Source organism: Phocoena sinus, chromosome 7, assembly GCF_008692025.1.
Source record: "Phocoena sinus isolate mPhoSin1 chromosome 7, mPhoSin1.pri, whole genome shotgun sequence".
In the NCBI taxonomy this organism is placed as follows: domain Eukaryota; kingdom Metazoa; phylum Chordata; class Mammalia; order Artiodactyla; family Phocoenidae; genus Phocoena; species Phocoena sinus.
In genome coordinates, this window is record NC_045769.1 from 81744795 (window position 1) to 81816883 (window position 72089).

The window sequence follows — 72089 nt, forward strand, 5'->3', positions numbered from 1 at the left end:
GGTATGTATATTCAATACATACCATACTGCTAGATGGCACTGGGGTGCAGTCCTCACCTTCAAAAACTTGTAATCTAGTTAGCTGTGCGTGTGTGTGTGTGTGTGTGTGTGCACATGTGCATGTGTAAACCAATCAGAAAGCAACTGAGCCTAGGTTATAATCATGAGCTAACCTTAGTAATATTATGAGTTCAGGAAAGCAGATTAGTATGAATTACCCAGAAATAACTTCTTAAAGGAGACGCCTTGGAGCTGAATACTGAAAAGGAGGGAGAAGGGGCATACCAGTAGGTATTAACAGGATGACAAAGACTCAGGTAGGAATAAGTATAGTTTGCTTAGCTAACCATAGGTAATGCTAGAAGATAGCTGAAGACAAAACTGACCATGTAAAGGGGGCAAGAGAGATACAAATTGGTGCATGAAAATTAACTTAAATCCCAAATTTTCGTTGAGAATATAGGCTTTGTAAATTTCATCCCCAAATCCTAACTAAACCCTTCTGTTTTTTACTTAGGCAGGAGAAAGGGCATAAATACAAGAGGAAATTCCCAAAACAATGGATAAAAAGGTTTCAATGATCATTTGATATGCATGTAATTTTCTTGGAACTCAGAAATATCAATACAAATTAAAATAGAGAAAAGCTTACCTGATCTAAGCTTTTATAGATTTTTTTAAAGACAAAAGCTTCTTTAAGTAATTAACAAACATGCATCACTGATGCCATCAACATCATCAAACCGTAAAGAAAACGGGAACCTTATGCCAAAGCGTAGGCTAATCATTGATACTCCCGTGGGCTGGTGAAGAGCCTACTCTACTCAAATGACAGGGCACTGGGCTTTCAGCATGTCCAGGAGATATTCCCATTGCAATTTGTCAGCAGATTAGCAAATGTTCTTAGTGACAGGAACACACAGCCCAGGAACCCTCATTGGTGGCTCAAATCACCTCAGTGCAATGTCGCTCTCCTCTCCTGTTAATACCTCTCCAATTAAACAGCTTTGTCATCTCTGTATCTAAATTTAGACATAGGTATCAAGTTTGGATGCCCGATGAGACTAAGTACTTTGCAGAAGTGTGAAGTAACCAGTCTTAAAATGGAAGAAAATAAAAGGATGGAAAACACTAGAGGTGGATCCGACCCGATCCCTGCCCCATTTAAGTTTCATAAGATCACAGCTGAAGGAACATTCTACCGTAAATTGAAGGGCTCTGTATTAACAGCAGGAAACCAAAGCTCATCTCACAGCTCTTCCCCCCGCTAATTCAACATCCCACCACAAATTCGAAAATCCTCAGGTTGCCATGTATTGCCACCTAGTGTCCATAGGCTAATGTTAACATTAGCTGAGCCAAAAGGTGCCATTTTTCTGCAGTTACCCTCCAAGGGCTTCCTGTTAGACTTGGCAGTTCAGTACATCAGGATTCCTAAGGTTATTCCTCATTCTACTTCAGAGCATACCCATGAAAGTGTAATTCTGGATTTATTTTATTTTGTTAACCCCCATTTTGTGTATTATCCTCAAGTACTTTGAAATTGCAAATTGTTCCCCAGGATAACTCTTTCTCAACACTTAGCATATACGTCACTCCCCGTTCCTTCTCCTTACTCTTGTCCATTATTGGGATGTGGACTCTCTAATTTGTCAGCAGATTAGCAAATGTTCTTAGTGACAGGAACACACAGCCCAGGAACCCTCATTGGTGGCTCAAATCACCTCAGTGCAATGTCGCCTATATAGCCTATACACTTTATAGCCTATACACTTTAATAGCATAATCTGCTGCATGAAATATAATTGGGAAGAGAGGACTGTGCCAGAAATGCATCAGAATTTTTTATACACCAACATTTGAGTGGCTTTCATTTTGGAGATTCACGCTTTCCCTCATTCTAGTCCCACAACCACACAGTGGGAGAGAGAAAGACATGTTAATGAATAATCAAAAATCAAAAGAATAACAGACTATAACAGAAATGAAAAATAATTCCAAGGATTAATTAAGTGGCCCTATTTCCCTCCAAGCAGTCTTTAGTGTATAAGCCCAAGCAAGCCATTTCTAGACAGGAAGTATAAACATTTTTGAAGATGTGAGCTTTCAGTTAGCAATAACTCTCCAAAAGCATTTTTAGACCTACAATTTTTGAGCCAGACTTTTTCCATACAAGGCAGAATAGAAGATTTGATCAATTAGATGACCTTCGGGTACAGAAATATAAACATGGAACAGCTTCCTTAGTTTGCCTTTGAGTTAGATTTGCCAGATTGCCATGCAATATCTAAGCCATACTTACACTAAAAAATTATGCATTGCTTATCTGAAACTCAAATGTAACTGAGTATCCTACATTTTATCAGCCAACCTTACATGCAGAACAAAAGATGTAGTTGGGGAAAATAACCAGGCTCTTAGCAGAACCAGAGTCATTTTTATGGAAAGGGTACTTTGGTGAGGTTTCAAAGACCAATATCAAAGCAAAGGTCCAACACTATAAGCATTCAAATAATACTTTGCATTTATTTAACACTTCAAAATTATTTCACATTTATTATCTGGGTCCTCCTCACGATACCCCTTATGTGGACATTTTTTATGCCTGTTTCAAGGCTCACAGACGTTAAGAAATTGTCGTGGTGATCCACATGGAGCTTTACAGAAAAGCCAGAAATTGAATCCAAGTCCCCCAGCATGCTGCAGTGTCTACAGATAAAGACAATGTTTACAGGGACAGCACACAAGGCTTCAATCCCTGAGCTGCAGATGAAAATTAAATATCTGGCAAACCCAGTATAAAACTAACATTGTGATATAAGGCCAGGAAAAGATATTCTAAGAGTCATTGAGTGCCTTGTATACTTTGACTGTGGAATCCAGTTTGGTTTTTTAAACCACAAAACATTCACTTTATTTCCCCAAGTACACTGAGACATTATTCCTTAGAATAGGTTTACTTACATGTACCCCAAATTTCTAAATCTCCAATCACTCTTTGTAAGCTGTTCATATGTCTTAGAGATCTTTAATAAAATCACAGGAAAATCCAACTCTGTTTAAATTAGAGTTCATTTTCCCTAGATCTTTACATTGCAAATTTAGAGAATGTTCTTGTAATAATTCTTTTGGCTGCTAACGATGTCATTTTCAAATTGTACAGTAGTGACATCTACTGTTCATAGTGTATATTGCACTCCTCCCCAGGACAGTTTTTATCTTTTACTTGTGGTCCTCGAACTCTAGTGTTCATAAAAATTCCCTGAAGGGTTTCTTAAAATGCAGCTTCCTTAGCCCGTTACATATTCTTTTTTTTTTTTTGGCTGTGTTGGGTCTTCGTTTCTGTGCGAGCGCTTTCTCCAGTTGTGGCGAGAGGGGGCCACTCTTCATTGCGGTGCGCAGGCCTCTCACTGTCGTGGCCTCTCTTGTTGCGGAGCACAGGCTCCAGACATGCAGGCTCAGTAGTTGTGGCTCATGGGCCCAGTTGCTCCGTGGCATGTGGGATCTTCCCAGACCAGGCCTCGAACCTGTGTCCCCTGCCTTGGCAGGCAGATTCTCAACCACTGCACCACCAGGGAAGCACCCCTTACATATTCTGATTCTATATATATGGGGCGATTTACATTATGCAAGGCCCAATGCTACCATCTCTCTTCCACTTCCTAGTCAATCTCATTCAAGAGAATTTAATTGTACATATGAATCACTATGGATTTTTTTAAAATACAGATTCTGGGGCAGTAGTTTTGGATTGGAGCCAGAGATTTTGCATTTTTAACAAGCTCCCAGGTAGCTTTATACCTTTCAAGTCTAAGTATTTCCATTTCTTTATGGAGCCAGATCACCACAGCCTGAATCCTAAGTTTACCAAATGTGACTTATAGATGCTTCTCACTCAGTGGTTAATCAGTTTTTGCTTAAATCTTCTCCTCATCCTTGTTCTCTGCTCTGTCTACATGCTTTGAGTTCTAAAATACAAGCATAATCATGGGCTTCCCTGGTGGTGCACTGGTTGAGAATCTGCCTGCCAATGCAGGAGACACGGGTTCAAGCCCTGGTCTGGGAAGATCCCACATGCCGTGGAGCAACTAGGTCCATGAGCCATGGCCGCTGAGCCTGCGCGTCTGGAGCCTGTGCTCCGCAACAAGAGAGGCCACAATAGTGAGAGGCCCGTGCACTGCCAATGAAGAGTGGCCCCCGCTTGCCACAACTAGAGAAAGCCCTAGCACAGAAATGAAGACCCAACACAGCCAAAAATAAATATAAATAAATAAATTTTTTTTAAAAAAAAAAGAAGGGCTCCTTGGACTAAGCAATGAAATGTCCCCTACACCCTTACCCCTTAAAAAAAAATTTTTTTAATAAATAAGTAAAATAAAATACATGCATAATCACCTCAAGGTAAAGTAGCTCAAAACAAAGCAGGCCAACATCCTGAGGGGAGTCTCACCTAAACCCATGCCTGTTCCTTTCTAGACCAAACAATGTCCCAGTACCAAAGAGATAGGAAGGTTGTGGCAGTATAATCACCTCTGATAAGTCTTGTGCATATATAAGGGAACCAAAGCTCCTTACCACATTATCACTTCCCTATGAGCATAGAGTTCAGAGGAGTTCAGTGATGATGACAATAATGTAGCTGATGAGGAGGAAGGCAATATCAGCTAACATTTATTGCATACTTGCCGAGTGCCACGCACTGCGCTAAATTCTTTACACGGATTACCTTCATATATCTATGAGGGAGGCAATATCATTGTCTTCATCATAACAAGGAGAAAGACAGAAAGAAGAGCAGATAGGCAACTGCTATATCTAATACCACAATTACAGTCCCGTGACACACTTATGAATCACATTCAAACTAAAAACCAAAATATTAAATCACAGGCTCCTCCTCCTCCATTATGTCCTAGAGACAAATAACATTCACTCTGTAACATTTCTCTGTAACATCCACATATTGCTACATAGCAATGGATGGCTAGAACATACAAGGGGTTTCCAGGAAAATCTTGAGTTTTTAGAAATGGCCAAAACATATACCTGCCTTAATGTATCAAACACTAAAGAGCTATCACAGCACTGATGCAGACAACTTAAAAAGATGTGTTCTCAATGGCTGAGTTCTGTGACCAAGTCAAAGAATAAAAACCAAGTGTTCACACATCTTTTCTTTTCTCCATACCCTTTTTACTCATAACATTATCCCTTTTTACATGCTATTTTCTTACAACCAGGTAATAGTTCCATGCAACCTTTTTTTAAAAAAAATAACACAGAATATTGTCTCCAAACTTCTAATATGCTTTAGATATGCTTGGTTGAGCAGAAAATATTCCTTCTTGTCTCTTTTGGTTTTATAATCCTACTCTCTTTACAGAAAGAGCTAGCTGCAATACAATAGTCTTTCCAAGTTGAGCATTCAGTGATGACTATATATTCCTCGGTTTGCTTAAATATGCATCCTTTGTTATTGAGAATCGATGTTTTCCAGAATAAAAAGGAAACCATGTGTTTATCAGAGAGTATTAATGCAGGCAGCTGTGAGAGTGAGATGAGAATGAAAGCCCCAAGGATTACATATTGGCCTCTGAATAATCTCATAATCTGGTACTTTGATCAATCTTTATAGTTCTGTGAAGGCACTGCTTTGCCTATGAAGAATAAGAACAACCCAAGAGAGTGAAAGGAAGAAGGCGAATAGATAAGGGAAAATTTAATAACAGTTGAGAGGCACATACTCACCTCTCGCTCTTCTTCTCCTTTGTTTTATTGTCATGGAAGGAACAGAGATTTTGGAGCCAGACAAATCCAAGTCTGAATCTCACATTCATCACTGTATGTAGTTGTACAGCATCAAGCAGTTTACTCAGCCTCTCTGAGTCACAGTTTCTTCGTTTATGCCATAGAGACACTACTGCTCCCCCAGCCCGGTTGTTGGGTGGATAAGTGCTATTGAAGGATGGAGCCTTGAAACAGAAGAAAAAGCAGCTGTTACTAATGGTACCTGGTTATTAATGGTCACCACTTCTTCATCTGTTCAACCTTCAATAAATACTATTGATCACCTCGCTGTGGCGGGAATACAGTGAAGTCCCAGGAATACAGTGAAAAAACAGGAGAAATCTCTTCCCTTAAGAGGCTGTGTTTCATCCTGTGAATCCACAGTTATCAAAATTTCATCCTCCCACTCCCACTCCACCGAAACTCCTCTGGCAAAGTCACCATTGCCCTAGTTATCAAATACAATGGATTGGTTTTGGTCCTCAATAACACCTTTTTGTAGCATCCAGTAAAACTGAGCAGTTATCTTCTTCATGCCTAGAATACTCTCTCCTGATTTCCTTTTACCCTGACTGAAATTTCTCAGTCTCCATTGTTAGTTTTTTCTTTTTCTGTTACCCCTTTAATTAATATTTCCTACTCTTCTGACTTTTGCTCTTTTTCTTTTATACTCTACACTAGTAGTTCTTGATCTTTTCAGAGTCATGAACTCCTTTAAGAATCTGAAGAAGCTATGTGCACTCTCCCTAGGGAGGGAAGCATGGATCTCCTTACAAATACACAAAAATTTGCATACATTTTCAGGACCTTCCTCCCTAAAAGCCCATTGTTGAGTTCCAGGTTAAGGGGTTCCTATGGCTTTAACTGTTACTCATATGTCAATGACCTCAAATCTCTGTCTCCAGCATAAATCACTATCCTGAGCAACAGGCCTGCTTTCAAAGGCCCCTTAGGCATCTTAAAATTCAAACATCCCAAATCAAATTCATTATCTTTCCCCTAAAACCTGTTTTACTCCTAGGAGACAACACCTATGGGAAAGAAAACACTATTCTTAAACCTAACAGACATAGATTTAAATCCAGCCCTGGAAGCTTCATAAATATACGTAAGCTATGTGCTTTAATTTCTTCATATTAACATGAGAATAATAATACATTCAGTTTCTGGATTGTTATGAGAATTAAAATAAATAATGGGAAAATCCCTATACAGGTGCCATCACATAGCATACATTCCACAAATTAATATTACTGGATTCCAAATCTCAGAAAAAGCAACTCCATTCACCAAGTATTCTAAGTCGAAAATTTAGGAGTTATCTTCAACTCGTCCTTTTCCTCATCTGCAACCAATGGATAGCTATGCAGTATCAATTCCTCAACTCCCCCCCGCCCTTAATTCAGGCTCGCATGTTCTTTCTCATGGACACAGCAATAGTCCCCTAACCACTTGATCCAGTGGTTCCAATTCCACATCCTTCCAACCTATCCTCTATACTGAAACCCAAGAACCTTCCCAAGACACAAATCTGATAATGCCATGACTGCTTAAATCTGCCCAGTTGCTTCTCGTTGCTTCCAGGGTTACATCCACCTTAGTACTGCACTGCAGGCTGACTATGATTTGGCCCCTGTCTACTTCCAACTGAATCCCTTGATTATTTGGGGATCTCCCCAGCTGCCCATAGCGTTTTGGATTCTGTATCTCTGTCCCAACTGTTTCCTTTGACTGAAATGCCCTCACCCCTGTAATGCCTTTTCTTGGCATTCAGGCAGACAACTACTCATCTTTCAAAACACTGATCAAGCATCACCTCCGCTATGAAGTTATTCCTGACAGCCTCCTGCCATTCTGCCTATCACTGACTCCTCTTATCTCCCACCTCTACCTGACAGATGATCTTCTATCCTGGCAAAGATGTATAACATATGGTTCCCAGGCTCAAAAAGCTTAGGATCATCATTCAACCAGTAATCTTGTTATATAACCTAGACAAGTAAGCCACTTTGAAGGAGAAATTATGAGTCATGAAGAAATAACAAATTATTAGTAACTTCAACACTCAGAAGCCCCTGTGACTCCCAAGCCATGAGCTGTGCGTGCGCACGTGCGGTGCTATATGTGTTAGCTATATATCAACTGATTTGATCTTCATAAACTATGAGTTAGCCACTATTATTATTCCCGTTTTATTATTTTTTAACATCTTTATTGGAGTATAATTGCTTTACAATGCTGTGTTAGCGTCTGCTGTATAACAAAGTGAATCAGCTATATGTATACATATATCCCTATATCTCCTCCCTCTTGAGTCTCCCTCCCACCCCCCCATCCCACCCCTCTAGGTCATCACAAAGCACCGAGCTGATCTCCTTGTGCTATACGGCTGCTTCCCACTAGCTATCTATTTTACATTTGGTAGTGTATACATGTCAATGCTACTCTCTCACTTTGTCCCAGCTTCCCCTTCCCCCTCCCCGTGTCCTCAAGTCCATTCTCTACTGCGTCTTTATTCCTGTCCTGCCCCTAGGTTCTTCAGAACTTTTTTTTTCCTCAGATTCCATATATATGTGTTAAAGTATGGTATTTGATCTTCTCGTTCTGACTTACTTCACTCTGTATGACAGACTCTAGGTCCATCCACCTCACTACAAACAACTCTATTTCGTTTCTTTTTATGGCTGAGTAATATTCCATTGTATACATGTGCCACATCTTCTTTATCCATTTATTCCCATTTTAGAAGTGAGGAAACTAAAATAAAGAGACTAACTTGCCCAACATGACCCAACTAAATATATCAGTATGAATAAAGTATGGACTTCAGTTAATTGTCTTTAAATGTAACTGACAAATGAAAATTATATACTCTTTACATTTTTTTTTTTTTTTTTTTTTTTTTTTGCGGTACGCGGGCCTCTCACTGTCGTGGCCTCTCCCGTTGCGGAGCACAGGCTCCGGACGCGCAGGCTCAGCGGCCATGGCTCACAGGCCCAGCCGCTCCGCGGCATGTGGGGTCCTCCTGGACCGGGGCACGAACCCGTGTCCCCTGCATCGGCAGAACTCTCAACCACTACGCCACCAGGGAAGCCCTATATACTCTTTATAAATAAGGGGATATATATTTATTGCGCCTATTTTAAAGGCCTGGTACATAAAGAAAGACATTAAGTGCCCTATTCTCAAAAACAGTGATTTCTTGAAAAATAAAAAAACCACATACAAAGAACAGAAAACTGTACCTCTTGGAGGCAATAAGAAAGTCTTAGGGAGAGAGGAGGTTTTCAAATACCTCAATTCAGTGAGTTAACGCACGAAATTAAACGCCTGCCTAAACCCAGCTCCAGAGCTCAAGCCTCCGGCTCCCAGGTCATCCGCGCGGCACTTTATCTCCGCCCACGTCGCGGCGGGGGACTATCCAATGGAAGGGCGGCTCTATGTGGGACTCCTGTGCGCGTGCGCATCATCGGCTCGACGATCCTTCCCATCGATGCGCTCAGAAGCAACTCCTTCAGTCTGGGCACTGCCAGCTTCGGCGCTACCCGCTCTGCCGTCGCGCCGCCATTTTGAAGACGGGAAGAGTCCGGGTCTTCAACACCTGGAGGCGGCGGCGTAGACTGGTACGTATGGTTTCCGCCCGCATTAGCCCCTCCAAATTCGCCCATCTTCGGGCTGCAGCTCTCGGTGTTACCTCTATTCCCACAGGGTCCCTATCGCTGTCGCCAGTCGTCCTGGCACTCTGTCTTTAGGATCCTTTTAGCTTCCTCATCCTTCATCTCTGCTGGCACATTTGCTTCTGTCGTCGGGTAACCCTGACCAGTGTTCAAATACCTACTTCGAGCCTCAGGACTCCATCCCGGTGGAGCTCCTCATTGGCCACCCCGATCTAGTCGGAGTCGAGTCCGATTCGCGGATTCGAACCGGGAGGGCTGAGAGCCTCACGTCCTCCTGTGGGCAGCGAGCTGTGCCCTGTGGGGGCGGGGGGGCGAATTTTGGGGTTCGGGGAGAGCTTGGACTTTGGTCCTGTCTCGGTGGAGGGACACACAGTAGGCGGTGGTGGACGTTGCCCCAGTGATCTGTTTTTAGAGCTTAATCCGTCACCGGCCTGTTTGTTTTGTCCTTTCCCAGGAATAACTTTACAAAAGGGAAGATATTTTTCGCCTGCCCTTCCCGCCAGAAATGGCCAATGTGAGTAAATTAGCCTCTTAAGAAGCAGTATAGTAATAAAATAGTTTGGGAACTCGTTAGGAAGGACGGGTTTAATGATAATGGCATTGATGGCATAATGTTTCTCGTAATTAGTGTACCGGAAATGGCAAGGGAAGCAAGGGGTGTGAATTGGGTTGATACGCTTTGCGGGTAGTTTGAACGCAACATATTTCTCAATACACGTCTATTTATTTCTATAAATTCGTTTTTAGAAATAAATTCAGTGCCAGCACCCTTTCAGTAGTTTTAAAAGACATTATTTCAGTAAATATTTAGAATTATTTTTAAGCCGTTTTCTGTTTCTTTGGTTAGGTAAACTGAAGGTTTTGTAGCAGTTTCAGTACAGGAAGTCACCTTCCAAATACTACAAAATGGGCGCAAGAGATATTATTCCCAGAGAGATTTATTCACTGTAACAGTACAGCGATTACTCAAACGCATCCTGCCATAGGGAACACAAGACATATTTTAAAACAATTACAGTAAGAGTAGAAACTAATTTTAAAACCTACACAAAGGCACAGTGCAGATTCAGAGCTTTGTGGAGAGGGAAAAGTAGGGGTTTGTGTTCACTTAATCAGAGAAGCATTTGAGGTTTGAAAGATGGGTGGGATTAGATAATCTGAGGTTTGGTTGGGCAGAGCAGGAGGTATATTCAAAGACACCCCCCCCTTTCAAAAATCAGGAAGTCAGTTCTGTCTTCCTGAATGTAAGATGTGTGAAAGAGATAAGTGAGAAATAAGGTTGGATTGTGGATTTGGAATCATGTAATAGAGAGTCTTGAATGCCAAACCCAGTAATTTGGACTTTATTCTTTAAATTTTGGTGATTTAATTAGAGCCGTGTGTTAGGAAGACTAATACGGCAACAGTTAGCCAGGAGAGTATTCCTGTAGTCAAATATGATATATTAAGTAATAGCCTAATGGTAAGACTATAAGGCCAAGTCGTAAAAGTAGACCACTAGTGTATCCCATGTGTTAAGGTGAATTTATACCTAGCCATAATCATAGGAAGGGAATGTTGTAAAGGAAGCATGTGCTACTCTCAAAGGAAAGATACTAGTTAGAGTAGTATGCTAATATTTGACCTGGCTTTATTTTGATTTGAATGAATAAATTAATCCAGTAGGTATTTTGAAGGATACTTTTATTGTTAGAAAGAAGTTTACATAAAACAATATTCAAATATATGTTTAAAAATTTGTGTTCGTTTATGTGCATTTTAAGTGCTAAATGGATGTTACTAATGAAACATGAAGATAGATATGTATGTCTTCAACAATTTAGTTTGCATACATACATAGCATGGGTCAGGTATGTCTATGCTTCAGAGGCTGAACAGGTCAATTAAGAAGCCTTGGTGGGGACTTGTACAAACTGAAATACTCATTTCTGATATAAAGGGAGCAGCCTTTCCTTAGCTACAGTGATGTGTTGCCAACTAATGTCATTTGGGAATGTGAATCCAGCGCTGCCAGATCTTTGGAGTTTGTAAGAACAGCTGAAAGTCTGGATCTTTTGTGTGAAATATCGCAATTGCTCAATGTTGATATACAATTCAAATTTCTTGTACCACTGAGAATTACCGTTTTTGTCTCTGAGCAGGTTGGGTGCACACCCAAGGGAGGATGCTTAAATTTTCAGGTGGGCAGAATGCTCTGGAGACAGGTCTTGCATTTTGAAGACATATAAAGGAGGTTCTGTCTATCTAGATCTTGTAGAAAGAGTTGGAATTTGTCAGGCCTAGGAGGAGAGGGAAAAGGACGTTTTAGCAGAAGAAATCTTGTGGCAGAATAAAAGAAGGCAGAGAAATACGGGAAGAGTTGGGTAGATATTTTTATGTGACTAAAGAGTGGAGTAAGAGAAGGAGGGATAAAATGAGTAAGAAATTATGTCAGAGAAGTAGAACGACCAGTTAGAATGTATTCTTGTACTTAGGATGAGAAAGTTAGAAGGAGCACAGGGCTGGATTTCAGAATACTATGTAAAAGGGAAAAAGAGTGATTCTACAGTATCTAGACTATTTCAACATCCTGGTAACTATTTTTCATACCACCTCTCTAATCCCACTCCATTCTCTACACTGCCCTTAGTGGTACATTCCTTAAAACATCCTTTATGTTTATCAGTTTAGTCTTTTCCTCCCTGCCTACAGGTTAAAATTCTGATTTATTATCTTGATATAACAGGCCCTTTCCTGTCTGTGTCAAGTATAAAGCCTTTTATAGTTGCCCACAAGTTAACTTTCAAACTTGTTTTTTACTGCATTACCTTATATCCACCTTCAGTGAACGTGTCACTCTTCTGAGTACATCCTTGATGACTCCATCCCTTTGTTCCTGAAAGTCACTCATTGAAATGCCCTTTCCCCAGCAAATTTCTGTTTCTTTACAACTAAGTATATCCTCCATGAAACTTTTTGCCTATGTCCTCAAGGGTCTCTTAATTGTTCAGATCTTTTAATAGCATTTCACAGATATGGTATTTGTTCTTACATGTTTTCCACTAATCTAAGAGTCAGCGATTTCTTTTTTTAGTATAAAGAGCCAGATAGCAAATATTTTAGGCTTTGTAGGCCGTAGCGTCTCTGTGAAGCTACTTAACTCTGCCATTATGACATGAAAGCAGCCACAGACTATACATAAATGGGTATAGCAATAAAACTTTATTCACCAAAACAGACAGAAGGCTATATTCAGCTGTAGTTTGCCAACCCCTGCATTAAATTATTCTGACTTAAGTATTTTGATTAAAGTTTATACGTGAAAGATGTTTACACATTCATACATTGTAACTGACCTCAGAGTCTAGGGAATGAACATAAGAGCAGAAAATGTATCACAAAGTTGTATGCTAAAATGGAGGAAAGTGGACATTGCCATTAAAGAAAGAGGAAAGATGGTATGGTAGATAATTAGTACAATTTACAGCAGTAAAAGAAGAGAAGAATTAGAAAGTAAATAGGTTTTGTTTCTAGGAGAGGTTTTGAAAGTTCTTTATTTTGAGAATAGAATCTTATTAGTTGTGCTACCTTTTTAGTGTCATCACTAAATAGGGCAACTTTTAGAGGTTCCCATTCTTTCTGTATGGCACTCTTAATTCTGGGAATGGGAAAGCAATATTTTTTTACCCAAAGTAACTTATTACTTGTTTTTTAAATATTTGTATTTATTTCTAAAATTATAAATATACATGATGCTTATCCTATGGTAGCTGCTCAAAAATAGTAGAATAAACATTGGTTTTAAAAGATACATTGCAATGTGAGGATTTACCAGAGATTGTCTATGTTAGTATAGCATTTATATCCAGAATAATTTTGATTTTTGTGTCCTTCTTAGGTGCTCTGTAACAGAGCCAGACTGGTTTCCTATCTCCCAGGATTTTGCTCTTTAGTTAAAAGGGTTGTCAATCCCAGAGCCTTTTCAACTGCAGGATCTTCAGGTTCTGATGAGTCTCATGTGGCCACTGCACCTCCAGATATCTGTATGTAAAAGTTATTATTGCTTTACTTATAATTGTTTCATAACATTCTGAGTCGTGTTTCCTGTAATACAGTAAGTCCCCTACACACAAACCTTCAAGTTGTGAACTTTCAAAGATGTGAACACGAGTTCGCGTGACCAGTCACGCAAGTTAGTTCACGTGTCTGGTGTACATTGTCACGTGTGTGCATTCTCTACAAGTGGTTGTGCTTTTGTGTACTTTATGGTACTGTATAGAGTACAGTAGTGCAGTATCTTTATTTCAAGCTCAGGATGTCCGGAAGCAAGCGTAAAAGCAGCGTATAGCTGGTATTGCTAAGAAGCGCCAAGCAATACAATGGAAACAAAAGTGAAAATAACAGAGAGTGAAATGAGGCGAAAAGAAGGTAGACGTTGCTCATTCTTATAACATGAATCGTTCAACCATCAGCATGATTCTGAAGAACAAGGACAAGGTCATGGAACACGTGAAGTCTGCTGTGCCGATGATGTTGACAATAATATCGAAGAAGCGTGGAAAAGTGATGAAGGAGTTGGAGAAACTTCTCAGTATGTGGGTGCAGGATCAGCATCAGCGTCAAGTCCCATTCAGCTTAATGCTAAAAGCTAAAAGCCTTTATGAAGACTTGAAACACGGCAAAGAATCAGAGGGCGCATCTTTTAATGCCAACCATGGCTGGTTTCATCGGTTCAAGGCTAGAGCCAACCTTCACAATGTAAAAGTAAGTGTCAAGGCAGCAAGTGCAGATATGGTAGCTGACCGGGAATTTCCTGAAATGCTTCGAGAAATTATTGATGAAGGTACGTATTCACCTGAGCAGGTTTTTGATGTGGATGAGACAGGACTGTACTGGAAGAGGATGCCAGAGGAAAAGTTACATCAGTAAGGGGGAAAAGTTGATGCCAGGCTATAAAGCAGCAAAGGATAGGCTACCTCTGTTGTTTGGTGGCAATGCTTCTTTCCAGCAATATGAAGCTGAAGGCTGTCTTAGTTTATCACTCAGGGAACCCAGGAGCCCTTAAAAACATAGCCAAGGGCTCTCTTCCTGTTGTGTGGAAGAGTAACCCCAAAACCTGGGTCACACAGGCCATTTCCCAGGACTGGTTTTTCCACCACTTTATCCCAGAGGTAGAGAAATATTGCTTGGAGAAGGACATCCCATTCAACATTCTTTTGCTGCTCAGCAGTGCTCTGGGCCACCCCCCATTCATGGATGACTTTCATCCCAACATCAAAGTAGTGCATCTGCCACCGAATACTACATCTCTCATCCGACCTATGAACCAGGGAGTTATAGCAACTTTCAAGAAATATTATTTATGTCACAGTTTTCATCAGGCAGTAAAGGCAAGTGACGAATCAGGAACAACCTTGTGACAATTTGGAAGGACTGTAACATCCACGAGGCCATAAAAAACATTGACTTTGCTTGGCATGAGGTTACGGCCGTCCCCATGAATGGGGTTTGGAAGAACCTTTGCCTGCAGTTTGTTCACAATTTTCGTGGATTTGAAAGGTGGATGAGGAGTCCAAAGAGGTCTTCAGCAACTTAGTGACCCTCAGCGAGAAGCTGGAGCTAGATCTGCAAGAGGACAACTTCATTGAAATCCTTGCTGTGCACCATGAGGAGCTTACTAATGAAGACCTGATGGAGTTGGAGGGCAAGAGAGGACGAAAAGAGACAAGAGGAAGAAGAAGTAACTGAAGAACCGAAGAGATTCATGATGCAAGGGGTTTTTCTTTATTTGAGGAGGCACTATTAGTTTTTGAGGCACAGGACCAAAATGTAGAACAGTACACAGAGGTTGCAGCAGCCATTCAGAATGCAGTCCACTGCTACCATGTCATCTATGATGAGAAAAAAAGACCTACTACCCAGACATCACTGGATTGTTTTTTCAAGAGGGTAGATAGAATTGAGTCCAGCAAGGAAGCAGAGCCTGTGCCATCCACGTCAGGCATCAGTGAAATTGCAGTTTGCCCTCCATCTCCTTGCTGATGATCCTTCAGCTCTGTCATCTCCCACCTCCTCTCCCTCCTCCAGTCAGTAACTCTTCTTGCCTGTTCACCCAATGCCAGCCCTGTACACCAGCTGTTGTACTGGACTACTGTACTTTTCAAGGTACTCTACTGTAAGATTTAAAGGTCTTTATTTTTTGTGTCTGTTTTCTATGTATTACTTGTGTGAAAAGTATTATAAACCTATTACAGTACAGTACTATATGCTAGCCAATTATGTTAGTTGGGTACCTAGGCTAACTTTATTGGACTTATGAACACACTCTCGGAATAGAACTCATTCGTGTGTAGGGGACTTACTGTATTTCTTCTTGAGGTTTTACGGATTTTCTAAAGTTGAGTTTATCCCATTGAAAATAAAATCAGAGCTCTTGCCTAAATATTTACACCAGAAAGTTACAATATTTTTTTAAAAGAAGAATGAATATTGGTTTCTAAAACTTATTTTCTTGAACTTTAGTGTTTTTCTAATGATCTTTGAGCACACAGTCCTCCCTGAAACAAATCTTTTGATCCTATTAAACTATGTTACTACTTCTTGCCATTCTTTGCTGAATTTCTTAAATGTAGCTGTCACTTTGAGTGTTTATTAAATCAAAGTCTGCTTTTTCTTATCCATCTTGTGCACCACTGTCAATCATTCTAAAATACTTTAAATCATGTCACTTCCTTCATAAGCCTCGATTATCTCCTACTGCTTTCAGTAGCAGTTCCTAAACTATTCCCAAGCTATGAATCATTGTTCAAGGATGAAAAAAAAAATTTTTTTAAGTTCTGTGATTAGTTAACTTGGAGAAATGCTTTATACCATAGTCCTATCGTAGAGGTTTATAATACACACTAAAACATTCAGGGAGCGCTCTTAGAAACTTCACCTAATGTATTCTAAAGGGATTGCCCATGGAATCCTTTTTCATGCAACACATTACTTACAGTGTAATATAAGTTCACTTGGGCATGCAAAGCTTCCCCTGGTTTTCTTGGTCCAGTTTTCTAACTCCATCTCTGATTACTCCTCAGTTTTCATAATCTGAAGGCTAAATATACATCTATCATAAATGAAAGATTTGTCACTCAGAATATGTAAAGTGTTTGCATTGTGAATATACAGCCAACCCTCCCTATCCATGGGTTCTTCATCCTCACATTCAGCCAACCAAGGATTAAAAATATTCGGGGAAAAAAATTCCAAAAAGTTCCAAAAAGCAAAACTTGAATTTGCCACACACCAGCAACTATTTACATATCATTTACATTGTATTTGATATTATAGGTAATCTAGAGATGACTTAAAGTATACAGGAGGATGTGATGTACGAAGGTTACAGTATATGTGCGTGCAGTTGACTCTTGAACAACATGGTTTTGAGCTGCTCAGGTCCACTTTATACGCAGATTTTTTTCAAAAATAAATAAGTACGGTACAATTTTTGGTTCATTGAATCTGAGGATGTGGAACCGACTATACAGAGAACTGCCTATAAATTATACTCAGATTTTTGACTGCATGCAGGGTTTGAACAGCTAACCCCTCAGTTGTTCAAAGGTCAGTAGAGGTATGCCCTTTTATATAAGGGACTTGAGCATATGCAGATTTTGGTATCTGTGGGGGTCCAGGGAGCAGTCCCCTGTGAATAACTAGGGACAACTATATAAAGAATTTTTGTAGATCAATAGGAAAAAGAAAACCCAGTAGAAAACCAAACAAAAAATTTCAAAAATGGATTTGAACAGGCTATTTCTGTAGGAGAAAACCTAAATGACTGGTAAACATTTGAAAATATGCTCAAATTCACTGTTAATATGGGATATTTATTTAAAGAAACAGATCTGAATAATCTGTAGAACCCATGTTCTTCAAAATATCTGATAAGTTTAAGTTTGTGAACTGACTCCAGTCAATCATTAGTGGCTGTCTAGAGCCTTGTTACTCAGTGTGATCTGCAGACCAGCATAGCATAGCATGGCATAGCATCAGTATCATCTGGGACTGTTTAGAAACGAAGAATTTTTAGCCCCACTGCAGACCTAGTAAATCAGAATCTGCATTTTGAGAAGATCTTAGATGATTCTTAAATAATTAAAAGTTTGAGACATACTGGGCTAGAGTGTTTAGGTTGAGAATCATGTGACAATGTCTGTGTTCAGCAGGGAAATGTTCTGCGATTGATGGGTGATGTCTGTCATAGGTATGGAAGAGAGATATGGGGGCAGCCATATTGACATGGTCGTTTTTAGTCACTCAGTTCTGGCAGAGTATTTATAAATATTTTTATTGCCAGCTAAAGTCTGCAGCAGTTGTCCCTTCCTTTCTCTAAACAAAATTCCTACTCTGAGTATTTCTTCATTTGATTTTCTAATTTATTCTTTTCTGGATCTTTTTGAATTTTTTACATGTTAGGATTTTTTTAAGTTTTACAGGAATAAAATAATGTGGTCTATTCTTCTGTAAGTATTAAATCCATATTAACTCATGTAGCTGGTAAACAGGGCATATGTCACATTGGTTTGTACAAGATTTTTTTGCAGTCCATTAATGTTTTGTGCCACCAGGTAACAGCAGTTGAATTCCCCTCCCCAAGGGTAGCCACCATTAAGTCTGATGTCTTTCCTTACAGATGTTTTTTTTTTACTGTATTTAAAAACACAAATATAAGGATGAAAAATAAATGTCATATATGCTGTTCTTTGACTTAGCTTTTTCTTTTAATGTAATATGTCCTGGACTTCATTCACTATCAGTAAAGATTTACCATATTCTTTTCAATGACTGTCAAGAATTGCATAGTATGGGAGTTCCCTGGTAATCCTAGTGGTTAGAATTCCGGGCTTTCACTGCCATGGCTCAGGTTCAGTCCCTTGTCAGAGAACTGAGATCCCACAAGCCGCACAGCATGGCCAAAAAAAAAAAAGAATTACATTTACAGTACTTTATTGAATTCTTTCCCTAGTAATGGAATTACCTGTGAGCTGACAGCTGGTTGCTTTGATTAGTCTTTTGGAATAACATGAAACAAACTAATTTATATTTACACAGGAAAGCAAACTTCAAACAACTATTGGTTAGCTAAAAAAAAATACCTAATTGGAAGAAGAACATTCTTTCAGTCTACCAATGTACTTAACTAGTAAAGAGAAAATGATTCATTTTGTCGTTCCTCTTTAGGCTCTCGAACAGTTTGGCCCGATGAAACTATGGGACCATTTGGACCTCAGGATCAGAGATTCCAGCTTCCTGGGAACATAGGTTTTGATTGTCACCTCAATGGGACCACATCACAGAAGAAAAGCCAGGTTCATAAAACTTTACCTGATGTTCTAGCAGAACCTTTATCGAGCGAAAGACATGAGTTTGTTATGGCACAATATGTGAATGAATTTCAGGTAAGTTGTTAAGGTCATTCTGTTTTTCTAATTATTAATGCTATATTAATTTCTGATAACTGAACATATTACTTTCATTGAAAAAGTAAAAAAAAAAATCTATTTAAGTCCAGTATAAACAGAAACAACATATATAGCTTTTAAAAGCTTGGCATTGTCCTGTACATAGTGTTTGCTATATAATTTTTTTCACCTAACTACATTGCAGTCTCTTTTAGAATTAAATAATTCTAAGAATTCAAAATTCTTTTGAAGAATTAAATAATTCTTCAAAAATATATATTTTTTACTAAATGTTTATTTCAAATATAAATAACTTAATTCTCTAACTGGAAATTTATATTCCCTGTTTTTCACTTTTATTAATGGTAATTGTAATTTATATATGGACCAAATTCCGACTAGTTTTATATTCCCCTAGCCATTTAAAAAGAAAATTTTGAGATCCCTGAAACTCTGGATACAGTAGACTGAAGAGGAGGATTTTTAAATAGCTTTTGTAAAAACAATTCCTGAGGGTTTTTTTTAATGAGTTTTTTAAACTGGTATCGCATATGAAATTTTAAATGCATTTTAAAACTAGTATTGCTCATTGCTCACTCAAATGGAAAGTTACATGCATTTCAGAGTTTCTTTCAAACCCCGATCCTTATCATTTTTCATATTTCTATATAGCTTCAGGTTGAGATTTTGATCAAAGCCATATTATTAAAAGCAGCAACCCCTCAAATTATGGGTGATATCAGATAACCTAACACTGGGACACAGTTGACTTCCCCTGACTTTTTATCTCAGATATTCCTTCTCAGTCTTTTTGACTCCTCCTCTGTCTACCAGTTACATGATATTTCCCAAATGTCTCTGATCTTCATTTTTTCATTTGACTTGCTCCCTGGTCACTTAAGTCCTTGGCTTTCTCCACAGGCTGTGTATTCATATTTCCTAGCTTCTTATTTCTGCTTCTGACATTTCTGGTTCTATATTACTATCTGCCTGCCAAACATCTTTATCTGGATGTCTCAGAAGTCCCAAGATTTTACACGTCTAGTACTGAATTAGTCCTTTTTCTCTCAAAACTTGTCCTTATTCCCATGTTGTCAGTAGTATAAGTGACTTAGTCATCCTCCCACTGTCCCAAAAATAAAAATTATAGTGCCAACCTTGACTCCTCTTTTCATCATACCCCTGTAAATAGTGACAGAATTACATTGCTTCTATCTCTGAAAGTAGCTCTTAAATTATTTGTGTACCTTCAGTTCTCACTAATACTGCCAAAGTTCAGCGCCTCCTTATCTTACCTCAATTTTTATAGGCGTTATAGTATGATGGACTGTGGAGATAGGATAAATCTGTATTCAGAGATTAACTCAGCCATTTACTTAATTTTGTGACCTTGAGAAAGTTACTTCACCTTTCTGAGCCTGTTTCTTTATATGTAAAATGAGGATAATAATAATCCCTGGCCTACAAAGTTGCTATGAGGATTAAACGTGAAAATGTATGTAAAATACTTATTAAACTAAGTGATCAGTAATTGTTGGCTGTTACTGGTCTGTCACCTGCTCTTCCTCATTGCCATACATCCTCTACAGTAATACTGTCATTAGCTTTTTATATCGCATGTTGATATTCCTCATTGCTTTTACAAAATTTCGTAATGTGGCATAAATGGCTTTCCACAATTTTGATCCCTTATCTTTCTTACCTTACTTCCCACTACTTCCTACTCCTTCTGTTCTCCAATCACAGCATATTTTCATTTTTTTAAAATTACACCATTCCCTTTGACCATTGTATGCCTTTGCACTGTTATTATCTCTTGCTGGACTGTTTTTTTCCTCCTAAATTCTTAACCTATAGTCTGTCTATTCTTTATCTGTCAGACACACATGTTAATTAATATGTAACTCAAACGTGATTTCAACCTTTTCCTGATTTCTGCCAGCAAAGCAAGTTTCTTCCCCATCTATACCTCCAGAAGACTTCCGTTATAACTCTATAGCATTTCTGATATGGATTGCATTTATTTGTACATGCATTTTTCTTCTACTAACTCTTATATACCTAAGAGTGAAGACTGGATTTTTTACCATTGTAGTGCCTGTTCCTGTTTATAATGTCTAGTGTATAATAGACACCCAGTAAATTTCTGTTGCATAAAAGCCTCTAAGCGCTTCCTGTTGGAGAAGCTATATGTTTAATCATGTTGCTTTGTAAGTTAGTGTTCTTATCCCCATTTTACAGATTACACAACAAAAGGAAGGATAATTAGATATAACAGAATATCAGAAGAGGTAACATTGTAAGACACAATCATGGCGCATTTTAGTTAGTTTTTTAGCCAACTTCTATTCATATTAAGTCTTAGAATATCAGGGTATTCATATGTTCCTTTTTTTAATTCAACATTTTTTTAAAATTTTCAAATATTACATTCATCATAGGGAAAAGTTTGAGTATGTGAGAACACTGACTATTACCCCATCACCAGCTAGGTTAGGATTACTGAAAAAACTTTCTAGGGAAAACAGGTTTATAACAGGCAAGATATTTTATTTGAACTCCAGATTTTGTTTACTTATATTTCTTATTCCGCCTTAGGGTAATGATGTACCTGTTGAGCAAGAAATTAACAGTGCGGAAACTTACTTTGAAAGTGCCAAAGTAGAGTGTGCAATCCAAACATGTCCGGAATTGCTGCGAAGAGGTATGTTGTGCTATATTCATATTTACACTAGTGTGTGTTAGATAATGTCACTAATTTTTTAATGTGTTGAATAATGTACTCCATAGGAATTGTAATGCTTTATAACTTAGTATTTTAATATGTCTAGCTGGAAATGATGATTGCCTGGCCAAGATAAGGCTTTCAAGTATTCCCTGACATCTGACCTCATGCTGCCATTAGATAGGAATAGAATTTTTAATAACTTTTTTCCTAAATCTTTCCCTAAAGTCATCCCACTCCTGGGTGATTATTACAGCCATAATTTCCATGAGCTAATACATTAGTACTACTGAGAAAAATCTTAATAATGAACTTTTTTTTAAATTACAAGACCAAGAACATGTAACCCAACTTACTCTTCAGAATTGTTGGCAATGTATTTTCGTTCATCCAAAAAGAGCAGAAATAAACCAAAACTAAATTCATTTCATCCTTTTCAAAACTAATATGCATTTATAAACCTAACTTGGTACCATAATAATTTAACTTAATCATCATTTTTCTAAAGTATTTTATGAACTGTTTATTTTTTTTTTAATTTATTTTTTTCTGGAGTTTTATTCTTATTTCACTTACAGATTTTGAATCACTGTTTCCAGAAGTAGCCACCAACAAACTAATGATTCTGACTGTAACACAGAAAACTAAGAATGATATGACTGTTTGGAGTGAGGAGGTAGAAACTGAAAGAGAAATGCTCTTAGAAAAGGTAATTCTTTCAGCTGCTGACAATTTAATTTTATGATCTTATTTAAATACCAATGAACCAGTGTTTTAAAATGATGGCTATCTTTTCTAGCCTTTACTAATTCTCTGCTAATGTATTCCAGTACTAAAAAACTTACATGTTTTCTGAGAATAAAAATACCACAATTTTTTTTTTAGTGTCTTTGAAAAACTTAGATTCTGTCCAGTACTTCCTCAGTTTTTTTTAAATTTATGTCTGTTTTAGGAAATTTGGGAATATAGTAAACAACAAAAATGTAAAATTAACTCTTCGTACCCATCTCTCTCTCCTTCTCTCTGATCCTCCCTCCCCCTCCATGTCTCTTTCTCTCTCTCTCTCTCTCAAGCATGTCAAGTAAAAAGTGAAAATACCTCAGCCTTCTTAAAGGAGTAAACGATAACAGTGTACAGTACAATAATAATATAATGTATATACCCACATTTTTTTCCCATCCTTTGCTTTTAACTTAGAAGATATGTTTTGACACCTTTCCATAACATTACGCATAGATTTTATTTCATTCTTTGTAAAAATCTGTGTAATATTACATTGCATGGGCAAACCATGAATTTTTAAAATTATTTTTAAAAATTTTTAGTCATTTATAAGTTGAAAATCAAACTTAGGCTATTACAGGCAGTGAATATATTTGTACATATATTTTTTGTACATACTTATATATTCCTAAATAGGGAATTGCTGAATCAGAGGGTATATTCATTTTAAGTTTTGAAAGATACTGCCAATTTGCCCGCCAAAAAGACTGTCCTAGTATATATGCTCTCACCTTTACCCTGGATATTAGCATTACTTATCATTTTTACCATCCTGAGAAATGAGAAGTAGTAACTTAAAGTCTTATATTTAAAAATTATATAATTATTTATCTAAGAGCTTGATGTTCAGTTATATCGATTTCTTTCTCTACAAGATAGAAAGGAATATTCCTTTGCGTGTACGACATGTTGGGATTAGCTCACTTGGACACCTTAGCTAACTATAGTTGAAAAAATTCTCTTTATTAATTTATATACAGAATAATATTTGGAATTATTTTATATTTTCTTTAGGGTTGGATGTATGGTTCTCTTCATTTATAAAAATATTATTTACATACTCTATTAATAGAGTATTTTATGGTAATGACTTCATACTTAAATGTCCCACATATAACTTTACTAATAAATTCCATGTAGTAATTAATAATCATGAGCAAGTTATATATGCCAGCTAACAAAGAAGTTACAGAGAGGCATAAGGCATTCTCTCTGATCTTTAAAAGATCTGAATTTGGAGAAGTGAAATTTAAATACATAATAACTCAATAAACATTTTCTATTTATATATTAAGACAATGATTAGTAAATGTATACTACCATTTAGACACTAGAGAGTTTGCTCTGATATGTGCATTGTATTAGTAAGTCCTACTTTTTGAACCATTCAAGATTCTGAGCCTCATTTGATACTGGCTCCCGTATAGATATAAGTCAGCAACAAAGACCCAATGCAGCCAAAAAATAAAATAAATTAAAAAAAAAAATTTCCAGCCTTTGAAATGGCAACACGCTTTATCATGTGCATTTTAAACGTTATAATAACTAAAGCTATTTTATTTTTTTATGAAGAAACATTTTTTATTTTAGACATGTTAGTGGTTATTTTAGAACCACACATAGCTTACTGTCCAAGTAGATATTGTATGTTGTGGTTTACTTTATTTCAGGTTTTTTCCAGCAGATGTCAGTGTTTGCTATTGATGAGCAGAAATCTTTTTTTTTTAATTAATTTATTTTTGGCTACGTTGGGTCCTCGTTGCTGCACACGGGCTTTCCCTAGTTGTGGCGAGCGGGGGCTACTCTTTGTTGCGGTGCGCAGGCTTCTCATTGCGGTGGCTTCTCTTGTTGCGGAGCACGGACTCTAGGTGTGCTGGCTTCAGTAGTTGTAGCTCGCGGGCTCCCAGTGCAGGCTCAGTAGTTGTGACACACAGGCTTAGTTGGTCCACAGCATGTGGGATCTTCCCAGACCAGGGATCGAACCCATGTTCCCTGTATTAGCAGACGGATTCTTAACCACTGCGCCGCCAGGCAAGTCCCAAGCAGAAATCTTTAAGAAAAATACTTAAACTGGTTCTTTTTGTGATCATTTGGGATTCTTTTAGTTAACCTTTGCAAACATTTAGATGCATCGTTTTGTTCACCTTGTAGTTTTTGTGTATGGTACATCTTTTATTAAATTGATACATAATTCTAATGACTTTCCTAAACCATACTGTTTTTCTATTTTTAAGAATTAGGATTAATGAAATACAGCAGTAAGTGTAAATATTAAGTATGAAAATAACCTATAGAGTACAGTAATATCTAAATGTTTTTCATTAGTTTACAAGAAAGTACAGGCATGCCTTGGAAGTATTGCAGGTTAGGTTCCAGGCCACCATAATAAAGCAAATATCACAATAAAGTGAGTCACACAGATTTTTTGGTTTCCCAGTGCATATAAAAGTTATGTTTATACTGTACTGTAGTCTTAAGTGTGCAATAGCATTATGTCTAAAAAAAATATACATACCGTAATTTAAAAATACTTTATTGCTAAAAAATGCTAACCGTCATCTGAACCTTCAGTGAGTCATAGTAGTAAAACATCAATAAAGATCACAGACTACAGATCATCATAACAAATATAATAATAGATGAAAAAGTTTGAAATATTGAGAGAATTACCGAAATGCCACACAGACACGTGACGTGAGCAAATGCTATTGGAAAAATGTTGCCAATAGGCTTTCTGGACACAGGGTTGCCACAAACCTTCAATTTGTAAAAAACTTACCTGCGAAGTGCAATAAAGTGAAGCCCAAAAAAATGAGATATGCCTCTATTTGGAGAAAATAGGTTAAAGTTGTATATCTCTATAGCAGGGATCAGCAAACTTTTTCTGTAAAGAGCCAGATGGTAAATTTTTAGGTTTTGTACGTGATAGGTTCTCAACTACTCAATTCTACCATGTATTGTTAAAGCAACCACAGACCATATATAAATGAACAGGCATGGCTACGTTCCGGCAAAACTGTATTTACACAAACAGGCAGGCAGCCAGCCAGGTTTGGCCCTCGGGCTATCAAGGCTTGGACTTCTGAGCATCTCAGGTTAGTGCCAGAGATGCTCAGTGAGGTCTCATCACTCTAGGTGGGCCAGAAATTCACGTTACCCTGTAGTGTGTGACCCCCGATATCACCATTCAGCTCTCAGCCCCGCAGCTGGCACTCTCTGCTAGACCTTGAGGAATCTCACCTTGTATCTGCGCAGCTCAACCCTTGGCTACTGAACCAGGGTAAATTGCTCTGCGGACCACATGGGAAGCCCATTTGTGCAACTCCCTCTGCTCCATTACCCTACGCCAGAAATTCCAGATGCTTCAACAGTTCAGAACTCTTGCTTTCTACCCCCTCAGCTCAGTGACACTATCACTTTGCTTGGGCTCCACTTCTTTGCCCTGCAACAAGAGAGTGTCCCCAGACAGAAGCCTGGAGCATATATGGGGATCACCTTATTTGTTTCCCTTCTCCGCTGCAGTTTTGTCTGCCTATTGTTCAGTGTCTAAAAACAGTTGCCTCGTATATTTTGGTCAGTTTTATATTTTTCAGCAAGTGGCAAGTTTGATAACTGTTACTTTGTTATGGCTGTGAGTGGAACTGTGCCCTTGTCTTTAAACACTTATGGTCTGTCTTTTTTTTTTTTTTTTAACATTCTAATCTGATTCTAATATTTGCTTCTAGTCTTTTTCACTGCTTAGACTTCTGATAAAGCTAATAAAGACATTGTAGGAATTAGGATGGTAAGACCAAGATTTTAATACATGCACGTGGTCTGTAATGTTTATACACAATACAAAAGATAGAGAGGTGTATAGTGAAAAGGAAGTATGTGGTCCAGCCCTGTACCCAATCTGTCCATTTATCTTACTATTTTTATGTGCCTTTTCAGAAATATTTCATAACTGTGAGTGGATAGATGTGTTTTTGAAGGACACACAAACAAGTACATGTTTTTAACCAACTTTCATTCAAATTAATGAATGGTCCATATCTTTTCATTATGAATATTTTGTTTTCCTTTTCTTACCTTATTTCTAATACCTCTGTAACGATACAAAATAGCAACTGTAGGGCTTCCCTGGTGGCGCAGTGGTTGGGAGTCCGCCTGCCGATGCAGGGGATGCGGGTTCATGCCCCGGTCCGGGAAGATCCCACGTGCCGCGGAGCGGCTGGGCCCGTGAGCCATGGCCGCTGGGCCTGCGCGTCCGGAGCCTGTGCTCTGCAGCGGGAGAGGCCACAACAGTGAGAGGCCCGCGTACCGCAAAAAAAAAAAAAAAAAAAAAAATAGCAACTGTAAGTTATAATCCATGACAAATTTGGGAGCTAATAGCACAGGAGTGATTAGAAATAGTTCCTAAAATAGGAAATAATTTAGAAGAAAAAAATATACAATTTAGACTTTTTAAAAGAAATGAAAATGTTATATGAACCATTAATCTTTTGGACTGGTGAAAATAATCTTAGGACTTTACAGTCTTAATTTATCATTAGTTTTAATTGTTTATTAATCTTATTGTATTTGCTATCTGAAGCAAAAAATATCTTAAAAATTTATTGAGAAATAAGACACTCTGTGCTGCTGCTTTGAGCATATTATTTGTGCCTTTTTCTATGCAGTTCATCAGCGGTGCTAAAGAAATTTGCTACGCCCTTCGAGCTGAAGGCTATTGGGCTGACTTTATTGACCCATCATCTGGTTTGGCAGTGAGTAATTAAATACATTTTGAAAGCCACATTATATAATTTGAAGTAGGAATTATTTATTATAAAATTGTTTATAATTATAACCTTCGTAAAAGTAGACCATTTAAGACTTTGAAAACCTCACAATTTTATGCAAAGAAGTATAAAAATAGGTACCAAGAGTCTGTTGTAGGTACCAAGGTACCAAGAGTCTGTTGAATTCACAATAGGTACCAAGAGTCTGTTGAATTCACAACTTTGAGGGACCTCTGGCACTCATAGTTAAGCTTCTCCATCACTTTAAATTTTTTTCATTAAAAATAATTTTAAAATTTATTTTCCATCCTCATTAATAGATATTGTTTGAATTACATTGAATTAGTGTGTTTACTGTTCATTAGTTAAAACTTAGTATCCAATAGTTTCATTAAGGAAGAAACACTTATTTTTAGAATTAAGAATATGGATGGTAAAGAAATATTTAGAAAAGTAACTTTTTGGAAATTAACATTTATAAAGCTATACTTTAAAGAAAATAAACTGAACCACTATTGTGGTCATATTTTAAATTCTGTGTATATCTTTCAGCTACAAATAGGAATATATACTGTTTCTTTTCAAAGTCAAGATTTAGTGAGTACTAGAAATGAAAAACTTACTCTGATAGTTTTCTTATCTTAAAAATTACAAAGGTGAACCATAGATGATTGGTTTCATCATATTTCATCTCTAAAGGTCATATAATATTATGCATTTGGTTCTAGGTAATATGCAGTCTGCTAGATCATTCATTTCACATTTCCAGAATGCACAGGTATTGAGGGGAGAGGAGGTATTAGGACAGTTAGGTGTTCCATGTGACCTTTTTATTTCTTATTTGATTTTTTAAATATTCAGAGTATTTATATAGATATGTGTTCGTATTTGCATAAAAATTATTACTTCATTATCTTTCTAGCTAATGAAAATATGACTTGTTTTATTTCCTCCAGTTTTTTGGACCATATACAAACAACACTCTTTTTGAGACAGATGAACGCTATCGACATTTAGGATTCTCTGTTGATGATCTTGGTTGCTGTAAAGTGATTCGTCACAGTCTCTGGGGTACCCATGTGGTTGTAGGAAGTATCTTCACTAATGCAACACCAGAGAGCCATATTATGAAGAAATTAAGTGGAAACTAGCAGTAATGTCAACTTATTTGCTCTGCTATTTGTAACATTTGGGATGATCTATACACTGTCAAAGGCTTCAGTTTTCAAAATTTAATTCCTTGTAGGTATTTATTTCAACATTTATGAATTTACAATATTGGCAAGCGGTTTGTGATTTTTAAATTTCAAATGTTCATTCATAATATCATTAAATACATCTTGAGCACATCCACATTGTATAGAATGTGATAACTAACATGTAACCAGGGTATGATCTCATATTGTTATTTCTCTCCTTAATTGGAAAAACCTCAGTTTTAATTATTTTTCTCCAAAAATAAATCATACATTTGGTTATGATATGTTTTTTCATTGCAGTATTTTTAAAATATAATTCTTAAAGATTCCTAAGAAACTACAATATTAATCTTCTTAAAGTTTGTTTTTTCGTTTTTGGGGGTTTTTTTAATAAATGCAGTTGAGAAATCTGGATTCAGTGTAGATTTAACTTTTTTTTAATTTTCTTTTTACTATATTACTTGTTAGATGTCCTGGTGCCATCTGAGTATTACTTTGAAATAATGTATGTACAGGAAAAGAAGAGTAAGGATAATACTAAAACTTTACATATAAAAGAATATGAATCTCATCTTTATACATAGTGAAAAATAATTCTTAACTCCTGGGTTGAGACAGATAAATGTAGTTTATTCTCAGACAAAACTATGCTTCAGCTGCTAAGTCATATTTCTCCAAATTTAGCAATAGACGGAAACTGCAGTAGTTTACAGAAATGTCTCATGTGGGACAGAGTTGTTTTTACAGCATTTTAAACTTAGACTCATCTTTGATTTGTCTTTTGTCATTAGGAATATAGATAAATCTCAGGAGAACAAGTAACTTCTACCAAATGAATTAATTGAAATGGATTTTTCTGTATTTTTAAAATTAACTGCCTGTTTTTCAAATGATCACATGGAGATGACCAGCTTTTTAATTTAGTTTACAACTTCATTTAATACTGTTTGTTTAACATGTATCGATAGTTTGATAATGAGTGTTGCTTATGATTCAAAGAATAAGAGCTACAGTGTTTTCATTCATTATGAAAAAGATGAAGTCTTGACTTCCAAAACATTTTTTTTTTTTTTTTTTTTTTTTTGTGGTACGCGGGCCTCTCACTGTTGTGGCCTCTCCCGTTGCGGAGCACAGGCTCCAGACGCGCAGGCTCAGCGGCCATGGCTCACGGGCCCAGCCGCTCCGCGGCATGTGGGATCTTTCCGGACCGGGGCACGAACCCATGTCCCCTGCATCGGCAGGCGGACTCTCAACCACTGTGCCACCAGGGAAGCCCCCAAAACATTTTGAAAAAAATTTTTTTGAAGTATATATGCTTGATAAATTTTCATCTATGTAAGGAGCACCCAGATCAAGACAAAACATTACTGGTACATCAGAGGCTCATCCGACTCCCTTTCAGGCACTTCCTCCCCTTTCTTGCCCCTCCCACAAACAACCACTATCCTGAATTCCTACAGTATAAGTTGGTTTTGTGTGTTTTGATGCTTTACATATATGAAATCATATATACTAGGTTCACTCTGGCTTCTTTCACTCAGCAATGTGAGATTCACCCTAACTGTGCATAATTATAGATCGCCTGTTTGCATAGCATTTGCCTTCTCAGTGAATTGGGACAATTTTGTCCTCAGAGGAAATGTGGCAATGTGGAGATATTTTTTGATTGTTACAACTTGGGGTGGGAGAGTGCTATAGGCATCTAGTAGTTACAGGCCAGAGATGCTACTAAACATCCTGCAATGCAAAGGACAGTTCCCACAAAAAAAGAATTATGTGGTCCACTCGTTTCTTGTATGCGTATTGCTTATTCAGGCCTTTCCTACTTTGCACCATTCTTTGAGCCCTGTTCCTTGAAATTTCACCATTTGCTTTAACAATTCTGAAGTGCCATCTACTGGTTGAAAAGGATACTTCCTCCTTACAGGTGGCTATGGTTACATACTCTATTATGTGAGGGGTAGGATACACAATGTTGGGACTCCTTTTATCGTCTCACTTTCTAACAGGATTTGCAGAAACAAAAAGTATGAGAAGTAGTAACTGCCAGTTAAATTTTTTTTTCCTTGAAAAGTAGGAATGGCCAGATTTAGGTTTGGGATATATAATCCAAGGGATTCTTACTAATAGTAGTAGAAAATAGTTAACTATTATGTACTACAATAAGAAAACTGCAGTTATCAGTTTCATCATATTCATTTGATTAGGAGCCCATTAAGAAAGAATTGGTAAAATTATCTTAAACATAAATTTGCTACCTTTTAAAGTAAGTCTGAGCCATTGAAATTAATTTTAGACCTATCATTGAAAAACACCTTTTTGTTGTAAAATTTGTATTTTGACAAGAACTTAGGAATTATTTTATGGAAGATAAATGCTAGAAGGGGTCTTTCAGATCATCTGACCCACCTCCCTCTTTTTACAATAGACAAAATGGGAAACAAGAACATGCATCACGTCACACAGCTAGTGTTAAGACCCAGTGCATAGTCATTATCAACAAGTTTATAAAGTGATTAAAAATATCAAAGAGTTGCAGAATTTAAGTTTCAGATTAATAGTGCTGCCACATTTCATAAATAAACTTCTGAGTTCATTCCATTGAACTCTACATGCTCTGAATTTCTTTGAAATTTTACTGAAACGTATCTAAAAATTCAGTTATAGATCCTACACTTCACACAGTAATTCTCTGACTTCAAGATTAAAACTAATTTCTTCGACTTCCCTGTGGCGCAGTGGTTAAGAATTTGCCTGCCAACGCAGGGGACACGGGTTCAATCCCTGGTCCAGGAAGGTCCCACATGCCGTGGATCAACTAAGCCTGTGCACCACAGCTACTGAGCCCGTGCACTGCAGCTGCTGAGCCCACGCACCGCAACTACTAAAGCTGCGCGCCTAGAGCCCCTGCTGCACAACAAGAAGCCACCGCAGTGAGAAGCCTGCACACCATGATGAAGAGTAGCCCCCGCTCCCTGAAACTAGAGAAAGCCCATGCACAGCAACAAAGACCCAACACAGCCATAAAGAAGGGAAGAAAGGAAGAAATGGCCCTCATTAAAAATAAGTAAATAAAACTCATTTCTTTCTTGGGCTTCTGTCTCTTGTAACACCAGTATAATCCTTACATTTGAACAAAATTCTGCTTTTAGTTCCAACTCTATTTCTTCTTCTTATGATTGGTTCTCTTGTTGCTCCAAAGCAGAATTTATCTACCTCAGTGCTGTTGACATTTTGAACTAGATAATTCTTTGTTCTCGAGGATGTCATGTACATTATAGGATGTTGAGCAGCATCCTTGGCCTCCATCCTCCAGATGCAGCAACCCCTGGTCATGACAAAAAAAATATCTCCAAAAATTGCCAAATTTCCCCTGGGAAGCCAAATGTTTCTCTGAAAAAATTTAACCAAGTGTCCTGTATGTTATCTGACAGTATCATATCACCAGTTGAAAACCACTGATTGAATGTACCTTCTAACTCAGCAGTCCTCAACTTCAGCTGTACATTTGAATCAAGTGGGAGTGCATTGAAACACATTGATAATTTGGCCTCCACTCTCACAGATTGTTTTATTAGTGTGAAGAGCCTTGGGCATCATTATTTTTTAAAAGTTTCCCAGATGATTCAGATGTACAGTCAGGATTAAAACCATTAGTTGGTTTTGAAACTCAGAGATTAAAGAGGCATCTAAAGAAATAAGGGCAGGATATGATAACTGATTTAATGCACTAAGGAGATATAGGAAACAAAAATCTCTAATGTTCTGCATTAAGAGTGACCTAATCAGGCTCAAATAAATTCAAGGGTTCTTTCTCTATGAAGCCTTTCCTAACTACTCCATCCCTCACTGATCTTTCTTTTCCTTTCATTTGTATAGCACTTGGTTTACACCACACCATTTTGCACTTGCTACTTGTACATTATTCTTTTGTATTTTTTATTGTCTTTTTTTTCTCCTGTACCCGGAAAGTAGGCATCCAGTTCCCTAATAAGCATTGCAGTACACCCAGTAATAATCTTTATTATCATCTCTTTACTACCCAGGATGTTTTCAACTGTTTCATAAGTTTTCTTTGCCCTCCCTTTGTGTCAACAGGATATATGTAAGCTATAACTTCATTATCCAGAAGATTCAAATTCAGGCTTTGAGCATTTGCCTTCCAATCATATTATTGGAAGTTATAATCACTTAAAACCATCTTGCTATTATAAAGCTATCGTCATTAAGACAAAGTGATATTGACACAAGGATAGACAAACTGACCAATGAAGAGAAAAAGAAGTCCAAGAAACAGACCTGCACGAGTGGTCACTTGATTTATGACAGAGGTAACACTGCAGTGCAGTAAGAAAAGTGATCTTTTCAATTAATATTGCTGGGTCAGTTGGATAGTCACATAGGAAAAGAATGTATTTTTGCCTTTATGTTACACCATACACAAAAATTACTTCCAAATGTGTTGCAAATCTGCAAGATTAAATGAAACTTTTAGGGGGAAAAAATATGTCACCTTGGAGTAGGCAAGGATTTTTTTAAAACAGGACACAACATTAACCATACAAGGGGAGAAAATTGATTATAGAATATTAGAATTAAGAACTTTTTAATTCATCAAAAGACATTATGAAGGAGAAGGCAACCAATAGAATTGAATATATATATATCCAACAATCCAGATTTATATCCAACAAAGGACTTGTTTCCAAAATATATATAAAGAACTCCTAAAATCAGTCAGCAATAAACCAACAGAAAAATAAAAGACTTAAATTTTCACAAAAAAAGCTATCCGAATGATGAAAAGGTGCTCTGCTTCATTAATCATCAGAAATGCAAATTAAACCCACAATACCACACCACTACATGTCCCCAGAATGGCCAAAGTGAAAAGGAAGGTACCAAGTGGCAGAGATGTAGAGCAACTACAGCTATTATTGATGGAAAATGTAATAGTATGAACACTTGAAAAAACTGTTCGCTAGTTCTAAAGCCTAACATACCCTACACCTAGGACCTAGCAATTCCACTCTGAGATATAGATCCAAGAGAAATGCACACCTCTGTTCCCCCAAAGTCATGCACTCATTAAAATCTATACCAGCACTATACATAGGATACTGCTGAAATGCCCAACAGCACTGGAATGGATATATTAATTGTGGCATATTCACGTAGTGAAATGCTATACAATAATGAAAATGAATGCTTTATGACTACTTGCAACAAAGTGATGACACTAATAATGTGTGAAAGAAGCCAGATGCCAAAGAGTATATACTGTATAATCCCAGTAATATGAAGTACAAAAGCAAAACTGCTGCTAGAAGTCAGGGTGAGGGGAAGGGTAGTGACAGGAAGGAAGAAACGGGACTTCTGTGGGGGTTGGTAATATTCTTTGTGTTTTTAATTTGGGTGCTCACTGCATGGGTAATTTAATTGTACAAACTTGAGTTGTACAGTTACGTGCACTTTTTTGTATGCGTATTATACTTAAATAAAAAGTTTTTAAAAATACAACCAAATCCACTCATAAAGTACTGGTAAAACCTATTCCAAGTGGTACCATAAAAAGACCCTGAAAATTGAATCCACTTTTAAAGAAAGGAATTAAAATTTATAGTTAACCCTGAGAAATGTTGAAACAAAATTATGGGGTTTCTTTTTAAATATTTAGGTATAATTTCAACTGTACATTAATTTCTAGATTAAACAAAGAATCACGTTTTCAACCATTTAACCTTTCTTATACTATTGTATTAGACACTTTATATTTTTTATAACATGATCAATTTTGCAAAGAGCTTAGAGAGTTTTCCAAGAACATCTTAATCCTTGGACAGTTAATCATTCTCTTTTAGGAGTTCCTAACACTGAGTCATCCTTGTAGATTTTCTCTAATTATTAATTGATCTAACATTTGTTTCATCATATTTGATTATCTCATGAAATGTTTAATTTCTGTCATATTTACAATTTTACTATAGTATATTTACATGAAATGCCATAGTCATTAAATTTGCTTCCTTAAAAGTAAAACAGACTAAACAGATAACGTTGCAATGCTATATTCTGCTTTGATTTTATTGTCCTATGTAAAAATAGAGGCTCTAATCGCTAATTTTGTTTTGTGTAAGATTATATTTAAGTTACAACTTCTAACACATTCTAGTCTAAAGGAGCAATATTCCTATATTTAAAATGAATAGCAATTTAATGTTACAAAAATAGGTATTAAGCTTTTTAAACACTGTTTTGTACTCATAGTCTAGGCCATTCTGCTGTAAATTGAATTTTCAATAGTTTCTGAATAGTAAAATGCCATCCTTGTCACAAACTTCATGAAAAAGTGCCCGCCAGAGGTCCAGTTTTGTTACTGGAAGAATGCTTCCGCACAGTGCGTTGCACACAGATGTTCTGTAATTGATGTTGTAAAATAGATGCTGACTAATTTAATGAAGGTTCAGAACAGTAATGCAGATTTGATGGGGTCAAACTGGAACTTTGTGTCCATTTTCATTGAAAAACCTTGTATAGAGAGATCGTCCAATTAGTTTCAGATTAACTCAATCTGTTTTACAATTTCCGTGCAATTGGAAGTGTATTTAATGAATATACTGCCCACCTCCCCAATATTGCATGGTACATATTTATACTAAAAAGTTACTTGCTTTTTTTCTGAAATTCACATTGATCTGAGTATCCTCTATTTTTACTCTATGTGAATGACAACATTGCTGTCAAACAATAGTTACTTTTAATGGTGAGATAGTAGAGGGACTTTAATAGAATTACAAACTAAATTTTTTAAACATACAAATACCTACTAAAGTTGAAAAGGGTACAAGCTTTGAGGACCCTGAAAAATTAGCACTTTCAGGGTTAAACCTCCATGACTGGTCATCATTTTTTAATTTCAGTTTTTTACCTTAGAACGTTAACAGTACTCTTCATTGATTGCTACTTATTTCTCTTATTCATTTTAAAACTGTGACTAAAATTGATCCTTAACATTCAAATCAACAAAATTTTCTGGAAGAATTTTATTCTCCACAGTCCTGTTTGATAACAGAAGGATTGAGATCCATTTGTAATTTGCTTACAGAGCATGAGACTTCATTTACATTTAAAGTTATTTTAAATAATATGAATTCCATCTCTAATGTCACACAATCTTAACTGTAAATTACTGGATTTGGAAAACTTCAAACTGAGTTAAATCACCAGTAGGGTCAAAAGGAAGACTTAGTCCTGACACTGAGTAAACAAGCTGGGAAAGAGAAGGGGAGACTATGTTTATTGCAGTGTAAATAAGTTATAGTAATAAGATTTGTCTTGTATTAAGCTGTGTGCATTAAAATACCTTTGCAGAGTCAAGCGGTCACTCATGGGAAATAAATTAACTTGCCTGGGACACTGGGGTATGAATTAGTGACCTGAAAGAGGCAGTTAATCTCAAATGGATGAGCGCTTGGCTTTTAGATTGCTATTTATAGTTCCCTTAGAATCAAATGTAGATCAACACGCAGTGTACTTTTATGCAAATAAGCCCAAAGCTCTACATTGATTCAAGACAATTTATGTCTCCAGGTGGCAAAAATCATTTTAGCATACTGGGAAAAACCTAAGAGTTGGTCAAGGAATCTACTATGGAGATAGAACAAATATTATAATTGATACTATGGAAAGCTTTATGGATTTTGTTTTGGAAGTTTCGTTTATAACAGTTAATACAAGTTCCTCCAAGCAAATTAGACTGGCAATAAAGTAAAAAAGATACAATATACTATTAGAACTCCTGGCCTGCTTCTCAAATTACTCCTATTTTTATTTGTTTTGTTTTGTTTTTCTGTTTTTTGTTTTTTGTTTTTTTTTAAATAGATCTTTATTGGAGTATAATTGCCTCACAATACTGTGTTAGTTTCTGTTGCACAACAAAGTGAATCAGCCATATGCATACACATGTCCGCATATCCCCTCCTTCTTGAGCCTCCCTCCCATCCTCCCTATCCCACCCCTCTAGGTCATCGCAAACCACCAAGCTGATCTCCCTGTGCTATGCTGCTGCTTCCAATCAGCCAACTATTTTACATTCTATAGTATATATATATGTCAATGCTACTCTCACTTCACCCCAGCTTCCCCCTCCCACCCCATGTCCTCAAGTCCATTCTCTATGTCTGCTTCTTTATTCCTGCATGGCAACTAGGTTCATCAGTACCTTTTTTTATTATTATTTTAGATTTCATATATATATGTTAGCATATGGTGTTTGTTTTTCTCTTTCTGACTTACTTCACTTTATATGACAGACTCTAGGTCCATCCTCCTCACTACAAATAACTCAATTTCATTTCTTTTTATGGCTGAGTAATATTCCATTGTATATATGTGCCACATCTTCTTTATCTATTCATCTGTCAATGGACATTTAGGTTGGTTCCATGTCCTGGCTATTGTAAATTATGCTGCAGTGAACATTGTGGTACATGTCTCTCTTTGAGTTATGGTTTTCTCAGGATATATGCTCAGTAGTGGGATTGCTGGGTCATATGGTAGTTCTATTTTCAGTATTTTAAGGAACCTCCATACTGTTTTCCATGCTGGTTATATCAACTTAACATTCCTACCAACAGTGCAGGAGGGTTCCCTTTTCACCACACCTTTTCCAGCATTTACTGTTTCTAGATTTTTTTGATAATCACCATTCTGATCGTCATGGGGCGATACCTCATTGTAGTTTTGATGTGCATTTCTCTAATGATTAGTGATGTTGAGCATCTTTTCATGTGCCTCTTGGACATCTGTATGTCTTCGTTAGTGAAATATCTATTTAGGTCTTCCACCCATTTTTTAACTTGATTGTTTTTTTGGTACTGAGCTCCATGAGCTGTTTGTGTATTTTGGAGATTAATTCTTTGTCTGTTGTTTCATTTGCAAATATTTTCTCCCATTCTGAGGGTTATCTTTTTGTCTCGGTACCTTTTTGTCTCGTTTATGGTTTCCTTTGCTGTGCAAAAGCTTTTAAGTTGAATTAAGTCCCATTAGTTTATTTTTGTTTTTATTTCCATTACTCTAGGAGGTGGGTCAAAAAAGATCTTGCTGTGGTTTATGTCAAAGAGTGTTTTTCCTATGTTTCCCTCTAAGGGTTTTATAGTGTCTGGTCTTACATTTAAGTCTTTAATCCATCTGGAGTTTACTTTTGTGTATGGTGTTAGGTAGTGTTGTAATTTCATTCTTTTACACGTAGCTGTCCAGTTTTCCCAGCATCACTTATTGAAGAGGCTGTCTTTTCTCCATTGTATTTTCTTGCCTCCTTTGTCATAAATTAGGTGCCCATGTGTGTGGAGGTTTATCTCTGGGCATTCTATTCTGTACCATTGATCTGTATTTCTGTTTTTGTGCCGGTACAATACTGTCTTGATTACTGTAGCTTTGTGGTATAGTTGAAGTCAAGGAGCCTGTTTCCTCTAACTCCGTTTTTCTTTCTCAAGATGGCTTTGGCTATTCAGGGCCTTTTATGTTTCCATATGAATTGTAAAATTTTTTGTTCTAATTCTGTGAAGAATGCCATTGGTAGATTCCCTCTATGCCCATTTTCTGGAGAGTTTTTATCATAAATTTTATTCCTTAATTTGTTGATGTGGTGTATCGCATTGATTGATTTGCGTATATTGAAGAATCCTTGCATTCCTGGGATAAATCCCACTTGATCATGGTGCATGATCCTTTTAATGTGCTGTTGGATTCTGTTTGCTAGTATTTTGTTCAGGATTTTTGCATCTATGTTCATCAGTGATATTGGTTTATAATTTTCTTTTTTTGTGATATCTTTTTCTGGTTTTGGTATCAGGTGATGGTGGCTTCATAGAATGAATTTCATAGTGTTTCTCCCTCTGCAATTTTTTGGAAGAGTTTGAGAAGAATCAGTGTTAGCTCTTCTCTAAATGTTTGATAGAATTCGCCTGTGAAGCCATCTGGTCCTGGACTTTTGTTTGTTAAAAGATTTTTAATCACAGTTTCATTTTCAGTGCTTGTGATTGATCTGTTTTATTTTCTAATTCTTCCTGGTTCAGTCCTGGAAAATTGTACCTTTCTAAGAATTTGTCCATTTCTTCATGGTTGTCCATTTTATTGGCATATAGTTGTTTGTAGTAGTCTCATAATCCTTTGTATTTCTGCAGTGTCAGTTGTGATTTCTCCTTTTTCATTTCTAATTTTATTGATTTGAGTCTTCTCCCTTTTTTTCTTGATGAGTCTGGCTAAGGGTTTATCAATTTTGTTTATCTTCTCAAAGAACCAGCTTTTAGTTTTATTGATCTTTGCTATTGTTTTTATCACTTCTATTTCATTTATTTCTGCTCTGATCTTTATGATTTCTTTCCTTCTACTGACTTTGGGTTTTCTTTGTTCTTCTTTCTCTTGTTGTTTTAAGTATAGAGTTAGATTATTTATTTGAGATTTTTCTTGTTTCTTGAGATGAGACTGAATTGCTTAAACTTCCCTCTTAGAACTGCTTTGGCTACATCCCATAAGTTTTGGGTTGTCGTGTTTTCGTTGTCATTTGTTTCTATGTATTTTTTATTTCTTTGATTTCTTCAGTGATCTCTTGGTTATTTATTAGCGCACTGTTCAGCCTCCAAGTGTTTGTGTTTTTTACAGTTTTTTTCCTGTAATTGATTTCCAATTTCATAGCGTGTGGTCAGAAAAGAAGCTTCATATGATTTCAATCTTCTTAAATTTTCTGAGGCTTAATTTGTGACCCAAGATGTGATCTATACTGGAAAATGTTCTGTGTGCACTTGAGGAGAAATTGCATTCTGCCACTTTTGGGTGGAATGTTCTATAAATATCAATTAAATCTATCTGGTCTTTTGTGTCATTTAAAGCTTGTGTTTCCTTATTTATTTTCTGTTTGGATGATCTGTTGATTGGTGTAAGTGGGGTTATAAAGTCCCCTACTATTATTGTGTTACTGTCGATTTCTCCTTTCATGGTCGTTAGCATTTGCCTTACGTATTGAGGTGCTCCTATGTTGGGTGCATAAACATTTATAATTGTTATATCTTCCGCTTGGATTGATCCTTTGATCATTATGTAGTGTCCCTCCTTATTTCTTGTACCCGTCTTTATTTTAAAGTCGATTTTATCTGATACGAGTATTGCTACTCCAGCTTTCTTTTGATTTCCATTTGCATGGAATATCTTTTTCCGTCACTTCACTTTCAGTCTGTATATGTCCCTAGGTCTGAAGTGGGTCTCTTGTAGACAGCATATATATGGGTCTTGTTTTTGTATCCATTCAACTAGTCTGTGTCTTTTGGTTGGTGCATTTAATCCATTTACATTCAAGGTTATTATCGATATGTATGTTCCTATTACCATTTTCTTAATTGTTTTGGGTTTGTTTTTGTGTGTCTTTTCCTTCTCTAATGTTTCCTGCCTAGAGAAGTTTCTTTAGCATTTATTGTAAAGCTAGTTTGGTGGTGCTGAATTCTTTTAACTTTTGCTTGTCTGAAAAGCTTTTGACTTCTCCATCGAATCTGAATGAGATCCTTGCTGGGTAGAGTAATCTTGGTTATAGGTTTTTCTCTTTCATCACTTTAAGTATATCCTGCACTCCCTTCTGGCCTGCAGAGTTTCTGCTGAAAAATCAGCTGATAACCTTATGGGGATTCCTTTGTATGTTATTTTTTGTTTTTCCCTTGCTGCTTTTAGTATTTTTTCTTTGAATTTTAATTTTTTTTTTTTTTTTTTTTTTGTGGTACACGGGCCTGTCACTGTTGTGGCCTCTTCCGTTGCGGAGCACAGGCTCCGGACACGCAGGCTCAGCGGCCATGGCTCACGGGCCCAGCTGCTCTGTGGCATGTGGGATCTTCCCAGACCGGGGCACAAACCCGTGTCCCCTGCATCGGCAGGCGGACTCTCAACCACTGCACCACCAGGGAAGCCCCCTGAATTTAATTTTTGTTAGTTTGATTAATATGTGTCTTGGTGTGTTTTTCCTAGGTTTTATCCTGTATGGGACTCTCTGTACTTCCTGGACTTGGGTGACTATTTCCTTTCCCATGTTAGGGAAGTTTTTGACTATAATCTCTTCAAATATTTTCTCAGACCCTTTCTTTTTCTCTTCTTCTGGGACTCCTGTAATTTGAATGTTGGTGCATTTAGTGTTGTCCCAGAGGTCTCTGAGATTGTCTTCAATTATTTTTATTCTTTTTTCTTTATTCTGCCTCTTGGCAGTTATTTGCACCATTCTGTCTTCCAGTTCGCTTTTTCGTTCTTCTGCCTCAGTTATTCTGTTACTGATTCCATCTAGTGTATTTTTCATTTCAGTTATTGTGTTGTTCATCTCTGTTTGTTTGTTCTTTAGTTCTTCTAGATCTTTGTTAAACATTTCTTGTATTTTCTCAATCTGTGCCACCATTCTATTTCCGAGATTCTGGATCATCTTTACTATCATTACACTGAATTCTTTTTCAGGTAGATTGCCTATTTCCTCTTCATTTATTTGGTGTTGTAGGTTTTTACCTTGCCTCTTCATCTGTGAATTTTTTTTAATTAATTAATTTATTTGTTTATTTATTTATTAATTTTTGGCTGCGTTGGGTCTTTGTTGCTGCGCTTGGCTTTCTCTAGTTGCGGTGAGCGGGGGCTACTCTTCATTGTGGTGAGCAGGCTTCCCATTGCAGTGGCTTCTCTTGTTAGAGCACGGGCTCTAGGCACGTGGGCTCAGTAGTTGTGGCTCATGGGCTCTAGAGCACAGGCTAAGTAGTTGTGGCACATGGGCTTAGTTGCTCCGTGGCATCATCCCAGACCAGGGATCGAACCCGTGTCCCCTTCACTGGCAGGCTGATTCTTAAGCACTGCGCTACCAGGGAGGTCCCAGTGAAATATTTTTTTTGCCATCTCTTTCTTCTTTTTTTTTTTTTTTTTATGAGTGGGATTGTGTTCCTGTCTTACTGGTTGTTTGGCCTGAGCCTTCTAACACTGGAGTTTGTAGGCTATTGGGTAGAGCTGGGACTTGGTGCTGAGATAAGGACCTCTGTGAGACCTCACTCTGATGAATATTCCTTGGAGTCTGAGGTTCTCTGTTAGTCCAGTTTGGACTCAGAGCTCCCACCGCAGGAGCTTCAGCCCTACCCCCGGCTCGTGAACCGAGATCCTGCAAGCCTTGTGGGGTGGCAAAAAAAAAAAAAGAGTGAAAAATAACAATGTGAAAAATAAAATTAGACTAGGAAACTAACAGATATGTTAAAAAGAATATAAAAATAAAACTATAGATGAATCAACCACCAGAATGTACATCAGTACCACAATAGTAAAAAAGAGGATAAGGAAAAAGAAAAAAAAAGGGGCAGGCGGGTAAAAGCCCTTGGCTGTGGAGAGGGGGGCCTAAGCAAGGGTGATGTTTGGGTGGTGGCCGGGACCTATGCTCAGGACCCACAAGGCTGGAAAAGGCCCTGGGGGCTTTGGAGGGATGGGGCTTAGGTTCAAGGAACAGAGGGGCCCAGGCGTGCCCCCACCCCCGGTCTCAGAGGGCAGGGGACCTCACCTGGGAACCCAGCAGGCTTCCTGGGCTTGAGTGCGTGGGGCAAATGCCCTCCTCTCCTCTCCTACTCCTCCAGTCTGGGAGGGCCCCTCTCACCTGTCTCTCCTGATCTCCCCAGCCTCCCTCCTATGCCCCCAGGGACCCACACGGTCTGGAGGGGGCTTTGGAGAAGGGGATCCGCCTGGGAGCTCAGCAGTCTCTCCGGGGCCTGAGTGGGAGGAGCAAATGCCCTCTGCTCCTCTCCTGCTCCTCCTGGAGGGCCCTCCCACCTGCCTCTCCTGTTCTTGCCTCGGCCTCCTTCCTATGCCCCCAAGGACCCACGTGACCTGGAGGGGGCTGTGGGGGGGTGGTACTGGCTTGGGAGCTCAGCAGGCTCCCCGGCCCTAGTGCGCCAGGCGATCGCCCTCTGCTCCTCTCCCGCTCTTCCCAGAGAGTCCCTCCCACCTGCCTCTCCTGATCTCCCCAGCCTCAGGGGCGCCAATACTGGCTGGCCTCCACTTCTCCTCCCTCCTCAGTCCCCCTGTATCCTACCGGTTCACTTTGGGGTTCCTCCCATCTCCTTGGGTGTCAGAGTCCCCCATCAGTGGTCGGCAGGTGCCCTAGTTGTGTGATTACTCCTATTTTTCATTTTAAAATTAGATTTATTTTCAGTGGCAAGTTAAAGACTCCGTAGAAGCTTAATATAGCCACTTTTCTGACATTATCATTAATATTAAGGATAACTGAAAAGCACTGAGATCAATAAATTTCACAAGTTATATATAAAAATCAATCTCATTACTTTACAGTCATTTCTGATGGTAGATCTCTATTGTTGGTACTGGATGGTTTGGTTCCAGCCAGCAGAAGGAGCGGTTGGATGTCCAGGATTGCCTTTAGCTGTTGGCCTTTCCACTGTGCCTCTCCATTTCATAGTGCAGAGTAAGCTAATGTTATAATAAGTGTCCTTTTATATACATACATATACACACACACATACCCTGTGAACAAAACAACTTCTAAGAGCAAAATATATGTGAGGTACATTTATCTAATTGAAAATACTATGTTAAAATGTGTCCACAATGTGAATATCTCAAATGGATAATAACCCCTAATTTTGTCCCTGGGACTTCACCAAATTTATTCAATTCTCTGCTGATAGATGTTTAAAATGATAGGTTTGCAGTGATACATTTGGCCAATAGGTGTCACCATCTAATTACCCAGAATTCCTCAAATTTGGGATTTCTAGTTTTGTAGAATTTGGGGCTGCTGATATTGTAAAGAAGAATATTCTACCTTATCGTTTCTGCCAGTTTGAAATTTAAACTATTCTGTTTAGAAAGAGAGGTTCCTGTACATTGCTAATCACTTCATCTGTTGGCCTTGGTTTTTTTTTTTTTTTTTCCTAATGCTATTACCCAGATGCCATTATTTGGTCTGTGAAACTAACCAAATAATGGATTATCTTTAAAATAGAAACAGAATCTCCAGTGCAGTAAGTCAAATTGTTTGATTGTTATAAACATGATTTTTTTTCATTTTTTAAATTGTGAGTTCTTATAAAAGTATCAGTTTGTCACAGTGCAATCTAGTGGCTTGAATCAGAAAAGAAAGATGGGGAGAAGGACTCCTAGCTACTAATAGGAAAAGAAAGGGGCAGCATGAGACCTAGTGGGAGGTGGTCATTTTATCCTTATCATCAAGGCAACCAAGAAATCCTGCAGTAGTCAGGGGATTCTGGGTTTAGCCAAAAGATCTGATAGGGGCTCGGATTTCAAATTAATTTCCATTTGGTAAGCAATTATTTGATGCCTCCTGTCTCCAGTAATAGGAACCATGTCTCTGAAATATTAGGAAAGCAAAGAGTTAACAAGGGTAAACTATTAGGTTTGGGAAGTATAGTAATGTGCTATGATTATTTAGAGTCATTAAAAATATAAAATACTGTGAAAAATAAGTATAAGAAAATGAACCTATTGAGTTTTTTTTATGTTACTATGCAGTCTTTGGAACAGGGCATTCAAAGTCTAAAATGTCTTTTGAATCATAAAAGAAAATGCAAAATTTATAATTATTTTAATATTAAGAATTTATATTGTAGTTCTTTGAAAGGTAAGGTATGTGGGAATAGACACATTCACTGAACTTTAAGGTCATGGTAAGTGAGTAATAGAACCTTACATAAATAATTTATAGCCATATAGGTAAGAAAAGAAAAAGGCATAGGAATATTGATGTGTTTGGGGTATTTGAAACCATCTCTCCTGCCTTTTATTTTTAGATGAGAAAACTCAAGTCTTTAGAATCTTAAGTGATTTGACCAAGGTCACATTAGAATCCAGATTTCCTGGGTCTTTAGTCTTTGGAACTACTTCTCTAATTGGCAATTTCTGATAATTCGGCCAGGTAGTTTTCAAATTAGTATTTTCTTTTCTATGAAAAAAATATTCAAGTACAGTATGGGCTTTTATAATATCAATTTGCATTACATGATCATCTATTTGTAATGCAGTCTTAATTAGGAACCTGCCCCATTCTCAAAGAGGAAACTGTTAAGGTACTCCTGTTTTATTTGAACAGTTCTGCTTCATTTGTCATGTCAGAGATGCTAGGCATGGTAAAAAGTTTTGACTATCGATGGTGCTAGAATTAGTTGAGAAAGTCCAATACCTTTAATATAATAAAATACTGAATTTTCTCCGTAGTGTTTACGTTTTATAAACATACATCTATGGCTATAAGAAAGCACTTTCATTGTTGAAATTCCTTGCTCAACAATGTTATGAATCTGAAACTCCTGTTTTTTCCATTGACTTTTTCTTTCTTTCTTTCTTTCTTTCTTTTTGAGTATGTAAGATTTCTTAGGAGTGTAACTCCCATTATAGCAGAATGGACAAGGGAGGGGGTGAGGGCTGTTAATTTGATCTTGAACAGTGATTTCAAGCATTCAATTATGCACAAGATCCATTTATTAAAATAGGTTACAGCAAGCCCTTTGCTAGTCATTTCAGTCATTGCTTGTATCATTATATAAATATGAAAATAACTGAATAGTTTAAAAATTTTATAGTCCATTGAATATTTCTCAAACCCCAAACTTCTCTTTGCTTTTTACTGCATCATCCCCCATATATGTACACTCTGAATTAGTAAAATTTGACTTTTTATTCTGATGCCCTTTATGCCTGCTCCAAGTCATAGAGCTTATGGCATGTCTAGAGTCTTTGGAGAAGACAAAATTTGAGCTGACCCAAGAGCGCAGGTAGAATTTGAAGAGTGAGAAGAGGATATTCAGGCCCTAGGAATGTTGCGTGAAGAAGAGCACATATCACTGAATGGACTGGTTTGCCTAGAGCTTTCTTGACATGCAAGGGAGAGAGATGAGGCTAGAAAAATAGGTTGGAACTGGATTGAAGGGATTTTCTGCCCCAGAATGAGGAATTTGCACTATATGCTATAGCATTAAACATTGAAAGTTTTTAAGTAAGAGAATAATTCTGTTAAATCAATGTATAAAAAGATAGATCTTCTGGTAGTATAGGGCATAAATTGTAGGAGAGAAGTAACTGACAGCAAGAAGACTACTACTGTGATGGAGAAGACCTAAATTAAGATGGTGGCTGTTGAAATGGGATAAATATTCCAAAAGAAGAACCAAAAGGAGTTGGTGGCTAACTGCTCCCTTGGCCTTGCTTCCACATCCTTCCCACATCTAGCGATCCAAACAAAAGACTAGTTTTCAACCTGTATGATGAAGAATAAGAATAGTAGTAACCACCAACTTTTCCATGGTGCTTACTATGTGCCCAGAACTTGTTTAAGTGCTTCGCATGTAACAATTCATTTAATCTTCATAACAACCCCATGAAATAAATATTATCATTTTCACTGCACAGATGGGAAGCATGAAGCAAAGAGAGCTTGGATGATGTATTCAGTCACACAAATAATGAGTGACAGCCAGGACAGGAACACAAGCAACTGGGCCCCAGAGTCTGATACCTGTCCTGATGATTTCATTCATAAGTACTAGTTTGTGGGTTATAGCTGGCCGTGTTAAATCTAGACACATTGAAGGTGAAATAATGGTGAATATCCAAATGGGAATACCTAGCAGGTGCTTGGAGGTGGGAATCTAGAATTCAAGAGAATAGTCAGTATTGAATGCTATGTGTACTTTACTCAACTAACTTGAATATTCAAAACATTCCATTACTGAATTTGAGATTAGAATTTAACCTGCTGACTTTCCAGGGGAGGGGATGCAGCTGGAAGTGGGATCAAGACAAAGATTTTCAGCCTCATTGGAAATAATGCTGACAGACTTCCTCACCAGAGCTCTAAGGAGTGATGTTCTGCTTATCTTTTATTCTCTCATGTTTTCTAACAATTTGATATTTGATCATGTATTACATTCATTTCTATTTGTTTCTAGGAAATCAAGTGGCTTATAATATTTTCATGCTCATTTTAAAAGTTCCAACCTGTTTTGGGCTTCTGAAATTCTCAGCGTTACAACATGCCATGAAATATCATTGAGTTCAGATATCTAGACACTCATTAGAAAATCAAAGAGCTTTATAGCATTGTGGCTATTAAATGACAGGCTTTGGAAGACACCTGAGTTTGGATCTTAGTTCTGCCACTTACAAGTTTTCCAACCTTGGACAAGTTACTTTCTGTCTCTGATTACACCCATCCAATGGGAAGATTGCCTGGTTTAGGGGAAATGACATATGCAAGTCGTTTGTTAACAGTTCCTATGGAAGAGGTCAGTAACTTTTAGCTGCTATTATTATCTGATCTCTGTGTACAAATTTTGTAAACATCTAAACAATAAAAATTACCCCAAAAATGAATTTCCCTAAAAGTATAAAACCACTTCAAAAGGAGGTGTGCTTAACACTCTAGTACTTAATCTAACCACAACTGGAGAAGGAAAAATAAAACCATCACAAACAATTCATAACATCCAAAGCAAATAAAAGGAATACTCCCACTAGCTGTTAATACATAGATAGTGTGTTAACTTAGGTAATCATGGAATCCACTGCTTTAGATTTAATCTGTTGTTACATGCCCAGAGACATCTGCCAGAAACTTTTTACTGGCATTTTAAATGGTTTTCCTTTAGTTGGGTGGGCAGTACCTCAAAACCCAACACGCAAACACTGGATCCAACAGAATTCCATCTCAAAATTTAGAAAGATACATGCGTACATACACCCATTGTGAGAAAAAAAATAGAGATGTTTAAAGTATCAATATTTATAGTAACAGATGCTGCGTTTTTGCAGAGCCAAGTTTTAAAAAGTTCTACCCTGGCGCAAAAAGTTTCCTATGCAGAGATTTCGTTAAGTCACTGTTTGGTCACATCTATTGTGATAATTCTATTCACAAATCAGTAAGGGATTAGAATTAACAATTCTTTTTTTGCACAGATATTAATCTGTTGAAATTCACATAAGTATCTTATTTAATATGCACAAAAACAGTATGGGGTAAGTGATGGTATCTTCTATTCACAAGGAGGAAATTGAAACTCAGAAAAAAATAAATATTTAAGGTCACAAAGTTTTTAAGTAATGGACTAGGAACCCAAACTCAAGTCTTTTTCATGTGAAAGTCCCAATTTTTCACACTGCATTATCTTGTGAAAATCATTGGTCAAGCTTCTCCCTTTTGGAAATAGCTATTGAATAGTTTACTGAAAGCAAGTGCTCTTGATTATGAGGAAGTGATTTAAATATGATTTAAAGTGATTATTTTTAGGTACTTAGAAGTCATAAATGGGAAGACTTGATGGTACAAGATTATATGGCAGGTGGTTCAGAGTATGTTCTACTGCCTTTGGAAACTTAAAGTTCAAGAAGGCTTTGGTTTTAGAAAAAGAGCACTATTTTTAGGCTGACTAATAAAATTTAGCTGAAATTAAAATTCTCAATATTGCAATCCCCAGCATACTCATGAATAAAGTGAAATATCTTTACTCATATATGTCATGTATTATTCAATATAAGCACCTGCTTATACGGTTTAATGAAGATTAAAAATTTTATAAACACCTTTACAAGAATTTTGCTATTTATAAAATGATCATAGGAATGAATCAGAAAGAAACATCCTAAAAGTAATCTAACTGGTCTACATGGCTCTGGTTGCCCTCAATAAAAAGATTACAGACCTTTACATGTGTGTGTCCACACATATGCAAACGTGCACAGCTTTGTTTTATTCCTTATATTATTACATTATTTAATAATATTCTGATGCTTAAGATTACTATGAGATTTTTTTCTTAACATGTTATAATTCTGTCTATATTTTTTATCATATCTTAGCTAGTATTCAAACTAGAAATATAACACTTGGAAGCAGCAGCTCTGTTGTTTTAAATTAGATATTCATTGCTACATTGAGGATATATATTTCAGGGATTCTTACCCTTTTTTCATGCCGTGGGTTCCTCTCCAGAATAATGTTTTTAAATACATAAAATACATATATTGTTAAAAATCGATTGGGAGTTCCCTGGCGGTCCAGTGGTTAGGACTCGACGCTTTTACTGCCGTGGACCCGGGTTCAATCCTCGGTCAGGGAGCTAAGATCCCACAAGCTGCACGGAGCGGCCAAAAAATTAAAATCAATTATTTTGAAATACATTTATCAAAATACTTTTTAACTTGTGATAGAGTACATGTGCTTTTTTTTTTTTTTTTTTTTTTTTTTTACTTTTTTTTTTTCTTTTATTTATTTATTTATTTTTTAAACATCTTTATTGGGGTATAATTGCTTTACAATGGTGTGTTAGTTTCTGCTTTATAACAAAGTGAATCAGCTATACATATACATATGTTCCCATATGTCTTCCCTCTTGCGTCTCCCTCCCTCCCACTCTCCCCATCCCACCCTTCCAGGCTGTCACAAAGCACCGAGCTAATATCCCTGTGCCTTGCGGCTGCTTCCCCCCAGCTATCTACCTTACTACGTTTGTTAGTGTGTATATGTCCATGACTCTCTCTCGCCCTGTCAAAACTCACCCCTCCCCCTCCCCATACCCTCAAGTCCGTTCTCCAGTAGGTCTGCATCTTTATTCCTATCTTACCCCTAGGTTCTTCATGACATTTTTTCCCCTTAAATTCCATATATATGTGTTAGCATACGGTATTTGTCTTTTTCTTTCTGACTTACTTCACTCTGTATGACAGACTCTAGGTCTATCCATCTCATTACAAATAGCTCAATTTCATTTCTTTTTAAGGCTGAGTAATATTCCATTGTGTATATGTGCCACATCTTCTTTATCCATTCATCCGATGATGGGCGCTTAGGTTGTTTCCATGTCCTGGCTATTGTAAATAGAGCTGCAATGAACATTTTGGTACATGACTCTTCTTGAATTTTGGTTTTCTCAGGGTATATGCCAAGTAGTGGGATTGCTGGGTCATATGGTAATTCTATTTGTAGTTTTTTAAGGAACCTCCATACTGTTCTCCACAGTGGCTGAACCAATTCACATTCCCACCAGCAGTGCAAGAGTGTCCCCTTTTCTCCACACCCTCTCCAGCATTTATTGTTTCTAGATTTTTTGATGATGGCCATTCTGACTGGTGTGAGATGATATCTCGTTGTAGTTTTGATTTGCATTTCTCTAATGATTAATGATGTTGAGCATTCTTTCATGTGTTTGTTGGCATTCTGTATATCTTCTTTGGAGAAATGTCTATTTAGGTCTTCTGCCCATTTTTGGATGGGGTTGTTTGTTTTTTTGTTATTGAGCTGCATGAGCTGCTTGTAAATTTTGGAGATTAATCCTTTGTCAGTTGCTTCATTTGCAAATGTTTTCTCCCATTCTGAGGGTTGTCTTTTGGTCTTGGTTATGGTTTCCTTTGCTGTGCAAAAGCTTTGAAGTTTCATTAGGTCCCATTTGTTTATTTTTGTTTTTATTTCCATTACTCTAGGAGGTGGGTCAGAAAGGATCTTGCTGTGATTTATGTCATAGAGTGTTCTTCCTATGTTTTCTTCTAAGAGTTTGATAGTTTCTGGCCTTACATTTAGGTCTTTAATCCATTTTGAGCTTATTTTTGTGTATGGTGTTAGGGAGTGATCTAATCTCATACTTTTACATGTACCTGTCCAGTTTTCCCAGCACCATTTATTGAAGAGGCTGTCCTTTCTCCACTGTACATTCCTGCCTCCTTTATCAAAGATAAGGTGTCCATATGTGCGTGGGTTTATCTCTGGGCTTTCTATCCTGTTCCACTGATCTATCTTTCTGTTTTTGTGCCAGTACCATACTGTCTTGATTACTGTTGCTTTGTAATATAGTCTGAAGTCAGGGAGCCTTATTCCTCCAGCTCCTTTTTTCGTTCTCAAGATTGCTTTGGCTATTCGGGGTCTTTTGTGTTTCCATACAAATTGCGAAATTTTTTGTTCTAGTTCTGTGAAAAATGCCAGTGGTAGTTTGATAGGGATTGCATTGAATCTGTAGATTGCTTTGGGTAGTAGAGTCATTTTCACAATGTTGATTCTTCCCATCCAAGAACATGGTATATCTCTCCATCTATTTGTATCATCTTTAATTTCTTTCATCAGTGTCTTATAATTTTCTGCATACAGGTCTTTCGTATCCTTAGGTAGGTTTATTCCTAGATATTTTATTCTTTTTGTTGCAATGGTAAATGGGAGTGTTTTCTTGATTTCACTTTCAGATTTTTCATCATTAGTGTATAGGAATGCCAGAGATTTCTGTGCATTAATTTTGTATCCTGCTACTTTACCAAATTCATTGATTAGCTCTAGTAGTTTTCTGGTAGCATCTTTAGGATTCTCTATGTATAGTATCATGTCATCTGCAAACAGTGACAGCTTTACTTCTTCTTTTCCGATGTGGATTCCTTTTATTTCCTTTTCTTCTCTGATTGCTGTGGCTAAAACTTCCAAAACTATGTTGAATAAGAGTGGTGAGAGTGGGCAACCTTGTCTTGTTCCTGATCTTAGTGGAAATGCTTTCAGTTTTTCACCATTGAGGATGATGTTTGCTGTGGGCTTGTCATATATGGCTTTTATTATGTTTAGGAAAGTTCCCTCTATGCCTACTTTCTGGAGGGTTTTTATCATAAATGGGTGTTGAATTTTGTCGAAAGCTTTCTCTGCATCTATTGAGATGATCATATGGTTTTTCTCCTTCAATTTGTTAATATGGTTTATCACATTGATAGATTTGCGTATATTGAAGAATCCTTGCATTCCTGGAATAAACCCCACTTGATCATGGTGTATGATCCTTTTAATGTGCTTTTGGATTCTGTTTGCTAGTATTTTGTTGAGGATTTTTGCATCTATGTTCATCAGTGATATTGGCCTGTAGTTTTCTTTCTTTGTGACATCCTTGTCTGGTTTTGGTATCAAGGTGATGGTGGCTTCGTAGAAGGAATTTGGGAGTGTTCCTCCCTCTGCTATATTTTGGAAGAGTTTGAGAAGGATAGGTGTTAGCTCTTCTCTAAACGTTTGATAGAATTCACCTGTGAAGCCATCTGGTCCTGGGCTTTTGTTTGTTGGAAGGTTTTTAATCACAGTTTCAATTTCAGTGCTTGTGATTGGTCTGTTCATATTTTCTATTTCTTCCTGATTCAGTCTTGGCAGGTTGTGCATTTCTAAGAATTTGTCCATTTCTTCCAGATTGTCCATTTTATTGGCATAGAGTTGCTTGTAGTAATCTCTCATGATTTTTTTTATTTCTGCAGCGTCAGTTGTTACTTCTCCTTTTTCATTTCTAATTCTATTGATTTGAGTCTTCTCCCTTTTTTTCTTGATGAGTCTGGCTAGTGGTTTATCTATTTTGTTTATCTTCTCAAAGAACCAGCTCTTAGTTTTATTGATCTTTGCTATTGTTTCCTTCATTTCTTTTTCATTTATTTCTGATCTGATTTTTATGATTTCTTTCCTTCTGCTAGCTTTGGGGTTTTTTTGTTCTTCTTTCTCTAATTGCTTGAGGTGCAAGGTTAGGTTGTTTATTCGAGATGTTTCCTGCTTCTTAAGGTGGGCTTGTATTGCTATAAACTTCCCCCTTAGAACTGCTTTTGCTGCATCCCATAGGTTTTGGGTCGTTGTGTCTCCATTGTCATTTGTTTCTAGGTATTTTTTTATTTCCTCTTTGATTTCTTCAGTGATCACTTCATTATTAAGTAGTGTATTGTTTAGCCTCCATGTGTTTGTATTTTTTACAGATCTTTTCCTGTAATTGATATCTAGTCTCATGGCGTTGTGGTCGGAAAAGATACTTGATACAATTTCAGTTTTCTTAAATTTACCAAGGCTTGATTTGTGACCCAAGATATGATCTATCCTGGAGAATGTTCCATGAGCACTTGAGAAAAATGTGTATTCTGTTGTTTTTGGATGGAGTGTCCTATGAATATCAATTAAGTCCATCTTGTTTAATGTATCATTTAAAGCTTGTGTTTCCTTATTTATTTTCATTTTGGATGATCTGTCCATGGGTGAAAGTGGGGTGTTAAAGTCCCCTACTATGAATGTGTTACTGTTGATCTCCCCTTTTATGGTTGTTAGTATTTGCCTTATGTATTGAGGTGCTCCTATGTTGGGTGCATAAATATTTACAATTGTTATATCTTCTTCTTGGATCGATCCCTTGATCATTATGTAGTGTCCTTCTTTGTCCCTTTTAATAGTCCTTATTTTAAAGTCTATTTTGTCTGATATGAGAATTGCTACTCCAGCTTTCTTTTGGTTTCCATTTGCATGGAATATCTTTTTCCATCCCCTTACTTTCAGTCTGTATGTGTCTCTAGTTCTGAAGTGGGTCTCTTGTAGACAGCATATATAAGGGTCTTGTTTTTGTATCCATTCAGCCAATCTGTGTCTTTTGGTGGGAGCATTTAGTCCATTTACATTTAAGGTAATTATCGATATGTATGTTCCTATTTCCATTTTATATATTGTTTTGGGTTCGCTACTATAGGTCATTTCCTTCTCTTGTGTTTCGTGTCTAGAGAAGTTCCTTTAGCATTTGTTGTAAAGCTGGTTTGGTGGTGCTGAACTCTCTCAGCTTTTGCTTGTCTGTAAAGGTTTTAATTTCTCCATCAAATGTGAATGAGATCCTTGCTGGGTAGAGTAGTCTTGGTTGCAGGCTATTCTCCTTCATCACTTTCAGTATGTCCTGCCACTCCCTTCTGGCTTGTAGGGTTTCTGCTGAGAGATCAGCTGTTAACCTTATGGGGATTCCCTTGTGTGTTATTTGTTGTTTTTCCCTTGCTGCTTTTAATATGCTTTCTTTGTATTTAATTTTTGACAGTTTGATTAATATGTGTCTTGGCGTGTTTCTCCTTGTATTTATCCTGTATGGGACCCTCTGTGCTTCCTGGACTTGATTAACTATTTCCTTTCCCATATTAGGGAAGTTTTCAACTATAATCTCTTCAAATATTTTCTCAGTCCCTTTCTTTCTTTCTTCTTCTTCTGGAACCCCTATAATTCGAATGTTGGTGCGTTTCATGTTGTCCCAGAGGTCTCTGAGACTGTCCTCAGTTCTTTTCATTCTTTTTTCTTTATTCTGCTCTGCAGTAGTTATTTCCACTACTTTATCTTCCAGGTCACTTATCCGTTCTTCTGCCTCAGTTATTCTGCTATTGATCCTATCTAGAGTGATTTTAATTTCATTTATTGCATTGTTCATCGTTGCTTGTTTCATCTTTAGTTCTTGTAGGTCCTTGTTAACTGTTTCTTGCATTTTGTCCATTCTACTTCCAAGATTTCGGATCATCCTTACTATCATTATTCTGAATTCTTTTTCAGGTAGATTGCCTATTTCCTCTTCATTTGTTAGGTCTGGTGGGTTTTTATCTTGCTCCTTCATCTGCTGTGTGTTTTTCTGTCTTCTCATTTTGCTTATCTTACTGTGTTTGGGGTCTCCTTTTTGCAGGCTGCACTTTCGTAGTTCCCGTTGTTTTTGATGTCTGTCTCCAGTGGCCAAGGTTGTTTCAGTGGGTTGTGTAGGCTTCCTGGTGGAGGGGACTAGTGCCTGTGTTGTGCTGGATGAGGCTGGATCTTGTCTCTCTAGTGGGCAGGTTCACGTCTGGTGGTGTGTTTTGGGGTGTCTGTGGCCTTATTATGATTTTAGGCAGCCTCTCTGCTAATGGGTGGGGTTGTGTTCCTGTTTTGCTAGTTGTTTGGCATAGGTTGTCCAGCACTGTGGCTTGCTGGTCGTTGAGTGAAGCTGGGTGCTGGTGTTAAGATGGAGGTCTCTGGGATATTTCCACCGTTTAATATTATGTGGAGCTGGGAGGTCTCTTGTTGACCAGTGTCCTGAAGTTGGCTCTCCTACCTCAGAGGCAGAGCCCTGACTCCTGGCTGGAGCACCAAGAGCCTTTCATCCACACAGCTCAGAATAAAAGGGAGAAAACGTAGGGAGAATTAGTAGAAGTATGAGTAAAGAAAGAAGGAAAGGAGGAAAGGAAGGAAGGAAGAAAGAAGCAAAGAAGGAAAGAAAGGAGGGAGGGAGGGAGGGAGGGAGGAAGGAAGGAAGGAGGGAAAGAAGGAAAAAAGACAGAAAGAAAGATGATACAGTAAAAATAAAATAAAGTATAATATAGTTATTGAATTAAAAAATATTTAGAAAAAAAAAAAAAAAAGGGACGGATAGAACCTTAGGACAAATGTTGGAAGCAAAGCTATACAGAGAAAATCTTACACAGAAGCTTACACATACACCTTCACAAAAAGAGGTAAAGGGGGGAAAATCATAAATCCTGCTCCCTGAGACCACCTCCTCAATTTGGGGTGATTCGTTGTCTAAAGGAGGGAAGGAAGGAAGGAAAGAAAGAAAGAACGAAGGTAAAGTATAATAAAGTTATTACAATTAAACTTAATTATTAAGAAAAAGAATTTTTTAAAAAAAAGTCATGGACGGATAGAGCCCTAGGACAAATGGTGGAAGAAAGAGTATACAGACAGTATCTCACACAGAAGCATACACGTACACATTCACAAAAAGAGGAAAAGGGAAAAAAATCATAGATCTCGCTCCTAAATTCCACCTCTTCAATTTGGGATCATTCCTTGTCTATTCAGGTATTCCACAGATGCAGGGTATATCAAGTTGATTGTGGAGCTTTAATCCGCTGCTTCTGTGGCTGCTGGGAGAGATTTCCCTTTCTCTTCTTTGTTCTCACAGCTCACAGGAGCTCAGCTTTGGATTTGGCCCTGCCTCTGCGTGTAGGTCGCTGGAGGGCGTCTGTTTTTTCGCTCAGACAGGACGGGGTTAAAGGAGCCGCTGATTCGGGGCCTCCGGCTCACTCAGGCCGGGGGTTGGGGGATGGGGGTAGGAGGGGCACTACGTGCGGGGCGGGCCTGCGGCTGCAGAGGCAGCGTGATGTTGCGGCAGAGGCCGGCGTGATGTTGCACCAGCCTGAGACCCGCCGTGCGTACTCCCGGGGAAGTTGTCCCTGGATCCCGGGAACCTGGCAGTGGCGGGCTGCACAGGCTCCGCGGAAGAGGGGTGTGGAGAGTGACCTGTGCTCGCACACAGGCCCCTTGGTGGCGGCAGCAGCAGCCTTAGCGTCTCCCGCCCGTCTCTGGGGTCCACGGTTTTAGCCGCGGCTCGCGCCCGTCTCTGGGGTTTGCGCTTTCAGCCGCGGCTCGCGCCCGTCTCGGGGGCTCGCGCCCTCAGCCGCGGCTCGCGCCCGTCTCTGGGGTTCGCGCTTTTAGCCGCGGCTCGCGCCCGTCTCTGGAGTTCCTTTAAGCAGCGCTCTTAAACCCCTCTCCTCGCGCACCAGGAAACAAAGAGGGAAGAAAAAGTCTCTTGCCTCTTCGGCCGGTGCAGGCTTTTCCCCGAACTCCCTCCCGGCTAGTCGTGGTGCACTAACCCCTTCAGGCTATGTTCAAGCCGCCAACCCCAGTCCTCTCCCTGAGCTCCGTCCAAAACCAAAACCCGAGCCTCAGCTCGCAGCCCCGCCCGCCCCGGCGGGTGAGCAGACAAGCCACTCGGGCTGGTGAGTGCCGGTCAGCACCGATCGTCTGTGCAGGAATCTCCCCGCTTTGCCCTCCGCACCCGTCGCTGTGCACCACTCCGCGGTGCCGAAGCTCCCCCCTCTGCCTCCCGCAGTCTCCGCCCGCGGAGGGGCTTCCTAGTGTGTGGAAACTTTTCCTCCTTCACAGCTCCCTCCCACTGGTGCAGGTGCCGTCCTTATTCTTTTGTCTCTGTTTTTTCTTTTGCCCTACCCAGTTACGTGGGGAGTTTCTTGCCTTTTGGGAGGTCTGAGGTCTTCTGCCAGCCTTCAGTAGGAGTTCTGTAGGAGTTGTTCCACGTGTGGATGTATTTCTGGTGTATCCGTGGGGAGGAAGGCGATCTCCGCGTCTTACTCTTCTGCCATCTTCAGGGTCCCCAGTACATGTGCTTTTTATTCATGCTTTAAATTATAAGATCTAGCAGCAGGTCTAATAGATACTATAATTTTGAATGAGTGATAACTATAAATAGTTTTATGAGATATCTGCAACAACTATAATGTGATAGGAAAAGATCTGTGTTTTCTATTGGTGCCAAGTCAAGGGAGCTGCTGAAAACAATTTGTTGCCTATATTCATAATGAAAAGAAATGCTAAATTTCAGTTGAATGTTAGTGAAAATAAAAATATATTTTTTTCCAACCAAATTTATTCTACACATGCACCCCACATTAAGAAAGCTTGTAACTAATCTGGTTTCTAAAGGTTTGTATCAGCAATTATTATTTATTCTTATTTCATGCTTTGGGGCTTCTATAATAATCCTTGTACTATTTAAAGTAGACTAAGCTGCTATAACAAATGGAGCTAATACACATTTTGGGGCATAACACAAAGGAAGTCTTATTTCTCAGTCATATAACACTAAGGCAGGTGGCTCTCCTCCATAAGGTAATTCAGGGACACAGATTCCTTCCATCTGTGGCTGCGTTAGCTCCTAGGGCCTTGCCATTGCCTAAATCATGCTGATGGAAGGGGAAGAAATTGTGAAGGATGCCTGCCAGCTTCTTAAACAGCTTTGGCCCAGAGGTGGCACACATTGCCACCACCCACATTCCTTTGGCAAGAACTAGTCACATAGTCCCATCTGGGCACCATTTCCTAGTAACAGCACTATACAGTGGAATGGAAAACACAAAATTGGGTGGATGGTTAGCTGAATCTACCACAATCATGTTTTTTCTTAGAGCTTTTATGCAACATGTTTTGGGGACAGGTTTCTTATTATTACATCATTCTTCACATTCCTGAGGTGAATCCCACTTGGTTTTGGTAGGTGGATGTGTTTCTAAATTGTTGAGCAGGGTGAGAAGAAAAGCAAACCAACCAACCAACCAAGCAATAGCTCTTGCTTTGTGAAAGGAAGGACCTAAGCTGCAAACCTAGGAGTCATCTTTGAAGCGTCCTTCTCTTTTCCTCTTTCACTAGTAACTAGGGATCTACTAGTTAGTGCTTCCTATTTATTTTACATCCTAAATACCACTTAAATCACGACTGCCTCTGCCACTGCCTCACTTCAGATCCTTATCCATTCTCCGCTGGACTACTTCTGAAATAGCCTCCTGACTGAACGTTCTCTCCCAAGGCCATTTTCTTTCCCAATATTCTCAAACTTTTAAGACTTCACACCACTATGAGTGAAAAAATTGAGCACACAATGATCTTCCCCATGCAATGGATTATTTGGTACACAGGAATAATCACGTATCAGTCTGGGTCTGTCAGGATGAGAGACGCTACAACAATTACAGGACTAAGGGGTTTAACATGAGAATTTCGACTTACCTGAAGGAGGGAGAAGCTAGGAAGTGAAGGTCGGCCTGCAAAGGTGGGTAGTCAGGGGATTAGAGAAAGAGTCACCACTTCAACTCGAAGCAGAAAAGCTGGAGTTTGCAGAAGTCTGAGAAGCAACAGTCCAACAAAAGTGGACTGGGAAATGAGAGCTCCTGCAAAGATCCCAGGAAACTCTGTGGGACCACTCCCATGACTGCTGCAGCTGCCGAGTATAATGGCTTGTGCTTCACCTTTGCCCATTAAATCTCCACAAGTTTCTCTCATCAGAAACTAATGCATAACTACTGAGAAGGCAGTTAAAGGGAAATCCATTTCACAGCCTTCGAAGAGACTAGATGTTTGGTGCCAGTTGGCAACAACCAAGCCAACTTGGAGACTAATACTCTAGTCTGGATTCAGAATGATTTTTCTAAAATGCACCTGATTTTGTCTTACTCAAAATCCTCCTATAGCTTTCTTTTGCCTCCAGCTTGTAATCAGTTTAGCCTTGAAAACTTTTATTTGCATACTTACATAGGAGCATAAACAGATAAAATATAATCCTTATATTAAGCCTTGGTTGAGCAGTGGGAGAGTGTTGAAGCCTCTTCTATCCCCTCATAATCCTGCACAGTCTCCTTAGCAGAGGAACTTCAGAGCTCCATAGGCCCTGTGTAGAAACCACCACCCTAAATGGTGACATCCATTCCATCCTCCAGAAATATAATATACTTGTATTGTTTTAAGCCACCAGGTTTGTGGTACTTTGTTACAACAATAGGGAAACAGCACACCTCCCTCCCAACAACAAAAAAAATGTTTAATAAAAGAAAAAACTTTAAACTTTTTCTGATAAAGAAATATGTCAACAAAATAAATCAACATGGCATGTATGAACCAGCAGCAGTCAGTTAAGCGACTGTCTGAAATCCCCACTTATTAAAAAGAAAGAAAAATAATTTAGACATTTGTATACTTTATGAAGCACTCACTTTCATCTTTCAGGTCTCAGAAGATATATTTGTTTGAGCATAATAAATTGTTACAGCATACAACTGTATTAGAGCATTACAAACATGTATTTTTTGTTGTCTAGCAGTATTAAAAATGATTCCTACTAATAACCCATCCTGGCTGTAGAGACAAGTGACTTCAGGAACTCTGAAGATAATGAAATTAAAGGGACCATTTACAAGCATCTAGTCCACTCCCTTCATTTTAGAGATAGTTACACTGAGTCCCAGAAGTCAAGTGACACATCCCGAGTTACACAGTTTTTAGCAGAATGGGAAGTAAAATACAACTCCCACCCGATATTCCAGGCTGATGGCACTGGCAGGTGGAGCCAGGGAGAGACAGGGAGGACACGGGACCCTGGAGAGGATCGGGTCCAGCCTCGGGATCCTACCCAAGCATAGGACTATGGATTTAATCTAAGTTCAAGAGGAAGCCAATGTATATTCTTAAATGCTTAAATTTAACATAAATGTAATAATCTGAATATATAAATTCAGTCTTGTAGAGACACAAGAGTGAAAGTAAAGAGACCAGTTGCAAGGTCGTTGCAGGAATTGAGTGAAGAGATGACGGCAACTTGGACAAGGGTGATAGCCAAGGTGCTAAAGAAAGATGGAGGAATTCAGGCTCTTCTTTGGAGTCATAATCAGTAGAACTTGCTGATAGGTTGATGTGTGGCTAAAGAAAGGAGAGGAATCAAAGGCTATTCCAGATTTTGGTTTAATGGTACCATGAGCTGAAATGGGAGGAAGGCAGGATAGGATTTTCCATGAGATGGTTACAAATAAAGTGCTATAAGGGTGTAGTGAGATTATTTCTTACTGAACTAAGAGACGAAAGAGGTATAACAGATGAAGTATTATTTGACATGAGTCTTTTAGAAGAGAGAGATGATGCTCCAGACAGAAGAAACTATGCCCTCCAAGACAAAGCAGTGGGGAAATTCAAAGCATGTCCAAAGACTGGAGAATAGTAATTTGGTTTTGACTGAGTGATTGATTCAGCCATTCAACAATTATTTATTGAAAACAGTATAGGCCAAGTAGCATGTTACCAGCTGAAGATTCAAGGATGTTTGAAATATAGTCCTTTTCCCTCATGAGGTTTACTGCCTGATAGGTGGTGTTGAATAAATTCAATGAACACATGGGGAAGAGATATGAAAACAAATATTTATACATAATACTTTTTTTATTCATTCGATACACATTTCTTGAGTATCTACTATGTGCATTGTTCTAGCACTTGCACAGTGTTCTGGGACTTTTTTAAAATTAATTTTTAGAAGAGTGTAGTTGCTTTACAATGTTGTGTTAGTTTCTTGCCATACAGCAAAGTGAATCAGTCATACATATACGTATATCCACTCTTTTTTAGATTTCCTTCCCATTTAGGTCACCACAGAGCACTGAGTAGTGTTCCCTGTGCTAGACAGTAAGTTCTCATTAGTTATCTATTTTATACATAGTAGTGTATCTATGTCAGTCCCAATCTCCCTGTTCATCCCACCCCTTCTTCTCCCCTTGGTTGTTCTGGGACTTATATCCAAGTACAAATGGATGTGCTTATAGAAGTCGTAGGAAAGGATTTGTAGAGTCCATATGGTTTTGATTGGGGTGGGGGGGTCGGGATTGTTCAGGAAAGACTTTACAAATAAGTCAACTTTACAGTAGAGTAGTTGGAATTCAGACCAAAATATTAGGCAAGGACCACACTATGGAGGGCATTAGGAAGTCGCTGAGGGATTTTTGACCACTGAAGTGACAGAATTGGACTTTATTTTGGCTATTAATCTTATTAATTTGATGCAGGAAGAACTATAATAAGGAGCAACGGGGAAAGGAGAAGTTTTGAAAGACCCAGCAATTCCACTCTTAGGAAAATAATCAGAAGAATTGGAAACGCATGTCCACACAAAAATCTGTACAGGAGTGTTTACAGCAGCATCATTCATTACAGCCTAAAGTGGAAACAATTCAAACATCCATCACCTGATGAATGGATAAAGAAATATGTTATATCTGTATAATGGAATATTAATCAGCTGTAAAAAAGAATGAAGCATTAATTCATGCTACGACATGAATGAACCTTGAAAACATATGCTAAATGAAAGAAGCCAGTTCAAAAAGCTACATATTGTATGATTCTATTCTTTTGAAGTGTCTGGAATAGATAATTCCATAGAGACAGAAAGTCAGTTAATGGTTTCCAGGGCCTGGAGGAGGGAAGGGTGAGGAGAGTCTATTAATCGGTTTAGAGTTTCTTTTGGGGGTGATGAAATTGTTGCAAAATTAGATAGAAGTGAAGATTGCACAACTCTGTGAATATACTAAAAACCACTTAATTACATGCTTTAAAAGGGTAGCTTTTATGGTATGTGAATTATATCTCGCTAAAGATGTTATTTTAAAAATTGAGTGACTTTGAGACAGGTAATACCATTACCAGGATATAGAGGACATGAAAGGGAGCAGATCTGGGGAGAAGACGAGTTTGCGACATAGTGAAGTTAAAACATTTAGGTGTAAATATCCGTTGTTGTAAATGCTCATTCACAGCTTTAAAAGAGGTGTATTTGGGTATTCTCTACACAGAAATGACTACTAAAACCCTGGGAGTGGTTGAATACTCTGAGTGAAAAAGTGAAGAGAAGTGATCACGTCCAAGATAAAATCTTGATAAATGCTATGGGAAAGCAGCAAGGGAGAGAACAGAATTCCAGAAAGAAAAACTATTTGGAAAAAGGCCTGAAGAAAGGAGCCTGAAACAATGTGAAGAGCTGAAATAGAAGGCCAGTGTGGCAGAGCCCGGAGGTAAACGACAGGAAAGACGAGACTGGTGGTGTCATCAGAGGTGAGTTTGTATAAATCTCATAGGCAGGGTTGAGGATGCTTGATCCTTAAGCTAAAGAACAAAATGAAGGTCTTAAACAGGAAAAGTCATGATTAGATTTGCATTTTTAAAAGATCACTCCAGCTGTAGTGTGAGGAATGGTTTGGAGAGGGTTCAATCAAAATAATCCTGGTGGGAGATGAAAACTTGGACTACGATGGTGATTGTGTAGGTGGAGAGACTTGAGAGAGGTTTCAGAGATGAAATGACAAGTGGGTGATGATTGAATGTCTCTGGTGAGGGAGAGACGGGTGTCCAGGAATATGACTTATTTTCTGGCTTACTTTCGTTAGATGGTGGTGCCTTTGAATGGGATAGAAGAGAAATCCACTGTGAGGGGAGAAGTGGTGTTCATCAAAATCCAAGCAGAGCTATTGAGAAGAAAGTTGAGCTATTGATAGCTATTGAGAAGAAAAAGAGCTATTGATAGCTCTGAGCTGAAGATGATAACCGGGGAGTCGTTATCATGTAGATGGTCATTGAACTCAGGGAGTGAATGAGGTTGATAAGGGAGAGAGAATAGAGTAAGAAGCTAACAGAACCAGTCTGAGACTACAGACCGAAGACCACGATGAACTTGAAGAACATCAACATTTCATGCTCAGATTGAGCAGACTGAGCCCCTGTAAGAGAAGGAGAGAAGGTCTGGTGAGAAAAACAGAAGGAACACCAGGATAATCCTCTGTCATGAAAACCAAGGAAGCAGAATGTTTCAAAGAGAAAGTGGGTAATCAGCGAGGATGGATGGTGTAGATGCTGCTAAGAGATCAGTAAGGATAAAGACTGAAAAATGTCGGTTGTAAAAATGTGGTATAATTCCACGTGACAATGTACCATAAATAGATGACATTACAAAACCCAAATCTGGACACAACCTTTGAGGGATGAGGTGTGACCAGTGCTGACTATTGTTGAACATGGCTTGTGAATGTTCAGAGGAGTTCCTGATGCTGATTAGGGAACTGAGACTTGGTGACCTAAGTAGCTTCAGTAACAAGACATGACTCAACCACCTGGAGAGTATTTGAGGTGTAGTTTCAAACCCATAGTCCCCTGGGTCCTCCCTCACCAGAACCTCCATCCAAAGAAGGCCAGGAATGTGGAAACAAGTGGGGGAATTCCCCGTCATTTCTGGTAGTGCCTGAAATCAGAGGGAAAACATCCACATCTGACTCACCAAATCTTTCAGTAACACAAAAACATATGTATTTCTTAAATAATAAGTGTATCTTTCCCTCTTTCATACATCCCACTCCCATCTCCAGCAGCCTAAAAGCTCATGCTCTAACTCCTGTTGGCTGAAGATGTAACTGGTCAGTTTCGGGGCAGGGCAGGGTGAGTGGTTATCCAATGAGCTGTGCAACAACACCGGCAATGTAAATTACAGCACTGTCCAACCGTTTTGGTAAAATTTTCATAATCTAATAATGACTTCAGTGTTGATGGTTATCAGTGAGGTAGGATGGCAATTTTCTGTTATTTAAGGTAATTCAATCCAAGCAGAACATAAACATTATAAAAATTTATACTTTCAACGAGATCTATTTTACACGCGTTTGAAAGCTAGCTGTATTAAATCACTTTTTATTACATAAGCTAATGATGTGGATAATGTTGTTGACTTTTTATTCATCTCTTAATGGGAAGTTTCAAAATCGTATAGGAAGATGACACAAATCATTCATCAGGAACCACAACCCTAAGTTACACAGAAGATAAAGTAGAACTGAAAGCTGTTTATAGGATCTCTTGCAATTGCTCAAGAAATAGTATATTTCTGCTTGACTGCCTACAGCAAGCAGTAGGTGGGTAAAATCTAAGCTGCCTCACTAAACTCCTATTTCCAAGCATAATTAACAAAGTTTGACTTTTAGGTTGTGTGTGCTTTTCAAATTAATTGCAGTCAGACCTTACTTTTTCAGAGGTTATAGCTTGGTTATCATGTTTTTGGATTGTATAGGCCTTCTGCTTCTCTTCCTCTTTTACTCCTCCCCCCCTCCCCCCGCCTTTTGTTGTTGTTTTGCCCATTTTCAAGCTATGTCATCCCTTGTTAGTAATTCCACTTGGCAAAGGAGCAGAGAAAGGAGCTGAAATGTAATTCCATTCACTTTACCTCTTTGCTAGCAGCAATGGCAGAAGATGTATTACAGGAAGAGGTTGAAAGTACTGGCTGAAATGAAGTTCAGGGAATATGGTATATTTCAATTACTCGTGCTCTCACTCTATTCTTTAGACAAACAAGCCAGTCCTGGGCATGCAGTCAGCTGCTCAAGTCTAATTATCTCAGCTGCGGGGTGTCCACATACCGTGCTTCCCACCTCTTCACCTGCTCTGTCTACCCAACGTTGTCAGCAGTCAACACAAGGAAAACCTAGCTGCCCACTGCACTCACATCACTCTAAGAAGTGTAAGAAATTGCAGCATTGGAAACACAGCCCTTAGGGGTGGCTTAGGATCTCCTGGGGATCTAGCAGATACTGGGGCTTCCCTGGTGGCGCAGTGGTTGAGAGTCCGCCTGCCGATGCAGGGGACACGGGTTCGTGCCCCGGTCCGGGAGGATCCCACATGCCGCGGAGCGGCTGGGCCCGTGAGCCATGGCCTCTGAGCCTGCGCGTCCGGAGCTTGTGCTCCACAACGGGAGAGGCCGCGGCAGCGAGAGGCCCGCGTACCGCAAAAAAAAAAAAAAAAAAATGCAGATACTGACTCAGTAGGTCTGGGGTGAAGCCTGAGGTTCTGAATTTCTAACAAGCTCCCGTGCAACACTGTTGCTGCTGGCCTAGGTACCCACACATTTTGAGTAGAAAAAGCTTAGAAAACCTGTGGTAGACCTTGATAAACAATAAATAAGAACCCATTCTACTTTACACAGAGTTCAGGGTAGAGGTAATAAAGATCCTCCAGGGTGTATTTTTGTTTAAACACAGAAAGAGGTATGTTTTGCTATAAATCAGTGGGTTTCAAACATGGTTCCTTTTTAAAAAAAAATTTTATTGTGATAGGAACACTTAACATGAGATCTACCCTCTTAGGAAATGTTTAAGTGTATAATCCAGCATTGCTAACTACGTATGATGTGGTATAGCTAACCTCCAGAATTTTTTCATCTTGCTTAACTAAAACTCTACACCCATTGATTAGTAACTCCCTACTTCTCCCTCCCCTGGCCCCTGGCAACCACCATTCCACTCTTTGATTCTGAGTTTGACTATTTTTTGCTGCCTCATATAAGTGGAATCATGCAGTATTTGTCTTTTGTGACTGCCTTATTTCATTTAGCATAAGGTCCCCAAGGTTCATCCATATTGTCACATATTGCAGAAATTCCATGTTTTTTCTTTAAAGGCTGAATAGTATTCCATTGTGTGTTTGTATTACACCTTCACCTAGGGAAAGGAAGGTGTTGGTACATGCACCTAGCACCCCAGCTTTTCCAAGAGGGCTCCCCCGAGGACTGGCTTCTGTCTTGCCAGTACTACAGCTCTGATGGGTACAGCACAGTCTAGCTGCCTGGGGAAAATAGAGATGGCAGCCTGAGCTAGTAGGTGACATATATCCCCCCTGCTCGGCCCAGAGCAAGCAGATGAAAAATCTCAGCTCTCAGCTTTTCCTGGGAGGTAAAGAGTGGAATCAAACATGTTTTCTTAAAAGCAGTAGAACTCCTTTCTCAAAAGAAATATTTTATAAAACTTCACTATATAAAACAGATAAGTGGTTGCATAAAGGGCAGATCCCCTAAACCCTACACACTTAGCCTCCCTTTCAGCTTCCCTCAGCCAGAAACATCTCAGTGGGAACTCTAGTTTCCAAAGGACACACACAAAAAACCATTGCTTTAGGCTGTAGTTTATGTCTCCTGGCCAGTGTCACATGGTAGTACTCATTCAGCACATATTTATTTATTGAATACCTACTGTGTGCCAGGCACATGTGGGGCACATTCTAACGGGAAAGAGTAACAATAAATAGTAAACAAAATGAATGAATAAATTACATAATACATTAGAAGGAGATAAGAGCTATAGAAGAAAGTGGAGAACAGGGTAAGAGGAATCAGGATCCTGGTGTGGCCTGGGGTATGTGCAGCTGTAAATAGAGTCATCAGAGGGAGCCTCAAGGAGAGAGTGATATTTAAGCAAAGGCTTGAAGGTGACCCAGGGCAACAGTGACGGTGCATGAATTCATGGTAAAGTTTGCTGCTGAGACCCACCCTATGCAAGGTTGACCTAGAGTCTATCTAAAGGCAATCCATAACGGGTAGTTGATCCTGCAGGTTCCCAGCCTGCACTGCTCAGGTCACAAGGAGGCATGAAGCCACACACTGGGTTTTACACCCTGCTATCATGTGGGGTGTCAAACTGATTTTGGAGTCAGTATCAATTATTCATTTATTCATTTCTCAAACACGCATTAACCATCCACCATGTTAGGGGCCCTGTACTAGGTGCCCAGGATACAGATGTCTGCAATCTAGCCAGAGGGGCACGTGCATGAGACAGCAATCCCCAGACAATGTGCCAAGTGCAAGATAAAGTTATGCACCTGGGTAATGAGAACTCGAGGGCATCAACCCAGGCCTGGGGTCACAGAAGGCTACCTGACACAAAGGATGCAGCAGGACTTCAGTGATGGCAGCCCACCTCCCTCTCAACAAACCCCCTGGCTAAATAATTGCCCTCTACAAGTCTGAAACCCTTTATAAATATCTGGTTTTGATGCATGGGTTTTTTTTTTTTAAATCACTGCTAATTGAAGTAAATTGTTACCTTCAGATATTCCTGCACTCTGCATTAGTGAGATGTTTTTCTTCATTTATAGAGTAATTTATTTTGCTATACATTCATTGTTCATGACACTTCATCATGCTGAAATGCATTTTCTTGATTGTCTGCAGAGTCACCCAGGGGTAATAAATGTGTTGCTACATTTTGTAGACTGAAAAATGTCCTGCGTGAACAAGCAATCGAGAGAGGGCAGGCAGAGGGGAGGGAGGGACAAAGAGACACAGTGCACGAAGAGAAAGGCAGAGAACTAACAGAAATAAGTCCCAGAACAGGGAGAGGAAAAGCTCATTTGTCCACACGATACAGCATCCAGCTGACACTTATGTCCAAGCGATACAGCTCCACTCACGTCAGGAAGACCCAGGGGTCAGCCTGCTGGTGGTCACTGCTGACACCTTTGTCCTGAGACAAGGTGCCCTAAAGAGGAACTTGGATGCATCACACAATATCCCAGCACTGGGGATTTATGCATTGTGGCGACCAGACTTTTCAACTGAGAGATCAAAGAGGAAATCTCAGAAAGGAGACCAGATTTGAAAGGATGTCGCCAGAGCTGTGCAGATAGGCAGGTTGGTTCTTTTACCCTCACAATCCCACCCCGGCCCTTCCAGGATGCCATGCAGACCTCCTCTGTCTGTGATCCTCTGGCATCGGGTATGTGGGCTCTGGGGGACTCATGTGCATTTTTCTACTTGTAGGAAACTGCCACACTTTGTCCCAAGGGACCTGCTCTCTGGCACAAAATCTCGGTGTCATTGGGGGGTTCCTGCTGCCTTCTGCTCCCCTTTTCTCCACCTTCTGCTTCCTTCCCCCCTCAGTCCTCTCCTCCAGAGAGACATAGCAACCAAAAATAGCCAGTGCACTTACTCTCAATCTTCTGAGCATTAATCACCACCCTACCCCCAGCCCCCAGGCTGGAGAAGTTCCATCACGATTATTCCTGAGACTGTCTTGTGACACAAATGGGCACACAGACAATTCCTGACTGGCCCCACCCCTCCATTATCATAGATGTCTTTTTAGCTCGGAGGTCATCAATCACAGGACCCTCCTCGGCATCTCAGAGCAGGCCGCCCAACCCAGGAATGCTGAGAGGAGCAATTGCTTGTCTTTGAGTCCGGTTTTACTTTAAATGCTTGTTTTTATAAAGGAACAAGCATAGTGGACACATGGGCCACTCATCCCATCATCCTCTTTCTGATGGTGACCTCGAGGGACAATTTGTAGAAAGGCATGGTTTGGAGAACTTTCCCCTGCTTAATTACATTTTCGCAGCAGTCTCAAAAGTCTCCAACACCCCTTGCTTCCCTTAATAACCATTAGTGCTATATTATACATGGGCTTATTTATACCCAGTCCCACTAAGTTTTTCATGATCTGCTCCTTAAGGAAAGAGGTTTACTATTGTGTAAAGTACTTTTTCCTTTTTTGTGAGTGTGCTACATTTATCTCTTTGATCCTTACTTCCAGTATTTGGTTAATAAATCTGTGTTCTGTGCCCTATAGGGCTTGATTCATGTATGCATTTATATAATGAATATTTATTGAGCGCTTTCTCATAATGACTAAAAAGTTGTATTTTCTTTTGTTATAGTTTACCTTCACATGTATATCCTAGATGCTTTCTCTCCTTGCTTACCTACTGGTCCTTAGCTATGCGTCCCAAGTAGCATCATTTTTCTCAATGATTGTTGGCAGCCAGCACCTTCCACTGGTGTAGACTTCTATATTTTGATGCAAAGATAAGGTAATACTCTATGTTTTCTTTCCACTGCTCATGCTAATGATGGCCTACATTTTGTTGGTCTTTTGTTGCAACTGTACCTGTTTACTTCATATTGTCACTACACTTATTAGAATTGCTCCAAATTAATGCCTGTGTGCTTAGGTCTGTCAGTATCACTCCTTTGGATCATTTTCCCCAGTGCCACTCCCTTCCCCTCGATCAAACTGAAATGCATTTGATATTTTAAAAAACCTTGTGCAAAGCCTAAAAAGATCTCACCAATTAGCATCTTACTGTCTGGAAGATTTCATCCTATACTGCCATCTAAGTTCAAACCAACTCAAAGGCAGCTAAACCTAACAGTTCTTTATTTGCCTATTTAGTGTTGCATCAAATAAAAATTTTGCCTTACCAATAATTTTTCAACCCCTATCAACGATCTATGATCATAGAGAAGAAAGAGAGCTACGTCATCATTAAGCCCACAAATAATTCATCAGCATCACTGAAGGCCGTAAGTATAAGATCCTTCACTATTGAACCTGCTCTTACAGTTTTTCACCTTCTTAGCCCCCATCCTTTATCTTTCTATCAAAAGCACTGATAGGGCTTCCCTGGTGGCGCAGTGGTTGAGAGTCCGCCTGCTGATGCAGGGGACACGGGTTCTGTGCCCCGGTCCGGGAAGATCCCACATGCCGCGGAGCGGCTGGGCCCGTGAGCCATGGCCGCTGAGCCTGCGCGTCCGGAGCCTGTGCTCCGCAGCGGGAGAGGCCGCAACAGTGAGAGGCCCGCATACTGAAAAAAAAAAAAAAGCACTGATAAAAATAGTAGAGTTGCGAATAGCTAGCCAGATTTAAGTCAAATCCTTGATAAGCAAAGCAGCTAAAGGAGTCATTTTTTTTTATTTTGGATGGTTTCAGAGCGTGAAGAAGACTGCTAGCTGGCCACCAAAATGCATCTCCCCCCTTTTACTGGGGAGAACACACCTCAACTTCATTTTACGGCCTCCCTTCTGGTTCAGAGGGGCCACCCGGATGAGCTCTAGCTAACTTCTATTGTAGTGAGCCATTGAATTTCATTGAATTTCTCTTTCTTCCCTCAACTTAGTCTAACCTGACGTGTAAAAGGAATTATCTCCCTTAGAGTCAGGTCTCTCTCAGCAAAGAGGGATGATTTCCCTAATCTAATAAGCAGATGCCCAGGCTGCCAAGTCATGCAGTAGAATTCTTGGAGAGAAAAGGACACTGCTTCTTAATACTGCCAGTCCTCAGAGTCAGAGATTTTAAGAGATGGGAAGGAGCTTGATATGGTTGCTGCTGGCTAATTCTCTTGGTGGATATTTCCCTGATTCTAATTCATCGATCTTCTCCCCACCAGGCTGTTTCTCTCATGGCTTCTATGATGTATACAGCTTCTGCTGAAGGAGACACACCCAGAAAGTCAAGTCCACAATTCTGTGAGTTTTGATAAACAGAGTCATGTAACCACCATCACAACGTTCAAGATACAGAGCATTTTCGTCTCTCTAAAAATTTCCCCCGTAGTCTTTGGAACCAGCCCCCCGACCCCCAAACCCTCAGCCTCTTGCAGCCATTCATCTGTTTTCTCTAGAATCATATAAATGGGAACCTAGAGCACAAACGTAACCTTTTGGGTGTGGTTTCTTTCATTAAGATAAAGCATGTAAACCTCACTCACTCTGTTGCATGTATCAGCAATCTATACCTTTTTTGTTGCTGAATCATATCCCGTTCTGTTGGTATATCACAGTTTGCTTATTTATTCCCCAGTAAGGGACGTTTGGGTTGTTTTCAGCTTTGGGCTACTATGAAAAAAGCCACTCTAAACATTCATGTGCAGAATTTTGTGTGAGCAGAGGTTTCATTGCCCTTGGGTAAAAAGGGATTGCTGGGTTGTGTGGGAAGCATTTAACTTTATAAGAAACTGTCAAAATATTTTACAAAGTAACTGTTCCATTTTGCACTCCCATCAGAGTTCTAGCTTTTTAAATAATTTATCCATTCTAATAGATAGTGCCATAAATTATTTTTACTGGTTCTAGAACATTGTATACAGGCAGACTTTGAAGATAATGTGGGTTTCGCTCCAGACCACCTCCATAAAGCAAATATTGCAATAAAACGTCTCACGAATTTTTTGGTTTCCCACTACTTACAAAAGTGGCATTTAATTTATACTATAGTCTTTTAAGTGTGCAACAGCATTATGTCTAAAACGAAATGCACATTCCTTAGTTAAAAAAGACTTTATTGCTAAAAAATGTTAATCGTCATCTGAGCCTTCAGCAAGTGGCAGTAGTAACATCAAAGATCACTGTCACCACAATAAATATAACAATAATAAAAAAGTTTGAAATATTGCAAGACTTACCAAAATGTCACAGAGACACGAAGTGAGCAAATGCCGTTAGAAAAATGGTGCCGATAGACTTGCTTGACACAGCGTTGCCACAGATCTTCAATTTGTAAAAAATGCGATATCTGCAAAGCATAATAAAGCAAAGTGAATAAAACGAGGTATGTTTGCAAATGGAATCATTTGTCTGGTTTCTTTTGCGTAGCAGAGTGTATGCAAATTCATCCACGTTATTATATGTACCAGTAGTTAATTCTTTTTTTAGTGCTGAGTGGTATTCCATTATATGGCTAGATCTCTTTTATTTATGCATTCACCTGTTACTGGGCACTTCGGTTGCTTCCAGTCTGGATCACCTAAGGGGTGGACAAAACACCTAAGACACCCCTCTGGCGCAACCCCTGGACAAACCCCTGCCCTCACCCCATATAAGGAACAAGCTCACGCCACCCTCACGGAGCGAGCAAGCAGGGGAACATGGTGTTTGTTCTCGATCCCCGCTGCTGCAGCAGGGGTCCCGATAAAACCTTGCCTGAATTTCTTGTCTGGCCTCTGATCAATTTCTATTGATTGGGGAAGGCCAAGAACCCTGGTCATTATCACTACGAGACACAACACTTCTCCATCCCTGGCCATGGTCTAACCCACGGCTCAGCTTGTTTCCCAGCTTTTCTGGATCACTTTGCACATAGTTTATTTCAGAAAATGACGCAGTGATGAAAGACATGCAGTTCACCTCAGGTTATTCTACGGCTTCTGCACAAAGAGAACGCTCTCCCACCGTGCTCTCCAAAGAGCACAGCTCTAAGGCTTGTGGACCTGATTATAATGGTCTGATTAACCCATCGGGGGCTCACACGGGCTTTAGTCAGTGCAAATTTACCTGGGCACTAGTCTTACAGCTAATCCTATCAAAGGCTGTAGGCTGGGGAGTGGGATGAGATTACAAATCCAAACATATTTACACAGATGTCTTGTTTAGCCCTGCACACAGCCAGGAATGCCTTTGCATCTTGTAACAAAATCACAGGCCAACTTTGTTAGAAACCTAAGACCAGGATATTGACGGAGAGAGAAAATGGGAGAGAAAGAAAATGGATGGAGAGTAAGTTAAAAAAAAAAAAAAAAAAAGCTCCCGGAGAAGCAGCTTCCAGCAGCTATCAGCTGAGAACAGCACGTTTGTGTTCAGCCTATGTGGTTATTTTCCGATTAGGCAGGGTTGTCTGTCTAATCAGATTTTCTCCTTCCCTGTTATCCATCTTATTAGGCTCTTTCTACATGTGCAGCTTCGGGTTCCCTAGCAGTCACAAGATGATTCAAAGTAACGGCCAACAAAGCCACTTTAGGTGGGATGGTATTTATTAGGTTTGTTCCCAGCCAGGCCTCTCTGACTCCACATAAGTAAGAGGATCAATTTTCTCTCTCTCGCATTTAAGTCTCATGAGGACTCTAGTTTTCATACAAATCTAATAATGAAAACAGTTTCTTGATTAATCAGAAAAGCTCCTCTGTAGAACCTGATCTATTAGGATTCCCTCAACATAAATCAAGATTTCTCAAGGCCTACTAAATGCCAAGCACCAGGTCAGGCAGT

The 72089-nt window shown here is 38.7% G+C and overlaps 1 protein-coding gene across 1 annotated transcript; it reads left to right on the forward strand.

The window, feature by feature from the left end:
* Positions 1-9302: 9302 nt before the first annotated feature.
* Positions 9303-28644, forward strand: MMADHC (metabolism of cobalamin associated D). Its single transcript, XM_032637502.1, has 8 exons — positions 9303-9410; positions 9919-9978; positions 13342-13486; positions 18672-18889; positions 21491-21596; positions 22196-22326; positions 27062-27148; positions 28120-28644. Exons 2-8 carry the CDS (start codon positions 9970-9972, stop codon positions 28312-28314), a joined length of 891 nt encoding a protein of 296 aa, XP_032493393.1. The 5' UTR covers positions 9303-9410; positions 9919-9969; the 3' UTR covers positions 28315-28644.
* Positions 28645-72089: the final 43445 nt, after the last annotated feature.

Excerpts from the sequence above, each read along its gene's own strand:
- MMADHC (XM_032637502.1), top strand. Across the intron at positions 21,597-22,195 it reads TCCGGAATTGCTGCGAAGAG|ATTTTGAATCACTGTTTCCA; the intron begins GTATGTTGTGCT and ends TTTCACTTACAG. Across the intron at positions 27,149-28,119 it reads ACCCATCATCTGGTTTGGCA|TTTTTTGGACCATATACAAA; the intron begins GTGAGTAATTAA and ends TATTTCCTCCAG.